The 65784-nt window shown below is 38.4% G+C and overlaps 2 pseudogenes; one reads left to right on the top strand and one right to left on the bottom strand.

The window, feature by feature from the left end:
* Positions 1 to 1540: 1540 nt before the first annotated feature.
* On the bottom strand, positions 1541 to 29602 carry LOC142837578 (vomeronasal type-2 receptor 116-like; annotated as a pseudogene).
* A 23828-nt stretch (positions 29603 to 53430) lies between these two features.
* LOC142842466 (vomeronasal type-2 receptor 116-like) overlaps positions 53431 to 65784 on the top strand; it is a 15590-nt pseudogene continuing 3236 nt past the window's right edge.

Below are 65784 nucleotides of genomic sequence, written 5' to 3' on the forward strand. Positions count from 1 at the left end.
ACCACTTCAACATAGTGCTTGAAGTTCTAGCAATGGCAATAAGACAACATGAGGGAATCAAGGGATTCAAATTGGAAAGGAAGAAGTTAAACTGTCATTATTTGCAGATGATATGATAGTGTACATAAGCGACCCCAAAAACTCCACCAAAGAACTTCTTCAGCTGATAAACACTTTTAGTAGCATGGCAGGAGATCTAAATGAATTTACTAATGAATAAGTGAGACAGACATTTTATCATATGGTTACATCCAATTGAGTTATTGCCTAAAAGTCATAAACTGTCTGTCACCAATCACCCCATTTATCGACAAGATTATAGATGATATCCACAGATTGATGGCAAGAACTTTTTAATAAAACCTAAGCAATTTCAAATTCACAACAGATTGAACATGCAGAAGTTGACCTGGTGCTTACATTGAGTTTTAACCCAGAATGCTAGTGTCTTTGGTACTGAAATACAATTTATCCTGTACCAAACATAAACTATAGATGAAAACACATGCAAAAACCTCTTGATCTACAAAAATATCCTGCCCGCAAGATAGATTAAAGAATGGTTGCACAAAATTTCTAAGAGTAAGTAATCAATATCAGGTTAGATTGAATACCAGATCCACAAAATTGATCCAACCAGAAACTACTTGGGTGAAGAAAAATCAGAGACTAGATGGTCTAGTTATCTACAGTAAAACCAAATCCTAATGTACAAAAACAAAAAAAGAACAAGCGTCTTGCAATGGCATTGTGTTACACTTATAGATCAGGGCCTTGTTTTGAGATCATCAGAGAAACTTTCTGCAGCAGAAAGAAAAAAATATAGAAATAACAACCAGACATAGTGGTGAGAAAAAGAAATCTAAATTTAAAAGAGTTGTTTCCTTCACAGTTCTTCCTGCAAGCCACAGAAAATTGTTCTTGGAAGTCAGAAGAGTGCAACTCTTTCATTAGAGCTATTGTAATAGGGACGGCAAGTTGTAAGGAATGGATAGTGAACTCATTTCCTCAGAAAAAAACACACATGAATTTAAATGCAGAGAAACATTTTATCTTCCTCAAAACCCATTATATCTATTTATCATACATTTCTCTCTCTCCTAAATTCTATTCCTCTAACTCCTAAGATGCAATAGTATTCACTTTTCTTGCTCCAAAAATGAGCATATTAGTTTTTCCATCTGATAGCAATATTTAACTCTACTAAAAGCTTTCTGTTTTCATTTGCATTCAAAGTTCCACATTCACTCCTTTATCAGTACAATTACTTAGCATTAATCTTAATGTTGCCAGTAATTGAGGTATAAAAGAATACATCTCTTGTACACTAATTGTAATAAATTGAATCTTATAAAATAATTGGCTGTGGGGATCATTATAGATGAAATTGTACAGAAAAGAAGTATACATGACACTGCTGTGCCTAATCCTTAAAAGAAATGATGAGAATCATTAGCCATTCATATAGTTTACATTGTATTGTATTAGGTGATTCGGTGCCAATACTATAGTTGTCAGATACAATTTATGAAATGTGCATTTAGGAAGTTGTTTTCCCCTTTATCTATTGAAGAGAATTTATCTCTGGTCTTAACAAAATTACGTAGCACTTTGGCATAAAAATGCATCCCAGTAGGCCTGCACTGGAAGCCAAGATGGACAAGACCTCCACAACCACCATTATCTTGCCCTTGGTGCTGTGGTAGATAGGAAGAAATGTTATCCAGACACTGCAAAACAACAGCATACTGAAGGTGAGCAACTTGGCTTCATTGAATGTGTCAGGGAGATTCCTGGCCAAGAAAGCAACAATGAAGCTCGCTAATGCAAGGGAGGCATGGTATCCCAGGATACAGTAGAATGCAGTAACTGAGCCCTTGTTGCACACAATGATGATTTGGCCATGCTCAGGTTGAACATCTTTGTCAATAAAAGGAGGAGAAATTTGCAACCAGATTGTACAGAGAACAATTTGGATAAGCGTACAGATGGCAATGATGTAGTTGGGAACAACAGAAACCAGAAAATACCTCATCCTTGTTCCAGTGGTTGTAACTTTGAAAGCAAACATCACAGTCACTGTTTTGGCCAGCACAGTTGAAACAGCCAGAGTAAATACAACTCCAAATGTAATATGTTTCAGAACACAGGTAGCTGAGTTTGGATGCCCAATGAAAAGTAAGAGACACAAGAAACAAAAGATGAGTGAAATTAAGCAAGATGTAGCTGAGACTCTGGTTGTTGGCCTTGACAATGGGAGTGTCATGATGCTTCACAAATATCCCAAGAACCACAGCTGTGAATGCAGAGAAGAACAAGGCCATTAAGGTAAGAACCATCCCTAAGTTGTCTTTGTAGTTCAGAAAGACCACAGCTTTTTAAATACACTGGTTCTGTTCTCTGTTTGCATACTGGTCCTCTGGACACCTCACACATTTATCCACATCTTCTGGAGAGAGAAAAACATGATTACTACAACTACTGCCATTTATTGACAGAATATTTCAGTTCATTGAGTTGACTAAACATTGTGATATCTGAATCCTTTGCTCATGATGTAGCTGAGAGACTCTGCTGCATAGCAATACTTTCATTTCAGAATATTCATTATAAATATGGGAAATGAAATAAAAGAATATGTTGTCTATTTAACTTTGTCTTGGTGACACCATTTTATATTATCAGAATACACAGATATTTTCAGTCCTTTCTGAATGCTATGATGAATTGACTGAAACTAGTGAGTTTACAGAGATTAAAATGATTAAACACTGTATTGCACAGAGTGTATTTAATATCTCAGATCCTGTGGTTGGAGAGATTGATGTCTTTCTCTTTTATGAACATTTTCCCTGAAATAGATGGAGATCATGTCTTCTATAGGACAAATTGTGTGATACATTTTCTAGTTTGAATTCACCAGCCAAAACACACTGACATATAAGAAACAGGTAACAGAATCTGTAGGGACCCTTGGAGTCTGCAAACAACATACGAAGATCAAGTTCTCAACCAAAAGGAGATTGAGATGTCCAAGAGGACAATGGGTAGGGAAAAAGAATCAAAGACAAGAGATAGAGAATGAATAAAGGGAAGTCAACAAGGGAGGAGGGAATGGGTTTTGATCAGGGAGTACATAGCACTGCCTCTGTTTAGAGGAGACATGTGTGGCCTGTAGGAAAATAGCAGTTTATAAAGGTAAAAGCAGAACCCCCTGATAGGACAAATAATTTAATTTTGTTTGAAAAGGTTAATTTAGACAGTCATAAAACACTTTTTTGCTCAGTAGACTTCAATAACATTTAATTGGATGTCCTATAGTTGGGGGCTAAGTCCATTATTATCTTCCTGGGACATGCTGGCATGGAGAAACACATAGTGCTGGAGAGGGAGCTGAGTATTCTATATCTTTGATTCATAGGCAATGGAAAGTAAATGATCTCACTGTGAATGGCATTCCATATGAAGTTACAAGAAGCTTAGAGTTCACCAAATAGATTGGATCAAGAAAATTTCCCTTGCCATATAATAATCAAAACACAAAACATACTGAATAAGAAAGAATAGTAAGAGCTGCAAAGGAAGAAGGTCAAGTAACATAAATAGGTAAACCTATCAGAATTACACCTGACTTATCAAAGGAAACCATGTAAGGCAGAATATCTTGGATAGATGTGCTGCAGACCTAATAGACCATGGAAGGAAGCCCAGACTACTATACCCAGTAAAACTTTCTTTCACCATGGGTTGAGAAAAAAAGATATTCCATGACAAAAAAACTGATTTAAACAATACGTATCTACAAATCCAGCCTTACAAAAAGTAGTAGAAGGACATCTAGGTTGTTTCCAGGTTCTGGCTATTACAAATAATGCTGTTATGAACATAATTGAACAAATGCTTTTGTCATATGATAGGGCATCTCTTGGGTATATTCTCAAGAGTGGGATTACTGAGTCTTGGGGTAGGTTGATCCAGAATTTCCTGAGAAATCGCCACAATGCTTTCCAAGGTGGTTGCACAAGTTTGCATTCCTGCCAGCAATGGATGAGTGTACCCCTTACTCCACAACCTCTCGAGCAAAGGCTATCACTGGTGTTTTTTTATTTTAGCCGATCTGACAGGTGTAAGATGATATATTAAAGATGTTTTTATTTGCATTTCCCTGATTGCTAAGAGGTTGGGCATGACCTTAAGTGTTTTTTGGCCAGTTGAATCTCTTCTGTTGAGAATTCTCTGTTTAGTTCAGTGCCCCATTATTTAATTGGGCTAATTAGCATTTTAAATTCTATTTTCTTGAGTTCTTTATATATTTTGGAGATCAGGGAACCTGAAATGACCCTATCCTATAGCCATACTGATGAATATCTTGCATATCACCATAGAAACTTCATCTGGCCATGGATGGAGAGAGAGACAGAGACCCACATTGGAGCACTGGAGTGAGCTCCCAAGGCCCAAATGAGGAGCAGAAGGAGGGAGAAGATAAGCAAGGAAGTCAGGTTCGTGAGGGGTGCACCCACACACTGTGACAGTGGGGCTGTCTATTGGGAGCTCACCAAGGCCACCTGGACTGGGACTGAATAAGCATGGAATAAAACTGGGCTCTCTGAACATGGTGGATAATGAAGGCTGATGAGAAACCAAGGAATGTGGCAGTAGGTTTCGATCCTACTGGATGAACTGGCTTTGTGGGAGCCTAGCTTGTTTGGATGCTCACCTTCCTGGACTTGGATGGAGGGAGAGGACCTTGAACTTCCCACAGGGTGGGGAATACAGACTGCTCTTCAGACTTGAGAGGGAGGGGGAATAGAGTCGGGGGAGGAGAGGAGTGGCGAGAGGGAGAGAAGAGTTGGTAGGAGGGAGAGAGGAGTGGGGGGAGAGGGAGAGAAGTGGATGAAGTGGGAGGTAAATGGGAAGCTGGTAGGAGGCAGAAATTTTTTCAACAAAAAAAAATTTAAAAAAGTAGTAGAAGGAAAACCTCAACCCAAAGAAGTCAAATCACCCACAATAGCAAAGACATGTGACAACCCTCCACCAACACAACTCAAAAAGGGGAAACACACAAACACTACCACCAGAAAAATAACCAGAGTTCACAACCACTGGTCATTAATATCACTTAATAGCAATGGATTCAATTCACCTATAAAAAGGCACGGGTTAAGACAATGGAAACAAAAGCCTGAACCAACATTCTGCTGTTTACAAGAAAGACACCTCAACCTCAAAGACAGATACCACCTCAGAGTAAAGGGTTGGTGTAGTAATATGAGCAGTGGCGGGGCTGCGTCCCCAACACCCCAGCCACCAGCCCGGCTAGCTTTACCCCCGAAATAATTACACAGACACTGTATTCATTTAAACACTGCTTGGCTCATTTCTACCTAACCTCTTCTAGGCTAACTCTCGCACCTGGACTAGCCCATTTCTTATCATCTGTATAGCACCGGTCTTACCGGGAAGATTCTAGCCTAAGTCCATCCTGGGTTGGAGCTTCATAGCATGCACCTTCCCTGGAACAGGGAGCATGGCGTCTATCTGAGGCCTCTGCTCCAGAGAGGAGAGCTGTCGAGTCTGAGCTCACTTCCTCTTCCTCCCAGCATTTTGTTCTGTAAACTCCTCCCACCTATCTTCTAACCAATGAAATGGGCCAAGGCAATTCCTTTATTAGCCAATGACCTTCCTCCATCATTTCCCCTTTTTCGGTTTAAACAAAAAAAAAAGGCTTTAACTTTAACATAGCAAAATTACATATAACAAAAGAGTTATCAAGTAAAAGTTACAATAATCTTTACCATAACTAAGGAAAACTATAACTAACTATTCTTAACTCCATCAAAGACTCCAGAAAGATACATTACTACCTAAGCAAACAAGAAAAAAGCAACTTTTAAAACTCTAGAAATGACAGAGACATCTCGCTGCCTGGACAGTCACCCAAAGTTCCTCTGTACCGTTGGGGCATCCATCTTCAGCCTTCAGGCCCATGGTATCCAGCAGACCATAAAGCATGAAAATTCAAAGTCAGTTCAGTCACTATCTGTTGTGTCCTGCAGAATGTCTCTCAGACTCTTTCATGAATCAGGAACCCCGAAAGATCATCTCACCTTAGGCAAGTTCAGTAGTCCTCTCTCTGCGGGTTCTCTGTGTCCAGTTTATGCAATAGTCCAGGCAAGAACAGTTTCTTGCCCAAATGGCTATCAAACTCCATAAAGATCCTCTTCGATGCCCATCTTCCTCTTGAAGTAGATTGGTGCTGCCAGGAGCAGAGTGTCTCATTGTGATGAAAAGTCCTCAGTTATTAAAACATTAAATGTCCTATTCTGTAATCTTTGAAAGACATGAAGAATGTCTATCTAAAATATCTCTATATATCTAGAAAATCTAACTAACATGACTACAACCTTTACTATTATCGATGATTATCCATTAAGAACCTATATTTCTTAATTATACAGTACATATTTAAATGAACTACACAATCACAATACCTTAATCAAAATCAGAAACACTTATACATATAACAAAATTGACCTTAAATCTCTATCAATAAAGCAAAATCTATACTAATGCAAATTATTCATGTCTATATCATATCCCCCTTTAAATGTAAAAGAACATTTATAAACCATAATTGGGAACATGGGCACAGTTTTTTCTCTCCAAACTGCTTCCTGCTGAATGGGGGTGTCGTTAATTAGGTCTTTCATGGTACAACCTGTGTGCTAGTTTCATCTCAGTTGGCAGTTGAGCAAAGCAATTTTCTGAAGATGTTCACAGCAAACCTTCAGGAGGACGTGGTCCATCATACCAAATCGGAATAGAAGAAATGAACAGGGTCTCATCCTCTGTGAAAACAAAATAAGAAACTCCTTACCAAAGCATCATATCCTTAGATCCAAATTCTGAAATCATACCCTCATGATATCCGTTCTGGTTCCACTTGGCAGCCCATATAATGAAATGTCTCTCTGTACTTAGCTCCTTCACAGTCAAAAATTTTAAGAAAACACAATGTACATAATCCAGACTCTCTGTGAATTTTCCATTTTTACGTGGCTTATTTTTACTCTATCACTTTACTTTATTCTGTCTCTTTAAAGACTTTACCTTTTTTTTAAACATTAACTTTATTTTCTATATTTTTCTTCTCTCTCCCAAGCCTACGTACATTCATCCAACAGTGTGACTCATTTAGTGGTCTGAATCTGTCCTACTGTGATTCTGCAATTTTTTACTATCCAGGAGCACTTTTGATTTGCGCCTTGAAATCACTAGGCACTTAAGAATCTAAGCTGTGACATTCCTAGGTTAACTTTTTGCTTTTTGAGCCTACTTCTGTAGACCAGGCTGTCTTTGAACTCTCGGAGATCCGCCTGTCTCTGCCTCCCAGGCATTGGGATTAAAGGTGTTTGCTACTACACCTTGAACTCACAGAGATCTGTTTGTCTCTGCCTTTTAGGCACTGGATTAAAGGCGTGTGCTACCACACCTTGAAGTCACAGAGGTTTACTTTAAGAATTTTAACTATTAGTCTGCATATATTTTAACACTGTAAATCATTTAGAAATTTTCATTGTCTTTGACTCTCTCTTTACTGTATATCTCTCTATTTTTGACCACATGAGTCTTTAATTTACCAAGCAATCTCAGTAGGACTAAAGCCGTGGCTTTGCCAGCTAGATCCAGTCCATTCCTTAGCTTTTTAGCCTCATGGCGGATATACAGGCTGCAGCCATGTTTATAGCCACACCTCTTTGGCGTTTCAAGGTCCCTGCCAGCCAGCAAGCTACAACAGAAAACACTCAAGTCCTCTCTCGGTAGCGGGCCCTCCTGTCTCAAACAGTCAGAGTTTGCCCTGGCAGGATGGTCCAGAAAGCCGGCATTTTTAAATGGCACAGCTTTTTCCTGCTATGGCTGAAAACTGAAAAGCATGCGTTCAGCTTTTCATCAACACCGTTTAAGTGTTTCGTGGCAGGACCTCTTAATGAGCTGCAGGCTTTGCAGCTAAAGCTGAGTCAGGAAGCCTCTCTTAGTTGAGGCACTTGCTTTCCTCTGGCAAGCAGAGTAGACCAGAGAAATTGTCACAAGAAACATGCTTTACTCTATTCTTTTCCAAGCTTTCTCAGGCTTTCTGTGGACTCAGTTAGCCCCATGTTGGGTGCCATTTGTAGTAATATGAGTGGTGGCGGGGCTGCGTCCCCAACACCCCAGCTGCCTGCCCAGCTAGCTTTACCCCGAAATAATTACACAGACACTGCATTCATTTAAACACCGCTTGGCTCATTTCTACCTAACCTCTTCTAGGCTAACTCTCGCACCTGGACTAGCCCATTTCTTATCATCTGTATAGCACCGGTCTTACCGGGAAGATTCTAGCCTAAGTCCATCCTGGGTCGGAGCTTCATAGCGTGCATCTTCCCTGGAGCAGGGAGCATGGCGTCTATCTGAGGCGTCTGCTCCAGAGAGGAGAGCTGTCGAGTCTGAGCTCACTTCCTCTTCCTCCCAGCGTTTTGTTCTGTCTACTGCTCCCACCTATCTTCTAACCAATGAAATGGGCCAAGGCAATTCCTTTATTAGCCAATGACCTTCCTCCATCAAGTTGGTAAAAGATTTTCCAATCAAACAGATCTAGGAAACAAGTGCGTGTGGTTATCCTAATATCTAACAAAATTCATTTCAAACTAAAATCAGACAGAAGAGATGGAGAAGGACACTTTATACTCATAATGGGAATAATTCATTAAGATAAACACTCAATCCTGAATATCTATGTCCCTAATATAACAGGAAGCACATATGTAAAAGAAACATTATTAGAACTTAATTCACACATCAAACACCACACACTAATAACAGGAGATTTCAAGACTCCTCTCTCACCAATGCACAGGATAACCAAATAGAAACTTAGCAGAGAAATAAGAAAACTAACAGATGTAATTAACCAAATGGACTTAACAGACATCTATAGAACACTCCACACTTGGGTAGAATTCAGTCACAATGTTGTATGACTGTCAAAACTGTTTCTTGAGGAAAGTCCAGCAAATACAGACTTTCAAGGAGTCAAAGATATATGTCATGGTATGAAGCACAATCAGTAAAAACTTTGGGTCAGAAATTGGGTCTCAACCTGAAGATTGCAAAGAAAAACACCGAGTCACTGGCTCCTACCTTGACCTCAGTCTGAAATGGCAATCTTGCCTCTTGGAATATAAGAAAGAGACTGTGTCTGAGATCTGTCTCCCCACACCATTTTATATTTCCCTCTAGGTTTCGAATTAAAGGAATGCAACACTGGGATAAAAACATGCAGCACCAGAATTCTATATTAACCAGGGTGGCTACTGGGATTAAAGGTGGTTTTTTTGTTTACCATAATCTCTTCTATAATGCTGAAAAGTAAAACAGTTTTACCCTCAGATCTTCAGCCAGTCTTTATTTATTAAAGTACAATTGAAAGTCGTCTACATAACCATTTTTTGTCAAAAAAATAATAAAAATAAGGCTATAATTAATATAAAAACTATACAAAATAAGTACAGTGACTGTATATAATATATACAGGGAAGAAATATATCCACAATATGGAGTCCATTTGCATTTGAAATATTGAGAAAAATATTTAGTCTGTAGCTTATCTTGGTGAGTCCAAAGGTTATAGCTAATTTATTCTATAAATGACTTACTTTTTCCACAAAGGAAGTAACCTCAATGTGGAGTTTCTTCAATATCCATTATCTTCTCTGGAGTAGATTGGTCTGCTCTATTTTCCTAAACAGTTGGTAATACTAAGTTTCCAGAACTAGAAATTAGCATTATATTGTTAAATGAGCTGTATAGGTACAATACCATGAACAAGATTCAAAATTCATAACAATATGTTTTAACAAAATGAATCTCAAATTTGTATCAATATACAAAATTGGTATCAATATGCAAAATTTATATACGATGTACAAAAATGAAACAAATGTGAAATATAAAAAACTAACAGACCATGTCTGAGAACTTTACATCCCCCTCTCTAGGGCTCAGATTAAAGGGATATAGCACTGGGACTAAAGGTATGCACCCTGATTTCTATATCAGAAAGGGTAGTGACTGAGATTAAACATTCATGCTATTGTGGCTACGGGGATTAAAGGTGTATGTTACCATAATGTGGTCTGTAAGGCTGACTGGTGGGACTGTTTTACTCTTAGATCTTCAGATAGTTTTTATTCATTAAAATAAAATTGAAATACCACTACAATGGTATAACGAGTTTTTTAAAATAAATTGTTAAAAATCATAGACCTATGAAACTTAACTTAGGAAAGTAATATATTTTATTTCTTCAATTGTCTTTTGGTCAATTGATCATTCAGTATGACTGAGAGAAGATGATCTATGTGATGTGAAGGATTTATCTCACTAGCTAACACTCACTGGTCTCATTAGAAACTTCATTTTGTGGGCAGGGGCTGCAATCAAAACAGCAGACTGCCATTCCCTCCTGCCAGAATTTTCTGAATCCAGGAAGACAATCAGCACTGCACACTGAGGGCGACATCTGTAAAAAATCAGATACACACTGGTGTCAGGAGTGTTACCTACATCTATAAGTATATTTCATTATCATGTTGATACACCAATTACCTAGTTTTATATGCACCAAAATAGTTAGCAGATTAAGCTTAATACATTTTATAATACCAGGCATACAAATGTATGGAAACAAACTGATGTAAATTTGAGTCGCTTCCCTTACCTAGAAATTTAGGAGGAAGAATTTTTTTTTTGATACGAACAAACACTATAGAGCTTACAAAGTGGTTTTTCTACTTAATTTTCATCACAGTGATACAAAGTACATTAATAAGTTCGAGGGAACCTTACCTAAAATATTTCTCTCCATTGAATTAGCATGCTGTCAAATTATTTAAGCATTTTATTAATGGGTAGTTGATATAGGACTACCCAGCCCACTGTGGGCAGTGCTGTCCCTAGTCAGGGCTGTGTAAGAATGCAGAGAAAATCAGTAAGCTATGTTCCTTCAGATTATGTGACTTAGAAGCAGTCTCCATATGCCTGTCTGCCTTGTCATTTCTTTGCTGTAATTCATGATCCCAATCAAACCTTCTTTTCTATAATATTTTGGTCAATATTTAATCACAGCAACGTCACAGAAAGCAAAGATGAACAGATATCTGAAATAGGGGGGATGTCTCATAAAATGTCAGATAACACACATGAACTCTAAAAACAGCACTGCAAAGCCTGACATATTATAAAAAAAATACAGCTAAATATGCAGAGTGAGAAAGGGCATAATGGATATCTATTGAGCTGAAAAGAACTTTGTTTCCTGGGGTGTATATTCTTCACAAATCCTCCCCATATTTGAGGAACCTGAGTAAAAGTTTGATTTGAATTATTTGTTCTCTTGATGACTAATTTCTTGAGATTTTTTTATATTTTGGAGACCAGATCTCTGTCTGATGTGGGGTTAGTGAAATTTTTTTTTCCATTCTGTAGGCTGTTTCATCTTATTGACAGTGTCCTTTTCTTTACAGAAGCTATACCGTTTCAGGAGGTCCAATTTATTAATTGTTTCTCTCAGTGTCTGTGCTGCTGGGGTTATATTTAGGTCGTGGTCTCCATTGCCAATGCGTTCATATGTACTTTCTACTTTCTCTTCTATAAAGTTCAGCGTGGCTGGCTTTGAGATGCGAGTCCATCTCACAACTGTAAGAATGGCAAAGATCGAGAGTTGCTGAGGAATCCCATCTGGACGGGTGATTGTGTGCTATCCAGGGGCGGACTGTCCCTGAAGAGAGCACAAACCCCCCTCCCCCAGCTCCTTCTGCAGGGCTGTCTTTCTTTCGTATGACACAGCCCCCCCCCAGATCCCCTCCCCAACCCTGCCCTGCTGTATGCTAGGGCCAGTGCTCAAGAACAGTTTTAAGCTCCTACATTAAGGCTACCCACCCAGAGCGGTGAGTGCCTGTCTACCGGGCAGGCCTCAGGGTCCCCTGTAAGGGAGCCCGGGCACCTTCAGCTCCAGCTCCAGGCTTCCTGTGCGCTTCTGGATACTGCGCCCCCCCTTGCTCCATTCATCCTTTTGCCCTGGATCATTGGCCTACCGGCGGTCATGTTTAGTTGCTGAGGAATCCCATCTGGATGGGAACAGTTCCTGCTTCTACACTGAAGGGATATACCCATGGAGTCAATCACAACAAAGACTGGAACAAGACACCAGGCCTCTCCTGGCTCCATTTGAAGGAAGAGATGGGAAGGCGCCAATGCAAGAATTCCTCCAACAACCTGAAAGGCAACATGACACCAGCAGAATTCAGGGATCCTGAAATGAGAAGAATTGTACACCCTACTCCTGAAGAAATAGAAGAAATCGACTCAAAAGTGAACTATATGAAAATAATAGAGGACCTTAAACAGGAGGTGAAAAACTGCCATAAACAATTAGAGATTACAAACAAAAAGGTAGAGGAAATGAATAAACCGCTCAAAGACATGCAAGAAAACCAAGAGAAACAAGAAAAAGCAATCAAACAGGTTAGGGAAGCGGTTCAAGACTTGTAGAATGAAATGGAAGCAATGAAGAAAGCACAAACAGAGGGAAGAATGGAGATGGAAAATCTGGGTACATGAACAGGAACTACAGAGACAAGTACTAACAACAGATTACAAGAGATAGAAGAGAGAATGTCAGACACTGAAGATACCATAGAGAAAATAAACACTCTGATCAAAGAAATCTGCAAAATCAACAAATTCTCATCATAAAACATTCAGGAAATATGGGACACAATAAAAAGACCAAACCTAAGAATAATTGGAGTAGAAGAAGGAGAAGTGCAGCTCAACGGTCCAGAAAATATACTTAATAAAATTATAGAAAAACTTTCCCAACCTGAAGAAAGATGTACCTATGAAGGTTCAAGAAGCATACAGAACACCAAATAGGCTGGATCAAAGAAAAATCCCCTTGCCATATAATAATCAAAACACAAAACAAACAGAATAAAGAAAGACTATTAAGAGCCGCAAAGGAAAAAGGCCAAGTTACTTATAAAGGTAATCTTATCAGACTTACACCTGACTTCTCTATGGAAACCATGAAAGCCAGAAGGTCCTGGATAGATGTACTGCAACAACTAAGAGATCATGGATGCAAGCCCAACTACTATACCCAGCCAAGCTTTCGTTCACTATAAATGGAGAAAACAAAATTTTCCAGGATAAAAACAAATTTAAACAATACGTACCCACAAATCCAGCCTTACAGAAAATAATAGAAGGAAAATCACTAACCAAGGAGTCCAACAATGCCAACAATAACTCAGTAATCTAGAGACCCTTCACCAGCGCAACTCAAAGAAGGGAAACACACAAACCCTACTACTAATACACTGACTGGAGTTAACAACCACTGGTCATTAATATCACTTAATGTCAATGGGCTCAACTCACCTATAAAAAGGCACAGGCTAAGAGATTGGATACGAAAACAGGATCCAACATTCTGCTGTCTACAAGAAACACACCTCAACCACAAAGACAGGCACCTACTCAGAGTAAAGGGCTGGGAAAAGGCTTATCAAGCAAACGGACCTAAGAAACAAGCTGGTGTGGCCATTCTAATTTCTAACAAAGTTGACTTCAAACTTAAATCAATCAGAAGAGATGGAGAGGGACATTTTATACTCATAACAGGAACAATTCATCAGGAAGAAGTCTCAATCCAGAATATCTATGCCCCTAATATAACAGCACCCACGTATGTAAAAGAAACATTGCTAAAATTCAAGGCAGCCATTAAACCACACACACTAAAAGTAGGAGACTTCAACACTCCTCTCTCACCAATGGACAGGTCAATCAGACAGAAACCTAACAGAGAAATTAGAGAATTATTTGAGGCAATGAAGCAAATGGACTTAACAGACATCGATAGATTATCCCACCCAAAGAGGAAAGAATATACCTTCTTCTCTGCAGCTCATGGAACCTTCTTGAAAACTGACCACATACTCGGTAACAAAGCTAACTTACACAGTTACAAAAAAATATTACTAACCACCTGTATCTTATCAGATCACCATGGATTAAAGTTAGAATTCAACAAAAATGCTGCCCCCCGAAAGCCTACAAAGACATGGAAACTGAACAGCCAACTACTGAACCATACCTGGATTAAGGAAGAAATAAAGAAAGAAATTAAAGTCTTCCTTGAATTCAATAAAAATAAAGAAACAACATACTCGAACTTATGGGACACTATGAAAGCAGTCCTAAGAGGAAAGTTCATGGCACTAAGTGCCCACTTAAACAAAACAGAGAAAGCACATATTGGAGACTTAACAGCACACCCGAAAGCTCTAGAAAAAAAAGAAGCAGACTCACCTAGGAGGAGTAGAAAACTGGAAATAATCAAACTGAGGGCTGAAATCAACAAAATAGAAACACAGAAAACAATCCAAAGAATCAATGAAAAAAAAAGCTGGTTCCTGGAGAAAATCAACAAGATTGATAAACCCCTATCCAAACTAATCAAACGGCAGAGAGAGAATATGCAAATTAATAAGATCAGAAATGAAAAGGGGGACATAACCACAGGCACAGAGGAAATTCAGAGAATCATTAGATCTTATTACAAAAGCCTGTATAACACAAAACTGGAAAATGTAAAAGAAATGGACACTTTTTTAGATAAATACCATATACCAAATTTAAAACAGGACCAGGTGAACAATCTAAACAGACCTATTGGTCGTGAAGAATTAGAAGCTATTATCAAAAACCTCCCTACCAAAAAAAGCCCAGGACCAGATGGTTTCAATGCGGAATTCTACCAGAACTTCCAAGAAGAGCTAATACCTATACTCCTTAATGTATTCCACAGTATAGAAACAGAAGTGTCATTACCTAATTCCTTTTATGAAGCTACAGTTACTCTGATACCAAAACCACACAAAGACTCAACCAGGAAAGAGAATTACAGGCCAATCTCACTCATGAACATCGACGCAAAAATCCTAAACAAAATACTGGCAAACCAAATACAAGAACCCTTCTGAAAAATTATCCATTATGATCAAGTAGGCTTCATTTCTGAGATGCAGGGCTGGTTCAACATATGAAAATCTATCAATGTAATCCAGCATATAAATAAACTGGAAGAAAAAAACCATATGATCATTTCATTAGATGCTGAAAAAGCATTCAACAAAATTCAACATCCATTTATGTTAAAAGTCTTGGAGAGATTAGGGATACAAGGGTCATACCTAAATATAATAAAAGCTATATACAGCAAAACGACAGCTAACATCAAATAAAACGCAGAGAAACTCAAAGCCATTCGGCTTAACTCAGGAACACGACAAGGCTGTCCACTCTCGCCATACCTCTTCAATATAGTGCTTGAAGTTCTAGCAATAGCAATAAGACAACATAATGGGATCACGGGGATTCGAATTGGAAAGGAAGAAGTTAAACTTTCGTTATATGCAGATGATATAATAGTGTACTTAAGCGACCCGCAAAACTCCACCAAAGAATTTTTACAGCTGATAAACACCTTTAGTAATGTGGCAGGATACAAGATCAACTCAAAAAAATCAGTCGCCCTCTTATACACAAAGGATAGGGAAGCAGAGAGGGAAATCAGAGAAGCTTCACCATTCACGATAGCCACAAACAGAATAAAATATCTTGGGGTAAATCTAACCAAGGAAGTGAAAGATCTATTTGACAAGAACTTTAAGGTATTGAAGAAAGAAATTGAAGAGGATAGCAGAAGATGGAAGGACCTCCCTTGCTCTTGGATTGGGAGGATCAACATAGTAAAAATGGCAATTCTACCAAAGGCAATTTATAGAATCAATGCAAACCCCATCAAGATCCCATCAAAATTCTTCACAGATCTGGACAAACAATAATCAACTTTATATGGAAAAACAAAAAACCCAGGATAGCCAAAACAATCCTATATAATAAAGGATCTTCTGGAGGCATTACCATCCCTGACTTCAAACTCTATTACAGAGCTACAGTAATGAAAACAGTGTGATACTGGCATAAAAACAGAGAAGTCGACCAATGGAATCATATAGAAGACCCGAATTTTAACCCACAAACCTATGAACAACTAATTTTTGATAAAGGAGCCAAAAGTATACAACGGAAGAAAGAAAGCCTCTTCAACAAATGGTGCAGGCACAACTGGATGTCAACCTGTAGAAGAATGAAAATAGACCCATATCTATCACCATGCACAAAACTCAAGTCTAAATGGATTAAAGACCTCAATATCAGCCTGAAGACACTGAAAATGATAGAAGAGAAAGTGGGATATACCCTACAACAGATGGGCACGGGATATCGCTTCCTATATATAACCCCAACAGCACAGACATTAAGGGCAACATTGAATAAATGGGACCTACTAAAACTGAGAAGCTTCTGTAAAGCAAAGGACACTGTCACTAGACACAAAGGCAACCTACTGACTGGGAGAAGATCTTCACCAACCCCGCAACAGACAAAGGTCTGATCTCCAAAATATATAGAGAACACACGAAACTAGACTTTAAAATGCTAATTAACCCAATTAAAAAATGGGGCACTGAACTGAACAGAGAATTCTCAACAGAAGAAGTTCAAATGGCCAAAAGACACTTAAGGTCGTGCTCAACCTCCTTGGCAATCAGGGAAATGCAAATCAAAACAACTTTGAGATATCATCTAAATTGATAAAGTCAAAACACCAAGGATAGCCTTTGCTGGAGAGGCTGTGGGGGAAGGGGTACCCTCATCCATTGCTGGTGGGAATGCAATCTTGTGCAACCACTGTGAAAGTCAGTGTTTCCTTTTCTCAGGAAATTCGGGATCAACCTAGCCCTGGACCCAGCAATACCACTCTTGGGAATATACCCAAGAGATGCCCGATGATATGACAAAATAATTTGTTCAACTATGTTCATAGCAGTATTATTTGTAATAGCCAGAACCTGGAATCGACCTAGATGCCCTTCAATGGAAGAATGGATGAAGAAAGTGTGGAATATATACACATTAGTGTACTACGCTGCACTAAAAAACAATGACTCCCTGAATTTTGCATGCAAATGGATACAAATAGAAAACACTATCCTGAGTGAGGTATCCCAGAACCAAAAAGATGAACATGGGATGTACTCACTCATAATTGGTTTCTAGCCATAAATGAGGGTCACAGAGTCTACAATAGGTGAATCTAAAGAAGCTAAGTAAGAAGGTGAACCCAAGGAAAAACAAATAGTTATCCTCTTGGCTAAGGGAAGTAGACAAAATTACCGGAGAGAAAATTGGGATCTTGGGTGTGGAGTGGGATGGGGGTAAGGGGAGATGGGGAGAGAAAATTTAGAAGGTAAGGAGGGGAGCCTTGGGGAAACAGGAGGTTTGGGATAAAGGAAGGTTGGATAGGGGAGCACGGACGCACAATTCTAAGTTAAGGGAGCCATTTTAGGGTTGGCAAGAGACCTGACTCTAGAGGGGCTCCCAGGTGCCCAAGCCGAGGTCCCCAGTTAGTTCCTTGGGCAGCTGAGGATAGGGAACCTGAAATGACCCTATCCTAGAGCAATACTGACGAAATCTTGCATATCATCATAGAACCTTCATCTGGTGATGGAGGAGATAGAGACAGAGACCCACACTGGAGCACTGGACTGAGCTCGCAAGGTCCCAATGAGGAGCAGAGGAGGGAGAACATGAGCAAGGAAGTCGGGACCACGAGGGGTTGCACCCACCCACTGAGACAGTGGAGCTGATCTATTGGGAGCTCTCCAAGGCCAGCTGGACTGTGACTGAAAAAGCATGGGATAAAACTGGACTCTCTGAACATGGCGAACAATGAGGGCTGATGAGACGCAAACGACAATGACACGGGGTTTTGATCCTACGTTATGTGCTGGGATTGTGGGAGCCTAGCCAGTTTGGATGTTCACCTTCCTAGATATGGATGGAGGGGGGAGGACCTAGGACTTACCACAGGGCAGAAAACCCTGACTGCTCTTTGGACTGGAGAGGGAGGGGGAAAGGACTAGGGGGAGGGGGAGAAGGGTGGGAGGAGGGGGAGAAGGGTGGGAGGAGGGGGAAGTGGGAGGCTGGGAGGAGGTGGAAACTTGATTTTTTTTTCTCCTTTTCTCAATATAAAAAGGAAAAAAAGAATGGCAAAGATCAAAAACACTGATGACTAATTATGCTGGAGAGGTGTAGGGTAAAGGGAGCACTTTTGAATTGCTGGTGGGAATGCAAGTTGGTACAACCCATTTGAAAGCAAGTATGATGATTTCTCAGAAAAGTAGGCAATAAAACCTTCCCTAAAACTCAGTAATACCGCTTTGGGGGTATTTATTCAAAGATGCTCAATTGTACCACAAGGACATATCATCAACTATGTCCATAGCAGTATTGTTTGTCATACCAGAACCTGGAAACAGCCTAAATGCCCCTTACCAAAGAATAAATAAAAAAATGGTACATTTACACAATTGAGTATTACACAGTAGAAAAAAATAACATATTAACATTTGCAGGAAAATGGATGGAGCTAGAAAACATCATTTTGAGTGAGTTAACCCAGACACAGAAAGACAGTGATCATATGTACTTCCTCAGAAGTGGTTTATAAACAAGAAGTTAAGAAAACCAGCTTACAAACCACTATCTCAGAGAACTTAGACAACAATGAGAATGGTAGAAGAGACATACCTAGATCTAATCTACACAGGAAGTAGAGACAATATATCTTGAGTAAATTGAAAGCATGGGTACGTTTGGGGGGTTGGAGGAACGGGAGAGAAAGAGCAGAGAGGGGAGAAAAAAATGTAGAGCCAAAAAAATCAATAAACATATAGCACAGTAGTAATATTTATTATACACTATATAATTAAAAAGAAATATATTCTGAAATGATAAATATTTATTGTACGCATATCTGAAATTCTTAAAGTATTAATAAAATGTCACATCAAAAATGGAAATGTAGAAACATACAAAGAGGACAGTAAATGCTTTGTACTGTGACTAATTATTTTTAGATGGTTATAAGACAGCACAAACCAATCCCATTGTCTGTTTTACTGTTGTGTAATGAAAAAGAATGCAGTTAAGTCAGACCCACTTGTCTACTTCCTGTTGCATGCTCTATCATGTCTTCATATATATGCAGCTGTTGACCATATGGAAAATATGAGCTAAACTCTCCTATTTTCACCTTAAGTGCAAGACCATATGGGAAATTCCAAATATGAAAAATGCCATACTCTTCCTGATGATTTTCTTTCTGGTTCATAATCACTCTGTCTCCAACTGGATTAGTGAAGCGTGTTTTCCTCAGAAAGGAGTGCAGCTGAAAGAGACACACCATTCTATAGTGTGTGCCCTTTCTTGAATTCATAAAATGCATTTTATTTCATCTTAAAGGCAGTATTTTTGAAGGTGACCAGAGGTGAAATAACAGTAAATCATGTGGACAATTATAGTTATCATAATGTTCCAACAATTAAAGTTCTTTCAGAAAAAAGTACCAAACAGAATCACAGACATATATGCAGATACAAAACACCAATATGAAAACACACACACCATGAGAGAGAGAGAGAGACAGAGACATACAGTCAGAGATTCACTTCTATATAGACATACATAATGCATCAACATACATTTTATATAGACATACACACAAATGCCAACATTCACACATGAAAACAATAATATACAAAGTGAGACATATGCACCAAAACAGACACACAAATACAGAAAGCTGAGAAACACATAGAAAGGGCCACAAATACAAGCACAAATTAAATTACAAATACACACAGGGATACACACACAGACAAAAACACCTATACAGGGAGCTATTGATATTAATGTATTTATGCTCATATACAAAGATAGATTGAGAGAAACAGGCAGACAAACAAAAACAAATATATACATATGTTCAAGCAATATACAAAGTGAACACAACACATATAAATACATGCACTGAAAATATACACAAAAAGTTATTCACAGAAACAAACTCTCATACAGAAAGACATTGATACAAGAGAAATTTATTTTCAGTTCCTCAAACAGATACATAAGCAAATGTACAGATATATATATATATATATATATATATATATATATATATATATACACCCATTAAAATAGATACAATAAGAAATACCTAGAAACACAAAAAGGTGAAATCATACACAAGAAGAACCATGCATTCATACTTATGTACACAAATGCATGTCCGTAACTGAAGAATAACACTGTTTACTGTGTAATTACTTTCACTCAGGATGAGAAATGAGGTCCCAAGTGCCTACAGTGTGAGCAGATTCAGTTTAGAACACTAGTGAAAATCATGTCATATATGGATTATTACATATTTGAAAATATATATGCAAGGATTCATCTTGTCATAAAGAAGAGGATTAAGGAGGAAGGACTTAGGCTTACAGTGTTAGTATAGCTGTGGTGATTGTCAGGTACTCTGTAACAAAATCAGTGTACTTTCTTTACAAATTGTACCTTCCACATCATGTCTTCTGCATTAAGATTTATACCAGCATCAGATTTACATTATTATAAAGAAAAAATTTCATAAATCTTTCTATTTTATGAAATATTCCCTAATTTAGTAAATTGGAACCTTTGACAGACATTTAAAGACATTGACGTTGATGACATCAAATTTCATCCAAAAGAAGAAACACGACCTTCATGCAGTGAGCATAATGTCCTTTTCCATTATCCATGGGTTGATTATATACATGCTGAAGAAGCATTTCATGGATGGCATGGACCACACCATACACCGCATTGTATATGTCATAACTCTCATCACTAAAAGCCATGTCAAAAGTCTGTGCCTTTAGCCATTGCAATGAAGCATTGGTAAGCAATTCTTCAGGGTCTTACATATAGAAGCTGAGACTTTGCAGTTCAAGTTCATCCACTCCAGCCTGGCCAGGAATTCGTCTGTGTATTTGAGAGGGTTCAATGTCTGGACAAATGTTTTAAAATGAGAAACCTCAGCATGGTGGTGTGCAAAAGTTATTTTCCCATTGAATGAATCAAGTGGGAAGTCATGCTTAGTTGCAGTGCCATCCCACTGTGAGGTGGTGACCCATATTCTCTGTAAACCTAGAGATCGCCACCTTCTAAAGGCCACAGCTAGAGAACTCTCTGGGTCTCCATAAATGATAACCACATTAGTGGATGATGTCAATATTTGGTTATAATAAACTTCAGCTTGCGTCAAGAATAAATGCATCTCGACTGGGATCACACTCACAAAGGCAAAGCAGACTGTAATTTTTTCCATCTCTCCTCTTAATTGTGTGAGAAATTGAGTACCCTGATCATTGTCTGAGATGGCCAGTCCAATCCAGTTCCAGTTGAAGTAATGCATCAAAGAGATCATGGCCATGGCTAAAGATGTATCCTTGGCAGCCATCTGATACAGAGAGGGAAATTGTTCACGATTGCTCAGGATGGGATGGAAAGGTCCATAGGTAATCTGAAGGACCTACAACACAGGGAGCAGCACGAGGTAGCACACGTACATAAGAACTTGTAAACACACTTTAGGTCACGTGTTCCTAAAAAAAACTCCTTATCTGTTACTTCTTCCCTCATCTCAATTTCAAAAGGGGAAATGGGGCCCCATTACTAATGAATAAAACGTTGAATGACACCATTTACCACAAATTTGATGGTAGTATCCTCCTCAGAATCTTCTTAGCATCTAGGATTATAAGAGCAGGTTAGAATTTCTTGCAAAGTCACAACACAAATTCTCACCTGTTGAGGCATTAAGAGGTTGAGCGTGGTCCCAGTGATCACAGTTGTTGCCAAGTTTGGTCCTGTAAGCACCTCTAGACACATAGTCTGTTCATGACACATATAATTAGGGGGCAAATCACGAACTTCTTCAGAAAAGTGAAAGTGACTATACATTTTTATCCCAGTTGCACAACCACGCTCTGAACATTCAAATAGGAATGATGAATTTGGTAGATCAGTGTTCCTATTGACTTCGTCCATGGAAAATCTAAGGCCAGTAAAAACTGGAAGTTTTTAGTTGTTGTTCTGTAAAAGGATATGGTGACTAATATGAACAGAGAGATACAGATTATCCTGAGTAGTCAATAGATGTACTATCCTGAGCTATACCATATTCTCAACCACTGCCAATACTAATACAAATGGCCTATGCTGTTAGATTAGAATAATATAAGTAGGTGGAAGCTTGTAAAAAGCTTTAAAAGTTCATCAGAGTGCATCTTCTGTAAATAAAGTGATACATCAGCACCTTTCAAAGATTGTTTTCAATTGTTGGTTTTTCAGTAATTACTCTAAAGTTAAAGACAAGGACAGAGGCTTTAACCAAACAATAAACCTATTCATATATTCATTTTTAAATCATCGATCAATGTGAAAAATTCAAGAGACGTGTGATCCTAAGAGTTTATCATATTTTCTCACGAAATTAACTGAATTTGATAAAACTCTTAAATAATGCCTGTTGAGTGTACAATAGTATGGGCAACATTCAGTTGTTTTGCTTTCAATTCTTTATAATGAGTGGGCATTATAGTTAACATATGCCCTTGATCTTTGTGTTATTATTTTATCTGATTTATCTAATGGAGGTGTAAAATCTCTTTTTAAGATTTATATTTAAATGAATTTAAATACCAAAGATGTATTTTGTAAAGCTGTATGTATGTGTTCACCAATGTATACAGAAAGTATTAATTATAATGTGGGTAAATAACAGAGAATGGATTCCAAGGTTTTGAGTGGGAGGAGGGGGAGAAGAGTGGGAGGAGGGGGAGGGAAATGGGAGGCTGGTGGGAGGAGGTGGAAATTTGTTTTTTTTTTCTTTTCTTTATCCTCCTTTTATCAATAAAAAAATTAAAAAAAAAAAAAAAAAACAATTTGCTACAGATTAGACTGGGCTCAAAAGTACAAAGATAGACCAGCTCCAGGTTCTTATTGCAGAGATTAAGGCCAGGTTCTACCTTCTTAGTACTCTTCACCTAATTTATATTTACACAGAATGTCATATATTCTCACTGGAGACTTCTGACCAATTGTTTTTTATACTACAAAACTGCTTTGACTACATTTCCAGTTACATTAACACAACAATAGCATCCTACATTAATTGGTATAAGCCAGTTTAACATCTTTATAAAATAGAAGATAATAAAGACTAAAATCTGAGGAAAATGTTTATGAGGCTTTCTATAATAAAAGTGTGTAATAAGCAAGCTGGGAGTGAATAATAACAATTTGTATTTATTTTTGGGAAGAGTCTCTTCCTAGTCATTTCATATAATCTGACTAATGAACAGTAATCATACTTCTTCATTCTAAATGATTTACTCAGAGTAAAATGAAACTATTTCCCGCTTAGATATTGTACTACTATGATTTCTTTATGTATTTACATATATATATATTTTCAAAATAAAAATAATTTTTGAATATTTTTATTACCACACAGAAAAAGTGTTATTGAAAATTTTAGTAACAAACAACAGGAATTTGAGACTAGATCCTTTGAAGCCCAAACACCAATTCCTTTCTCCAAAACATTAAGAAACATCAACCCTTGAGCAGTTATAGTGTCCCAGTGGAGTAAATCTCTGCGTTTGATAACAACTATTAACAATACGAAAAATTAAAATGTGTGTAGTCCCCACATTGGTAAAATAAAGAGTTATAATTAGCAAAATTACTAAAAGCTAATTTAAGAGATACATGTGAAATAAGTGTCAGAAAATAAACAATTAAATACAAAGAGACACTACATTTTTTTATTTAATTAAAAATTTCCATCTCCTCTCCTTGTCCTATTTTCGTTCTGCTCCCGCTTCCCCTTCCCCTCCCTCCTCAGTCCAAAGAGCAGTCAGGGTTCCCTGCCCTTTGGGAAGTCCAAGGTCCTCCTCCCTCCATTGTGGTCTAGGAAGTTGAGCATCCAAACAGACTAGGCTCCCACAAAGCCAGTGCATGCAGTAGGATCAAAACCCAGTGCCATTGTCCTTGGCTTCTCAGTCAGCCCTCCTTGTCAGTCACGTTCAGGGAGTCCGGTTTGATCACAAGCTTCATCATCCAGCTGGCATTGGGGATAACCCAGGCAAAAAATGGAAACTTTGAGGTGGGGATGGGGTGGGGCTAAGGAGAAATGGGGAAAAAAGTTAGAAGGGGAGGATGGGGAGAGCTTGGGGGTATGGGACAGTTGGGATGGAGGCAGGGTGGATATGGGAACAGGGGAAGTAGATATCTTAATTAAGGGAGTCACTTTAGGGTCAGCAAGAGACTTGACTCTAGAGGTGTTCCCAGGTGTCCATGGAGATGTCCCCAGCTAGATCCTTGGGTAACGGAGGAGAGGGAGCCTGAACTGGCCCTATCCTATAGCCATAATGATGAATATCTTGCATATCACCATAGAAACTTCATCTAGCGATGGATGAACCAAGAGACAGAGACCCACATTGGAGCACTTCTGAGCTCCCAAAATCCAAATGAGGAGCAGAAGGAGGGATAACATGAGCAAGGAAGTCAGGGCCACAAGGGGTGTGTCCACCCACTGAGACGGTGGGGCTGATCTAATGGGAGCTCAACAATACATTTGTTTTAAAAGAATGGCAAAGATGGGCTAATATGTAACTGCTCTATTCCCTCTCTAATGTGATGCTAACAATCACACACCAGGGCTGTCAATCAAGTAAGTGACAAGGAAAGTTTCAATTGCACTATTCAAAGAATGCAAGCATATAATTCACAGTTCATAATTCCTTTTTTAGCAAAACAAGAAGAAGTGAACTTTGGGATTAAAGGGCAGTGATTTTACATGTATGACAATGAAGGATGCAGAAATAGGAACACATATGATGTTTACAATGGACAGGTCTCTTGCTTCCAATCTTGATGCAGTTTGAGGATAATGGAACCACATCAGATCATTCAAGAGAGTAACTGTATACCTATGGGGAAATTCTTCACAGCTAGGTGTGTTATAAATGTTAGTTGCCCTAGCACATGCTTTAGAATCTACACAGTGATGAATGTCAATCAGTTGAATGTAATCTATGGCATTTACTTAGGCCCACTTAGGATGATAAAAACTGAAATAGAATGGGGTTTTATTTAATAAGTCATCTCCTGCTACAGTGTTTTATGCATATGTATTTCTGATCTTGATTAAGGCATTCTGTTTGTATAGCTCATCAAAAATGTAATGTATAATTAAGAAATACAGATTAATACATAGTCATATATAATAGTCAAAATTGCTCTTCCACCTGTGCAAGCCTAGTAAACATGAGCCTTCCAACTGCCCAGGCAGAGAGCGCCGAGCCACAGACATAGTCTCATCCACTTGCCTTCCAACTCTGAGTGGGCACACAAACACCCAGGCTCAAAAATACTGTTGAAATGCTCCAAAGCCAGAGTTTGTGCTGGAAGCATGGCCCAGGAAGCTGCACTTCAAAACTGCTTGGCTTTTATTACCTGCTTTGGACCAAACAGGACATTTTTTCCCAAAGAAGCCATGCCTCTGCCTTCCTCAAGCAAACAGAGACCCAAACCATGCTTAATGCTGTTCTTTTGTTCTTTTTAAGCTTTTTCAGGTTTTACATAGATTTAGTCCACAACATTGGTACATCAATTAATTATTGCAAGTAACTACTTGCATCCCACTTCTGATACCAGGTAATGTGGGAGTCCTATCTGTATACTGTGATTACCATTAATGAATAAAGAAACTCCCTTGACCTGTTGATAGGAAGGAGGGGGAAATGTAACAGAATGCTGGGAGGAAGAAGGCAGAGTCAGAGGAAGATCATGGAGCTGCTTCCACCAGAGACAGAGGCCTAAAACTTTTCTGGAAAGCCACTGTCACATGGTGATACACAGATTAATGGAGATGTGCTAAATTAATATGTAAGAGTTAGCAAATAAGAAGCTAAAGCTAATGGGCCAAACAGTGATTTAAATAATACTTTTTCTGTGTGATTATTTCAGGTCTAAGATAGCCATGTGGCCAGGAACCACCAAGCATACTCCTTACAATGATAGGAGAGTGTTTTTGTGAGTGTAGGCCAATGCCCATCTTTCAGTGGATATGCCTGTAGAGAACTTAGAAAATAGGGAACAAGTCTTTGCTGTGAATGGTATTATGCCTTATTTAGTATTTGTGATGAGGTAAACAGGACTACTATTCTACTATAGATATTATTGTACATTGAAAAATTAACATCTACTCCACCAAAGAAATTTTACAGCTGATAAACACCTTTAGTAATCATGTGTTTAGTAATAATGTGTCAGGATACAAGATCAACTCCAAAAAATCAGTCGCCCTCTTATACACAAAGGATAGGAAAGCAGAGAGGGAAATCAGAGAAGCTTCACCTTTCACGATAGCCACAAACAGCATAAAATATCTTGGGGTAACTCTAACCAAGGAAGTGAAAGATCTATCTGACAAGAACTTTAAGGCATTGAAGAAAGAAATTGAGGAGTTTACCAGAAAATGGAAGGACCTCCCTTGCTCTTGGATTGGGAGGATCAATATAGTAAAAATGGCAATTCTACCAAAGACAATTTATAGATTCAATGCAATCCCCATCAAGGTCCCAACAAAATTATTCACAGATCTTGAGAGGACAATAATCAACTTTATATGGAAAAACAAAAAACCCAGGATAGCCAAAACAATCCTACACAATAATGGATTGTCTGGAGGCATTACCATCCCAGACTTCAAACTCTATTACAGAGCTACAGTGATGTGTACCCGCACAAAATAAAGGCAATGCAGATATCAAAGAATATTTACCACTTCATTGTTAAACTTACTGAACCAAAGTTCCAGCATAGCTCAGGTAGGGAGGAAACAAAAAGGGCGAGCCGCCTCTCCTCGCACCCTTTATTGGCAGGGATTCGCCTGAGGCAAACCCCGCCCTCTAAAGGGAGCTGACTTAACCCCTTCAGTGATGAAAGCAATGTGGTACTGGCATAAAAACAGAGAAGTCGACCAATGGAATAGTATGGAAGACCCGAATTTTGACCCACAAACCTATGAACAACTAATTTTTGATAAAGGAGCCAAAAGTATACAATGGAAGAAAGAAAGCATTTTCAAAAAAATGGTGCTAGCATAACTGGATGTCAACCTGTAGAAGAATGAAAATAGACCCATATCTATCACCATGCACAAAACTCAAGTCCAAATGGATTAAAGACCTCACTATCAGTCAGAACACATTGAACCTGATAGAAGAGAAAGTGGGAAGTACCCTACAACAGATGGGCACAGGAGATCGCTTCCTATGTGTAACCCCAACAGCACAGACATTAAGGGCAACATTGAATAAATGGGACCTACTAAAACTGAGAAGCTTCTGTAAGGCAAAGGACACTTTCACCAAGACAAAAAGGCAACCTACTGACTGGGAGAAGATCTTCACCAACCCCGCAACAGACAAAGGTCTGATCTCCAAAATATATAGAGAATTCAGGAAACTAGACTTTAAAATGCTGATAAACCCAATTAAAAAATGGGGCACTGAACTGAACAGAGAATTCTCAGCAGAGGACGTTCAAATGGCCAAAAGACACTTAAGGTCATGCTCAACCTCCCTAGCCATCAGGGAAATGCAAATCAAAACAACTTTGAGATATCATCTTACTCCTGTCAGAATGGCTAAAATCAAAAACTCCAATGATAGCCTTTGCTGGAGAGGCTGTGAAGGAAGGGGTACCCTCATCCATTGCTGGTGGGAATGCAATCTTGTGGAACGACTGTGGAAATAAGTGTTTCTGTTTCTCAGGAAGTTCGGGATCAACCTACCCCTGGACCCAGCAATCCTGGGAATATACCCAAGAGATGCCCAATCATATGACAAGGGCATTTGTTCAACCATGTTAATAGCAGTATTATTTGAAAAATCCAGAACCTGGAAACAACCTAGATGCCCTTCAATGGAAGAATGGATGAAGAAAGTGTGGAATATATACACATTAGACTACTACGCTGCGGTAAAAAACAATGACTTCTCGAATTTTGCATGCAAATGGATGGAAATCGAAAACACTATTCTGAGTGAGGTAACCCAGACCCAAAAAGATGAATATGGGATGTACTCACTCATAATTGGTTTCTAGCCATAAATAAGGGTCACGGAGTCTACAATTGGTGATCCTAAAGAAGCTAAGTAAGAAGGTGAACCAAACAAAAAACATATTGTTATCCTCTTGGCTATGGGAAGTAGACAAAATTGCCGGGGAGAAAATTGGGATCTTGGGGGTGGGGTAGGATGGGGGTAAGGGGAGATGGGGAGAGAAAAGGGAGAAGGGGAGGATGGGGGGAACTGGGGGAAAAAGGGGGATTGGGATAAAGGAAGGTTGGATAGGGGAGCAAGGAAGCACAATTCTTAGTTAAGGGAGCCACCTTACGGTTGGCAAGAGATTTGAATCTAGAGTGGCTCCCAGGTGCCCAGGCCGAGGTCCCCAGTTAGTTCCTTGGGCAGCTGAGGATAGGGAACCTGAAATGACCCTAGCCTATAGCAATACTGACGAATAACTTGCATATCATCATAGAACCTTCATCTGGTGATGGATGGGGATAGAGACAGAGACCCACACTGGAGCACTGGACTGAGCTCCCAAAGTCTCAATGAGGAGCAGAAGGAGGGAGAACATGAGCAAATATGTTGGGACCATGAGGGGTGCACCCACCCACTGAGACAGTGGAGCTGATCTACTGGGAGCTCGCCAAGGCCAGCTGGACTGTGACTGAAAAAGCATGGGTTAAAACTGGACTCTCTGAACATGGCGAACAATGGGGGCTGATGAGAAGCCAAGGACAATGGCACGGGGTTTTGATCCTACGTAATGTGCTGGCTTTGTGGGAGCCTAGCCAGTTTGGATGTTCACCTTCCTAGATATGGACGGAGGGGGAGGTCCTAGGACTTAACACAGGGCAGGGAACCCTGACTGCTCTTTGGACTGGAGAGGGAGGGGGAAAGGAGTGGGAAGAGGAGGAGAAGGGTGGGAGGAGGAGGAGTGAAATGGGAGGCTGGGAGGAGGTGAAAACTTGGTTTTTTTTTTCCTTTTCTCAATTAAAAAAAAGAAAAATTAACATCTAAAAATGCATGACTCTGGTTCTCTGATGAGCTGTCTGGACTGTCTACAATGTCAATATAGAGAAAAGTGAAAGGCAGATTCTTTCACAGAAAGCGTACTTCTACTTTTAATTTTTACATACTTTTAAGCTATTTTCCTATTCAGAAAAGTTTTACTGTTGCCACAAGTGTCTTGAACATTGTGTAAACTTTCCTTGGGCAGTTCAACAGATGACTATTCTCCACAGAGAAAGCATCAATGACAGAGAAGTCAATGACTTAACACAATCTTGCATTGGTTTATCAAATCTTTACCTCAGAACATGCTTGCCAACATAAGTCCATGTAGGAGATTTGCATGTTGAATTCCCCAAGGCTCTCACTTTCTTGTGCCTGTTCACCATATTTCATGTCTTTGATCACCCTTCCTACATTACTTCATCCTGCAACAGGGACAGTCTCCCAGCACTACAAGAAACCACAATGGCTGCTAGTATTCCAGATTGGACACTCACATTTGAATGTCACCCACTTTCCATATACCCCAAATGCGATTACCCACCCCCAAACCTCCAGACCAGAGTGCTTCAGTCCTTTAACAATGGAAGAGAGTCTCTACTCAACCAGAGAACATACAGGAATGTTAGAGGTTGACATTGATGGCCTAATCCCATACAATCCCACAATTTGGTGCCTTACCATATTCTCAACCCAAACCTCTATGAATCAAACAGCCCCAGCTTCAACATAATGAGAGCCCCACTCCTGGACCATGGTCCAATATTGCTACCAGACATGCATCCTCCGACTTGAGTGGAGATAAGAAGGCGTAAGTCACAAACAATGCCACACAAATTTGGGATTATGATTAATAGGGTGATATTTATTTAAAGGGGAAAAAACTTACAGATCACTGTCCCAGGCAACAGCCCTCTACGCAACGCAACCAGGAGTCTAGTCGCCAGCGGAGCAGGAAGTGAAGAGAGAGAGGAGAGGGAAGTGGCCGCTTTTTTAAAGGGAGAGAGACCACGCCCCAATGGGCTAGTATCTCAGCAGCTATAGGTTGGAGAAGCGGGAGGACCTCCCGCAACACCTCCCCCTTTTGTTTAAATAAGAGAGTTCTAAACCTATCATGAAATCATATATAATAAGTACAAATATCCTATTCTAACTAGCTTAGGTCTTGTATAATAAATAACTTGGCCAAGTCATGAGAGAAAGTAACTATATTTATATAGTCTTCAACCCCATCAAAGATCCGAGAAGGGAAATAATGTTACCTGGGTAATTAGGAAGTTCAGTAAAGAGGTTCTTTAAAATCCCTTAGCACCATAAGAATGGCATATAATTCTGCCTTCTGGACAGAATTATAAGGGCTTTGTTCCACCTTACTCAATTCATCTGACTTGTAACCTGCTTTCCCTGATTTATTTGCATCAGTGTAGAAAGTACAGGCTCCAGTTATTGGAGCATCACGTACAATTCTAGGAAGAATCCAAAAAGTTCTTTTTATGAGGTTAAGTTTACCACTTTTGGGATAGTTGCTATTAATTTCTCCCAAAAAATTAGCACAAGCTCTTTGCCATGGTTCATTGTCTTCCCATAACTTTTTTATTTCTTCTGTAGTAAAAGGCACTATAATTTCTGCTGGGTCTATACCTGCTAGTTGACAAAGTCTCAGCTTACCTTTTATAATTAATTCAGAGACTTTTTCCACATAAGTTTTTAATTTTTTACTTGGTTTATTAGGTATAAATATCCACTCTAAAATAATATCTTCCCTCTGCATTAGAATCCCTGTAGGAGAAATTCTGGAAGGCAATATGACTAGGATGCAGCTAAGATTTGGGTTCACCCTATCCACATGTACCTCCTGTAATTTTTCCTCAATCATTGTCAGTTCCTTTTCTGCTTCAGCTGTCTGTTTTCTTGGACTATTCAAATCTTTATCACCATCTAAGGTTTTGTTTAAATGAACTATTAGATCAGGTGTTATCCCAACAGCTGGTCGTAGAATGGAAATGTCTCCTAACAATCTTTGGAAGTCATTAAGAGTCTTTAAGCGGTCTCTCCTAATTTGTGCCTTTTACGTTTTAATTTTTTCTAACCCTATTCTGTAACCTAGGTAATTAATAGAGTTTCCTCTTTGAATCTTTTCAGGGGCAATTTGTAATCCCCACCTAGGCAAGACTTTCTTTACTTCTTCAAACATCCTTTCTAAAGTATCTTTATTTGAATCAGATAACAAGATGTCATCCATGTAATGATAAATGATGGACTTGGGGAATTGTTTACGAATTATTTCCAATGGCTTACTTACAAAATATTGGCACAGTGTAGGACTATTGAGCATACCCTGTGGGAGGACAGTCCACTGATATCTCCTATTAGACTGAGAATTATTATAAGTAGGCATTGTGAAGGCAAATTTTTCTCTATCCTTTTCTTGTAACGGTATAGTGAAAAAACAATCTTTCAAATCAATAACTATAAGAGGCCATCCTTTTGGTAACAGAGAAGGCAAAGGAATTCCAGATTGTAGTGGGCCCATAGGTTGAATTACTTTGTTGACAGCTCTTAGATCTGTCACCATTCTCCATTTACCAGATTTCTTTTTTACAATAAACACAGGAGAATTCCAAGGGCTGGTTGATTCTTCAATGTGGTGAGCATCTAGTTGCTCTTGCACCAGCTGTTCCAATGCCTGTAGTTTATCTTCAGCTAGAGGCCACTGTTTGATCCATATTGGCTTCTCAGTTAGCCATTTTAAAGGTAGGGTTGTTGGTACCTCTAAAGGTTTGGTATTTGCTGTATGTTCTTGTACAGCCTAAATGGCTGGTGACCTTTTTCCATAATACCTCATCATATCCTTCCCAGAATTATGAATTCCTGGAAATATAGGAATGTTAATCTGGGTATTCCATTGCTGTAGCAGGTCACGGCCCCATAAATTTATAGCAATATTGGCTATATATGGTCTTAGTCTTCCTATTTGTCCTTCCGGCCCTATGCATTCAACCCATCTTGTGCTTTGTTTTACACGAGATAGGGTTCCAATTCCTAGGAACTGAACATCTACCTCTTGAAGAGGCCAATTCGGATGCCAAGATTCTGGGGTAATGATACTTACATCCGCACCTGTGTCTAATAAGCCTTCAATAAAAGTGCCATTTATACAGACTCTTAGCTTTGGTCTTTGATCATTAATAGAAGTCTGCCGAAATATACGTTTACTCTGTCCTACTGGGTTTTTTTGACTCATCCTCCACACGTAATTCATCATTTAGACCAGTATTACTTTTTACAGCAGAAATTGGAGCTTTTAATTTTCTTGGTGAGGCACGTTCTCCACTGTGACTGGGAATGACTGGGCCACTGTTGGCTTGGGGGCCTGCGAGAGGCCCCCCAAGGAGTTTCCCGATGATATCGGATTGCCCCGTCTATCTGTTGTTGACCTACATTCGTTGGACCAATGCCTGCCTTTACCGCATCTCCTACATATACCTGAAGGCCGAGGTCTCCTATTTTTGTCATTCCCAGAAGAGATATTATTCCTAGAAATTCTTTGCCTGCAATCCCTTTGTAAATGTCCTAATTTACCACAATTAAAACACCTGGCAGTTTGATGTCTCCTCATTGCTTTGGAAATCCCTTCTCCTACCCAAGATACATCATTATAGCTAAAAGTCTCAACATTCATCGTATGCTGAATCCATTCATCCATAGGTGCTGATCTAGACTTTAAAGGCCCAATTATCTTTTTGCATTCTATGTTTGCATTCTCAAAAGCTAGAGATTCAAGAAGTATTTGCCTAGCTTCTGGGTCTGTTACCCCTATGTCCAGAGCCTTAATTAATCTTTCCAAAAAGTCAATAAAGGGTTCTCTCTGTCCCTGGCTAATTCTGGTATATGATTTAACCCTTTTTGCTGGATCTTGTATCCTATTCCAAGCATTTAAAGCTGCTTGGTGACATAGACACAGCACTTCATCGTCATAAAGAGCTTGGACCTGTGGATCAGCATATTCTCCTGCACCAAGAATTTGATCTTGGGAAACCTCAATACCTTTTGCTCTTCCTTGCTGTTCCATATGTTTGGATTCTTCTCTGAAATAAATTCCAAACATCAAGGAAGGTCCATTATCTAAAACTGCAGACACTAACTGATGGAAATCATGGGGGGTAGCTCTAGCATTAGAAGCCCAAGTCTTTATCATTTCCTTTACATATGCATTGTGCAAGCCAAAATTAACAACAGCTTGCTTAATTTCTTTCAGATCATTCATTGCTATTGGTGTCCATCTATCTTCTCTGACTCCCTTTGAGCCTTTAGAAGTTGACGCTTTGTCAGAATTAAGTACAGGGTATGTCGCTAGAACCCTGGGTAAGCCAGTTCTAATAGCTGGTGGAGGCATTGTATCCTTTCCTTGGGCCTCCTTACTCTGTTCACCAGCTGCAATAATTTCTCCAATCTTTTCAAAACTTTTTATCATTGTCTCTCTTAAATCCTGAATCTCCTGACCTGTATATATTTCCAGTGATTTCACTGAGGTATCAATTTTTTGGTCCCATTCTGCACCTGTGATTCCAAAGCTTTAATTTTTTCCTTCAAAGATACCATGTCCTCCTTAAACTTTTCTTGTATATCATGTAGATTCCCATACTGGAGGTACATTCTGTCTGTTACCTTTTCAAAACTTTGTGATAAACTCTGAAGGTCAAATTCAACAGCCTGAACCCTTTCAGGTAACTTTCTAATACCCTTGGATATGAAATCAATTTTGTCTGTCATAGTATCCACTTGTTCAGATAACCTCTGATTTTCAATAATTTTAATCCTGACAATTAGTTGCTCATTATTAGTTCGTAAAGATTCTATCATTCTTAGGAGTACCATATTCTTCTGTTCATTATTAGTTTGTAAAGATTCTATCATTCTTAGGAGAGCCATATTTTTCTGTTCATTATTAGTATGTAAAGATTCAATCGTTCTTAGGAGTGCCATATTCTTCCTTAATGATAGAATATGGAAAAGAAAACTGAAGCCTAGTAACAAGCAAATTAAGGTATTCCCATAATCATATAAACCTTGTATGATGTAATTCATTGTATTAGTAAATATAAAATTGCTAATCCATTGTATTAGTGAAAACAAAGCAGTAAAATTTGCGTTAGAAACGAAAATTGCCATATTACCTATTATCCAGCAGGTGGCGGTGTTGCAGAGTCGCGATGAAAACATGGTCCTGTTTCAGTGCCTTAGTAGATGTTAAAAACTGGAAAACGCAAGTTTCTCAACAAAGTAAATGTAATTAAATCAATTCCAGAGACGGAACCAGAAACCCATAATCCAGGGGTAGAGAAGAGCAATCTGGAAGCTGCTTATGCCTCCACGTGACAGAGTCACCCTGAGGGGTTGCAGCTTTCAGCAACCGCATGCTCTGGTTCATGCCACTTAAGAGCTGTGCTTGCAAGGGAGATTTAAAAATGACTCAGAAAAGAGCAAACCACGCAGGCAGAGACTACGTGGGCCTGTGGAGTTTAAATCCACGTGGGGAGGCCAAGGCAACCGCTGAAAGGCACAGGCAGTGGCTGAGGAAGCAAGGGCTCCCACCAAGCTGAACTTGCGGCCGCCAAGCCGAACTCGCCGCTGCGAGCCGGGAGAGGTTCTAAAACCAAACGTTGCGTGCCAAAATGAAGGCGTAAGTCACAAACAATGCCATACCAATTTGGGATTATGATTAATAGGGTGATATTTATTTAAAGGGGAAAAAACTTACAGATCACTGTCCCAGGCAACAGCCCTCTACGCAACGCAACCAGGAGTCTAGTCGCCAGCGGAGCAGGAAGTGAAGAGAGAGAGGAGAGGGAAGTGGCCGCTTTTTTAAAGGGAGAGAGACCACGCCCCAATGGGCTAGTATCTCAGCAGCTATAGGTTGGAGAAGCAGGAGGACCTCCCACAACAGAGATACGTTTAAAATCTTTAGGCAAAGTGTGAGGTGACAAAAGAGGAAACATAAACAAAGGAATAAAGCATGTATCCAAAGATGAACTTGTAAAAAAGTACCTAGGTCTATATACACCACAAAGTCAGATTCCTAGACACCATTGTTAGTGTTCTATCAGCAACAGCCAAGGCAATATGTCACTACCAAAGCCAGTTATCTTACTACAGCAAGACCTGACTTCCAGCACAACTGAAGGATAAGACCTTAAAACCAACTTAGTGAATTTGATTTGAGGACCTGTTGCAAGGTGGGGCCCGCTTATTTGTCCTGGCCACCTGGCTAGCTTAGCCCCAAAATAAACTCACAGAAATTGTATTAATTAAATCACTGCTTATTCCATTATCTCTAGCCTCTTATTGGCTAACTCTCACATCTTTATTTAACCAATTTCAACTAATATGTATATCGCCATGTGGCAGTGGCTTATCAGGAAAAATTCTAGCCAATGTCTGTCTCCGGTGGAGAATCAATGACATCTCCCTGACTCTGCTTTCTTCCTCCCACAATTCAGCTCTGTCTCCCTTCCTACCTAAGTTCTGCCCTATCACCAAGTCCAAAGCATTGTCTTTATTAACCAGTGAAAACAACACAAATACAGAAGGACCTCCTATACCAAGGAGCTTAATGAGAAAATAAATAAATGCATGAAAGAAATTGAAGAAAGAGCAAACTCAAAAAGGTAGTAAGTGAAATAAATTCCTTAAAGAAAGCACAAGCAATTGAAAGAAATGAATGAAAATGTTTACCTAAAATAGGAAGCATATCATATAAATAAAACAAAACCTGAGGGAATTGTGCAAAAGGAAATTCTAGGTAAGCAAACAGGAACTACAGACACAATGATTCCCAATAGAATATAAGATATAAAAAATAGAAGCAATTATCAAAGGAGATGTTAAATCTAAAAGATGGCTTTGATATGGAGCACCCAGAAATACTGAAATACTTTGAAGGGATCAAATATAAGAATAATAGAAATAGAAGAATGAGGAGAATCTCATCATGAATTCCCAAAAAATATCTTTTACATATTATAGAAGAAATTTTTCATAAACTAAAAAAGGTGAACCCGAAAAGGGTACAAAAATTTACAAAATACTTAACAGATTGGAACAGATGCCTTCACAAAATAGTAATTTAAATGTTAAATAAACAGAAAAAAAGAATATTAAATGCTACAAGGTAGAAACATCAAGTAACATATAAATGTAGACTTATCTGAATTTCGCCGGAATTTCCGATGATGAGTATAAAAGACAGAATGGTGTGTCTGATTTACCTGTAGACACCAAGAGAGCACAGATTTCAACCCATACTACTGTACCATACAAATATTCAATCCTCAGTGACTGAGAAAACATATCCTTGATACATAAATTTAAACAGTGTCTATCCACAAATAGAGAACTACAGAAGGTACCACAAGGAGAATTCAAACCTGAGAGGTTAATTACATGCACGAAAACACAGGAAATAAAGAGCCACTTCCTAGGAAAGCAAACAACAGGAAACATTCACAAAAACCACCACCACCAAGACCACCACTGCTGCCATCAACAATAAAAATAATAAAACAGATATTTAAAAATCACTGGAAATTGATATTAAGTGGTATTGGCTCCAAAATAAAAAGATACAGACTAAAAGAATGAATGTCAAAGGAGTTCATCCTTTTGGAAATAATAAACATACCTTCAAAACAAAGATCATTATATATCAAAGTTAATGACTGAAAAAATGTTTTCATCAAAATGCACTAAGATACAAGATTGTAGTGGCATAAACAAATGCAGACAGATTGAAAAATATATATAGTTTTAATGTAGAAGTAGACTTACAGAACCACCGTTCCAGAGGAGACCAGGAAAGCAGAAGAGATGGCTGGGAGTACGCTCGCCAAATTTATAGGCAGACATTAGCCAGAGGTGAACATGCCCCCCAAGGGGCGGGACTTATCCCTACATCTCAGCTTTTTGTCTAAATAAGACAGAACCAAACCAAATAAAACTATATACAATAACAACAAATAATAAATATAACAAACAATATTGAGAACAAAAGCTTTGCTAAACATTCTATCTCAAGGAGTCCAAATAATGTAGAGAGTAACTACAATTATATAATCTTCAACTCAGTCAAATATCTGAGAAGGGAATAAACACTACTCAACAAACGAGATATATCCAAAATGTGCAACAATTGACAGAGACAACTGACTACCTGGGCAATCACCCAAAGTCTCGTTTGCAATATTGAGTCAACCAATTTTGGCTAAGGCCTAACATAAATGACATACCATTATTAAAGGCAAGGAACTTTTCAAAACTATCTTACCCTGTCTTGGCAGGATATGACAGTCCTGTTTTATCCATTGATGCACACTCTGTATCTCTGTCAGTGGTTGAGGTATGGGCATTTCTTTGCCCAAAGGCCAGTTCTGCCAAATAGAAAGGCTCCAGGTGGAGTGTCTTTGGTGCTCAACATTCTCTCGGGAATAGAGCAGTGTTGCCAGGAGCAATTCTGTCTCACTATCACGAAACTCTGAGTTAGATTAAAGGCCATTTTCTACAGCTCTTTGAAGAGGTCAAAGATTATCTATCTGTACTGAGTATAATCTCTATATATCTAGAGAACCTGATTAGTCTAATTATAAATGACAAACTTAGATGACTATTTATCTATATAATTCTCAATATCTATCTAACTTAAAGACTAAGACAACAAACAACTGTGTAACAAATGAGGATAATGACCTCCAAATATAAACACTGTACAAATATACATTGCAATATGGTAAATATATATCAATACACAAACCCCTTTCTGTTTGTTCAACATATCCTTTATAGTTTGATTTGATCTTTCTATGACTGCTTGACCTGTAGGATTGTATGGTATACCTGTAACATGCTTGATATTGTAATAATCAAAAAACCGTTTCATTTTACTAGAAACATAAGCAGGACCATTGTCCGTCTCTATTTGTGTAGGTATACCCATGATAGCCATGACTTCTAATAAAATTACTGAATCAGCTTTTCCTGAACTTAAAGCAGTTGCCCACTGAAAGCCTGAATAAGTGTCAATGGTGTGAAGAACAAATTTTAATTTGCCAAATTCTGCAAAGTGGAACACATCCATCTGCCAGATTTCATTCCTTTGGGTGCCCTTTGGATTAGCCCCTGCAGGCAGTGGCGTTTGGTTATAGAAAGAGCAAGTAGGGCATTTCTTTACAATCTCCTTAGCTTGTTGCCATGTAATTGAAAATTCTTTCTTCAAACCTTTGCTATTAACATGATGTTTTTTATGAAATTCAGAGGCTTGTAGCACACTGCCAATCAATAATTGATCAATTTCTGCATTACCTTGTGCTAGAGGACCTGGCAGACCCATAAGGGATCAGATGTGTGTTATGTACATAGGGCAAAGCCTGTTCCTGATCAAATCTTGAACCTGGAGAAACAATGAGGTTAGTTCTGTATCATCAGGTATAAATTCAGCAGTTTCAATATGTAAAATAACTCTTTCTGCATATTGTGAATCAGTGATTATATTAATAGGTTCTTTAAAATCCCTTAGCACCATAAGAATGGCATATAATTCTGCCTTCTGGACAGAATTATACGGACTTTGTTCCACCTTATCCAAGTCTTCTGATTTGTAACCTGCCTTCCCTGATTTATTGGCATCAGTATAGAATGTACGGGCTCCAGTTATTGGAGCATCACGGATGATTCGAGGCTGAATCCAAGAAGTTCTCTTTATGAAGTTAAGCCTCTTGCTTTTTGGATAGTTGTTATTAATGTCTCCCAAAAAATTAGCACAAGCTCTTTGCCATGGTTCATTATCTTCCCATAATTTCTTTAGTTCATCAGCAGTGAAGGGCACTATAATTTCTGCTGGGTCTATGCCTGCTAGTTGACGAAGTCTCAGCTTGCCTTTTATAATTAACTCAGAGACTTTTTCCACATAAGTTTTCAGTTTCTTACTTGGTTTATGTGGTAAAAAGATCCATTCCAAAATAATAACATCTCTCTGCATTGAAATTCCTGTAGTAGCAATTCTTGATGGTAGTAAGACGAGAATACAATTGAGCTCTGGATTCACCCTGTCCACATGTGCCTGTTGTAATTTTTCCTCAATCATTGTCAGTTGCTTTTCTGCTTCAGCTGTTAATTCTCTGGGACTGTTTAAATCTTTATCACCATCCAAGGTTTTGTTCAAATGAATTATTAGATCAGGTGTTATTCCAATAGCTGGTCGTAGACTGGAAATGTCTCCTAACAGTCTTTGGAAGTCATTGAGAGTCTGTAGGCGATCTCTCTTAATATGTGCCTTCTGTGTCTTAATTTTTTGCAAACCTATTTTATAACCTAAATAACTAACAGAATCTCCCTTCTGAATCTTTTCAGGAGGGATTTGCAATCCCCATTTAGGTAAAAGTATCTTTATTTCCTCAAACAGTCTGTTCAAGGTATCCATGTTTGAATCGGATAACAAAATGTTGTCCATGTAATGGTATACAATAGATTTGGGAAATTTCTTGCGTATTATTTGCAATGGTTGGTTCACAAAATATTGGCACAGGGAAGGGCTATTTAACATACCTTGGGGGAGGACGGTCCAGTGGTACCTCCTCGAAGGTTGAGAATTGTTATAAGTAGGCACCGTGAAGGCAAATTTTTCTCTATCTTCTTTTTGCAAAGGTATAGTGAAAAAACAATCCTTTAAATCAATAACTATGAGAGGCCATCCTTTTGGTAATAAAGAGGGCAAAGGAATTCCAGATTGCAGAGGGCCCATAGGTTGAATAACATTGTTGATGGCCCTGAGATCAGTCACATTCTCCATTTACCTGATTTTTTCTTAACCACAAATACAGGAGAATTCCAAGTGCTGGTAGATTCTTCTATATGTCCAGCATCTAATTGTGCTTCTACCAGCTGTTCTAAAGCCTGTAACTTTTCCTCAGCTAAAGGCCATTGCTTTGTCCATATTGGTTTCTCAGTCAACCATTTTAGAGGCAAGGCTGTTGGTATCTCTGAAGGGACATCAATTGCTTGTTCTTGTACAGCCCGAATGGCCGGTTTTCTTCGTTTGTAATATCTTTTAATATTATTCTCAGAAATATAGGCTCTAGAAGTAGCAGGAATGTTAATTTCAGTATTCCATTGTTGTAATAGGTCATGACCCCATAAATTCATTGCAATATTGGCTACATATGGCTTTAATTTTCCTATTTGTCCCTCTGGCCCTATACATTCAACCCATCTCGTGCTCTGCCTTACTCGAGATAGGGTTCCAATTCCCAGGACCTGAACATTTACATTATGAAGAGTCCAATGCGGATGCCAAGATTCTGATGTAATGATACTTACATCAGCACCTGTGTCCAGCAGGCCAGTAATAAAAATGCCATTTACACACACTCTCTGCTTAGGTCTTTGATCATTTATAGAAGTTTGCCAAAACACACGTAACTTATCTTTCTGATCATTATTGCTTGTAACAGCAGGCATGGGGCTTCCTAATTGTCCTGATGAGGCACGTTCTCTGCAGAAACTGGAAATGACTGAACCATATTTGCCATGGGGGCCTGTGGGCCCCCCCCTCATGTTTCCCGACTGTATCAGGTTGTCTTGTCTATCTCTTGTAGACCTGCATTCATTCGTCCAATGTCTGCCTTTTCCACATCTTCTACATAAACCTGAAGGCTGAGATTTCCTATTTCTGTTATTTCTAAAAGATGCATTATTATTATTATTATTATTATTATTATTATTATTATTATTTCTGAAAACCCGTTGTCTTCAATTCCTTTTCATATGACCCATTTTGCCACAATTAAAACATTTGGTATTCTGGTGTCTCCTTTCACCATTGGAAATTACTTCTTCTACCCATGCTTCAGTGCCATAATCAAATGTATCAACATTGAGTGTATGCAAGACCCAATTTTCCAAAGGCGCTGATCTGAGCTTTAAAGACCCCAAAATCATTTTGCATTCCACATTTGCATTTTCATAAGCCAAACGACTCAATCATTATACGTCTTGCTTCTGGGTCAGATATCCCTATTTGTACAGCCTTAGTTAATCTTTGTAAAAGGTCACTAAAGGGTTCTCTCTGACCCTGTTTAACTCTGACAAATGATTCCATTCTCTGTCCTGGGTCTTGTACCCTGTCCCAAGCCCTTAAGGCTGCTGTAGTACACATGGAGAGTGTGTGTTCATCCAAATTAGCTTGTTCCTGAGTGTCGTAAAAGAGCCCTTCACCTAGAATTTTATCTAGGGAAATGTCAATTCCCTTCACTTTTTCCTGCTGTTCTAAGAGTCTAGCCTCTTGCCTGAATAAGCTTTCCATTTCAATTACGGTCCACTCTCAAGTACCGCAGAGCTCAGCTGGAGCCAGTTCGAGGGGGTTGCTCTGCTTGTCGTGGCCCAAGATCTTAGCATCTCTTTAACAAAAGAGGCTTGCATCCCAAAAGTCATGACAGCCTGTTTGATTTCCTTGAGGTCATTCATACGGACAGGCTCCCATGTATCCTCCTTGATGACCCTAGGATTTCTGGAATCAATCACCTTCTCTGTTGTTATTAGTGGAAAGGCAGGTAGAGCTGTGGGTAGAGCTTTGTGGAAATTGTCCCAGAGATATTTACCCACAGATGTAGTTAAAATTTGCCTTTCTACCCTTTGCTCTTCTTCATCAGAATTTAGAAATTCCTCAATCTTTTCAATTCTATTTACCATTGCCTTCTGCAATGTCTGAATCTCCTGTCCACAATTATGTTCCAAAGCCTTCATTGAGGATTCTAAAGTATGAAGTTTGTCCGTTAGAGATAACATCTCATCTTTGGACATAATTTTTATGTCATAAACCATGCCTTCTTGTATTGACAATCTTTCCGTCAATCTGTCATAAGCTTTAGACAAAATCCGATTCTCACATTCAGCAGTTTTGATTCTCTCAGTTAATGTTTCATTTCCTACAGAAAGGGACTGAAGCTTACGATCCAAATCAGCTGTTCCCTCTTCCATAGTAATGAATTTCTCCTTAATATCAGACACTAATGTTTCAGTTCCTACAGAAAGGGACTGAAGCTTACAATCCATATCAGCTGTTCCCTCTTCCATAGTAATGAATTTCTCCTTAACATCAGCCTGGAGAACTTTAAACTGATTCTTGAGAAGATTATTATCGGCCTGGAGAACTTCAAACTGATTCTTGAGAAGATTGTTGTCATTCTCAATTGTTTTTAAGCGTTCAATCTCTGCCTTAAGAATCCTGGATTCGTCTTGTAAAGACTTTATCATATTTCTATTATCAAACCATTTGGTGACAATGAAAACTACGAATCCCAGAAGGATCCATAGATCTGGGGTGATAGACACCTCTTGTAAAATCTCCCACATGGTACAATTTAAAAAACTGTTAAATTCTTGAACAGTAATGTATTCAGACATTTTATTTATAAAAGAAAAAAATTTTACCTGCAATGATCGGTTCCTGCCAGTGGTGGTCTCTGTGTTTTTGGAGCCTGTCCTAGAACTAGCTCCTGTAGACCAGGCTGGCCTCGAACTCACAGAGATCTGCCTGTCTCTGCCTCCCAAGTGCTGGGATTAAAGGCGTGCACTACCACGGCCTGGAAGGCCTCAAACTCACAGAGATCCACCTGCCTCTGCTTCCCAAGTGCTGGGATTAAAGGTGTGCACTACCACTGCATGGCTGGCCTCAAACTCACAGAGATCCACCTGCCTCTGCTTCCCAAGTGCTGGGATTAAAGGCGTGTGCTACCACTGCCTGGCCAGCCTCAAACTCACAGAGATCTGCCTGCCCTTGCCTCCCAAGTGCTGGTATCAAAAGCGTGCGCCACCATTGCCCGGCGAAGTCACTTTGTATCAGACCAAATCTGCTGCTGTGGCAGCTTTTGTTGCAAAACTGCAGGTACTTGAGCTTATGCTAATTCAGGCAACGGGGATCCGCTGCAAAACTTAGCCAAGGCAGGCAGAATGGGCCTGTGTGGCCGAGTATGTCTCAGACTCGGCACTGGGGCCGGAGTCACGAACTGAAAAACAGCACCCAGGAGGGTGCTGTGTTAGATAGCGGGCTACCCGCTTGAGTTGGGGCCAAAATAGCCCGACGTTGGACGCCAAAATGTAGCAGCGTAAACGAATGCAGACAGATTGTAAAAATATATATAGTTTTAATGTAGAAATAGACTTTCAGAACCACCGTTCCGGAGGAGACCAGGAAAGCAGAAGAGATGGCTGGGAGCTTGCTTGCCAAATTAATAGGCAGAGATTAGCCCGAGGCGAACATGCCCCCCAAGGGGCGGGACTTATCCCTACACAAGATAGTGCAGTTTTCTTAACATCTAACAAAATATAATTTAAACCTCAAATTAATACAAAAAATGATAAAAGTTATGCATTTTTACTATAGGAGACATCCCAAAGATTATATTTCACTTCATTTTATAAAATATTTTTATTTTTATTTTATTTTTTATTTTAACTTACAAAGTTCCACCTTGTCCCCTCATCCCATTTCCTTGCCACTTCCCCATCCTCCCTCCCCCTCCCTCTCCATTCCAAAGAGCAGTCAGGGTTCCCTGCCTTGTGGGAAGACCAAGGTCCTCCCCCCTCCATCCAGATCCAGGAAGGTGAGCATCCAAACAGACTAGGCTCCCACAAAGTCAGTACATGCATTAGGATCAAAACCCAGTGCCATTGTCCTTGGCTTCTCAGTCAGCCCTCATCGTCCAATACATTCAGAAGATGTCCCTCAATGGAAGAATGGATAAAGAAAGTGTGGAATATGTACATATTAGAGTATTATTCAGCAGTAAAAACACAATGACATCTTGAATTTTACATGCAAATGAGTGGAAATAGAAAACACTATCCTGAGTGAGGTAACCCAGACCCAAAAAAGATGAATATGGTATGTACTCACTCATAAGTGGATTCTAGCCATAAATAAAGGACATTGAGCCCATAATCCGTGATCCTAGAGAAGCTAAACAAGAAGGAGAACCCAAAGAAAAACATATGGTTATTCTCCTGGATATTGGAAGGAGACAAGATTGCCAGGCAAAAACTGAAAACTTGAGGGTCAGGGTGGGCAGGTAAGGGGATATGGTGAGAAAAAAGTGAGAAGGGGGGATGAGGAGAGCTTGGGGGAGTGGGACAGTTGGGATGGAGGAGGGTGGATATGGGAACAGGGGAAGTAGATATCTTAATAAAGGGAGCCAATTTAGGGTCAGCGAGAGACTTGACTCTAGAGGTGTTCCCAGGTGTCCATGGAGATGTCCCCAGCTAGATCCTTGGGTAGCTGAGGAGAGGGAGCCTGAACTGGCCCTATCCTATAGCCATACTGATGAATATCTTGCATATCACCATAGAACCTTCTTCTGGCGATTGATGAAGCTAGAGACAGAGACCCACATTGGAGCACTGGTCTGAGCTCCCAAGGTCCAAATGGGGAGCAGAAGGAGGGAGAACATGACCAAAAAAGTCAGGACCGCGAGGGGTGCGCCCACCCATTGAGATGGTGGTGCTGATCTAATGGGAGCTCACCAAGGCCAGCTGGATGATGGAGCATGTGATCAAACCGGACTCTATATTTCACTTCTTAACATCTATAGTTTAATTCATGGGAACTCACATTTGTAAAACAAATATAACTAAAGCCTAATCCACACACTGTCTTCCAGACATTTCACCATCACACTTTCTCCAAAGGACTGGTCATCTGAACAAAAGCAAAGCAAGAAATACCCTTGTAAGAAACATTGTAAAGAAAAGAAGCTATTAAATATCTACAGAATGCTGGAAACAAACATAAAAGAATAATTCATCTTTTCAGGATTTCATGGAACTTTCCTCAAAATCAACCACATACATGATCACAAAGCAAATCTGAAATAATACAAGAAAAATTAAATAACCCTCTGCAACCTATCAAAGAAACCTGAAAATCAACTTAGAGAGAAAAACAAAAAGATTTCACACTGATGGAAAATATACAACTCTCAAATGAATAGTGAGGGAATCAAGACAACAATAATGAAATTAAATACTTAACTAAATAGGAATACTACATACACTCAAATTATGGGGCAAAGTGAAAGCAATGGTAAAACAATTTCATTTATCTGGCGCCAGGAGAGCCATCACTGGGATGAGTGAGTTTCTGACCCATGGCAGAAGCCTGGGACATGGAGCGCAGATGTTCCTCATTCCCCTATACTTCCTTGCACGGGCTATACTCCCTGGATACTGCCTCTATCTTCCTATCCCACCCAGCTTGCATCCAGAACCCCCCCTCTTCTGCCTCCCCCCCCTCTTTTGGCACATAAAATCACCCAGCTCAGCCTGTTTGGGCACTGGGATCAAGTCTTGAAGGCAACCAAGATGGCAGTAGTTCCTTTGTCTCAATAGCCTGCCTGCAGCAAGCAAGGTAGGCCCTTTGATCATGAGCTACCTGACCATCATGGAGATCTGATTTCGGCAACAGAAGGTACATCAGTGGGCAAGGAGACCTGATCCTGTAAAGGAAGATCCATAGGGGAGCATTAGGAGGAAGAGATGGACAGGCACCAATGCAAGAATTCACCCAACAATCTGAAAAACAACATGAAACCACCAGAAGCCAGCGACCTTACAACAGGAGGACATGAACACCTTAATCAAGAAGAAGTAGAAAAAAACTCACTTTATGAAAGTGATAGAGGCCCTTAAACAGGAGGTGAAAAACTCCGTTAAAGAAATGGATGAAAAGAATAACATAAAGTTTGAAGAATTGAGTGAATCTGTGAATGATATCCTAGGAAACCAAGGAAAAACAATCAAACAGATAATGGAAACAGTGCAAGACATAAAAACTGAAATGGAGGCAAGGAAGAAAACAAAAACAGAGGGATGACTGGACATGGAAAATCTAGGAAAACAAATAGAGACTACAGAAACAAGCATAACCAACCGAATACAAGAGGTAGAAGAAAGAATCTCATATTCTGAAGATACCATAAAGAAAACAGCAAGTCCAACAAATTCCCATCAAAAAACTTTCAGGAAATATGGGACACAATAAAAAGACCAAACCTAAGAATAATAGGGGTAGAAGAGGGAGAAGAAGTGCAGCTCAACTGTTCAGAAAATATATTTAATAAAATTATAGAAGAAAACTTTCCCAACCTAAAGAAAGATATACCTATGAAGGCTCAAGAAGAATACAGAACAAAGAATAGACTGGATCAAAAAAAAATTCCCTCGCCATATAATAATCAAAACACAAAACATACAGAATAAAGAAAGAATATTAAGAGCTATAAAGGAAAAACGACAAGTTACTTATAAGGGTACACCTATCAGACTTACACCTGACTTCTCTATGAAAAACATGAAAGCCAGAAGGTACTGGATAGATGTACTTCAGAAACTAAGAGACTATGGATGCAAGCCCAGACTACTAGCCCAGCCAAGCTTTCGTTCAGTATAAATGGAGAAAACAAAATTTCCAGGATAAAAACAAATGTAAACAATACATAACCACAAATCTAGCCTTACAGAAAGTAATAGAAGGAAAATCACAACCTAAGGAGTCCAACAATGCCCATAATAACTCAGACATCTAATGACCCTTCACCAGCAACTCAAAGAAGGGAAACACACAAACTCTACAAACCAAAAAAAACAATGACCAGAGTTAACAACCAATGGTCATTAATATCACTTAATATCAATGTACTCAATTCACCTTTAAAATGGCACAGGCTAAGAGATTGGATATGAAAACAGGATCCAACATTCTGCTGTTTACAAGAAACACACCTCAACCACAAAGAGAGACATCTACTCAGAGTAAAGGTCTGGGAAAAGGCTTATCGAGCAAATGGACCTAAGAAACAGCAGGTGTGGCCATACTAATTTCTAACAAATTTGACTTCAAACTAAAATCAATCAGAAGAGATGGAGAGGGACATTTTACACTCATAACAGGAACAATTCATTAGAATGAAGTCTCAATCCTGAATATCTATGCCCCTAATATAAAAGCAACCACGTACGTAAGAGAATTTACTAAAACTCAAGGCGGCCATCAAACTGCACACACTAATAGTAGGAGACTTCAACACTCCTCCTTCACCAATGGACAGGTCAATCATACAGAAACCTAACAGAATATAAGAGAATTAATGGAGGTAATGAATGAAATGGACTTAACAGACATCTATAGAACATTCACCAAATAGGAAAGAATATACCTTCTTCTTTGCAGCTCATGGGACCTTCTCGAAAATTGACCACATACTCGGTAACAAAGCTAACTTCCACAGTTTCAAAAAAATATTAGTAACCTCCTGTGTCTTATCAGATCACCATGGATTAAAGTTAGAATTCAACAACAATGCTACCCCCAGAAAGCCTACAAACTCATGTAAACTGAACAGAAAACTACTGAACCACACCTGGATCAAGAAAGAAAGAAAGAAAGAAAGAAATTAAAGTCTTCCTTGAATTCAATGAAAATAAAGAAACAACCTACTCAAACTTATGGGACACTATGAAATCAGTCCTAAGAGGAAAGTTCTTAGCACTAAGTGCCCACTTAAAGAAAACAGAGAAAGCACACATTGGAGACTTAACAGCACACCTGAAAGCTCTAGAAAAAAAAAGAAGCAGACTCACCTAGGCGGAGTAGAAGACTGGAAATAATCAAACTGAGGGAGGAAATCAACAAAATAGAAACACAGAAAACAATCCAAAGAATCAATGAAACAAAAAGCTGTTTCCTGGAGAAAATCAACAAGATTGATAAACCCCTATCCAAACTAATCAATCGCCAGAGAGAGAATATGCAAATTAATAAGATCAGAAATGAAAAGGGGGACATAACCACAGACACAGAGGAAATTCAGAGAATCATTAGATCTTATTACAAAAGCCTGTATAACACAAAACTGGAAAATGTAAAAGAAATGGACACTTTTTAAGATAAATACCACATACCAAAGTTAAAAAGGACCAGGCGAACCATCTAAATAGACCTGTTAGTTGCGAGGAATGAGAAGCCGTTATCAAAAACCTCCCTACCAAAAAAGCCCAGGACCAGATGGTTTCAATGCAGAATTCTACCAGAACTTCCAAGAAGACCTAATACCTATACTCCTTAATGTATTTCACAATATAGAAACAGAAGAGTCATTGCCAAATTCCTTTTATGAAGCTACAGTCACTCTGATACAAAAACCACACAAAGACTCAACCAAGAAAGAGAATTACAGGCCAATCTCACTCATGAATATCGATGCAAAAATCCTCAACAAAATACTGGCAAACTGTATCCAAGAACACATTAGAAAAATTGTCCATTATGATCAAGTAGGCTTCATCCCAGAGATGCAAGTCTGGTTCAACATATGAAAATCTATCAATGTAATCCATCATATAAATAAAATGAAAGAAAAAAACAGGCGCCCTCTTATACAGAAAGGGTATGGAAGCAGAGAGGGAAATCAGAGAAGCTTCACCTTTCACAATAGCCACAAACAGCATAAAATATCTTGGGGTAACTCTAACCAAGGAAGTGAAGAATCTATTTTACAAGAATTTTAAGGCATTGAAGAAAGAAATCGAAGAGGATACCAGAAAATGGAAGTATCACCCTTGCTCTTGGATTGGGAGGATCAACATAGTAAAAATGGCAATTCTACCAAAGGCAATTTATAAATTCAATGCAATCCTCATCAAAATCACATCAAAATTCTTCACAGGTCTTGAGAGGACAATAATCAACTTTATATGGAAAAACAAAAAACCCAGGATAGCCAAAACAATCCTATACAATAAAGGATTGTCTGGAGGCATTACCATCCCTGACTTCAAACTCTATTACAGAGCTACACTAATGAAAACAGTGTGGTATTGGCATAAAAACAGAGAAGTTGACCAATGGAATAGTATAGAAGACACGGATTTTAACCCGCAAACCTATGAACACCTCATTTTTGATAAAGGCACTAAAAGTATGCAATGGAAGAAAGAAAGCCTCTTCAACAAACGGTGCTGGCACAACTGGATGTCAACCTGTAGAAGAATGAAAATAGACCCATATCTATCACCATGCACAAAACTCAATTCCATATGGAACACAGACCTCAATATAAATCTGTACACACTGAACCTGATAGAAGAGAAAGTGGGAAGTATCCTACAACATATGGGCACAGGCGATCGCTTCCTAGGTATAAACCCAGAAGCACAGACATTAAGGGCAACATTTAATAAATGGGACCGACTGAAACTGAGAAGCTTCTGTAAAGCAAAGGACACTGTCACTAAGACAAAAAGGCAACCCACTGACTGGGAGAAGATCTAGACCAACCCTGCAACAGACAAAGGTCTGATCTCCACAATATACAATGAACTCAAGAAACTAGACTTTAAAGTGCTAATTAGGGTAACTGTAGCTTCATAAAAGGAGCAGAAGGAGAGAGAACACGAGCATGGAACTCAGGACCGCGAGGGGTGCACCCACACACTGAGACAATGGGGATGTTTTATTGGGAACTCACCAAGGCCAGCTGGCCTGGGTCTGGAAAAGCCTGGGATAAAACCGGACTCTCTGAACATAGCAGACAATGAGGACTACTGAGAACTCAAGAACAATGGCAATGGGTTTCTGATCCTACTGCACGCACTGGCTTTGTGGGAGCCTAGGCAGGTTGGATGCTCAACTTACTAGACCTGGATGGAGGTGGGGGTTCCTTGGACTTCCCACAGGACAGGGAACCCTGATTGCTTTTCGGGCTGGGGGGAGACTTAATTGGGGGAGGGGGAGGGAAATGGAAGGCGGTGGCGGGGAAGAGACAGAAATCTTTAATAACTAAATAAATTTTAAAAAAATGCAAAAAAAGTGCTAATTAACCCAATTAAAAAATGGGGCACTAATCTGAAAAGAGAATTCTCAACAGAAGAAGTTCAATTGGCCAAAAGACACTTAAGGTCATGCTCAACCTCCTTAGCGATCAGGGAATTGCAAATCAAAACAACTTTGAGATATCATCTTACACCTGTCAGAATGGCTAAAATCAAAAACACCAATGATAGCCTTTGCTGGAGAGGTTGAAGACGAAGGGGTACCCTCATCCATTGCTGGTTGGAATGCAAACTTGTGCAACCACTTTGGAAATCAGTGTTCCGGTTTCTCAGGAAATTCGAGATCAACCTACCCTTGGACCCTGCAATGCCACTCTAGGGAATATACCCAAGAGAAGCCCGATCGTATAACAAAGACATTTGTTCAACTATGTTCATAGCAGCATTATTTGTAATAGCCAGAACCTGGAAAAAAACTAGATGTCCTTCAATGGAAGAAAGTGTGGAATATATACACATTAGAGTACTACTCAGCGGTAAAAAACAATGACTTCTCGAATTTTGCATGCAAATGGTTGGAAATAGAAAACACTATCCTGAGTGAGGTAACCCAGACCCAAAAAGATGAACATGGGATGTACTCACTCATAATTGCTTTCTAGCCATAAATAAAGTTCATTGAGTCTATAATTTGATATCCTAAAGAAACTAGATAAGAGGTGAACCCACAGAAATCCATATAGCTATCCTCCTGGTTATGGGAAGTAGACATGATTGTCAGGCAAAAAATTGGGATCTTGGAGTGGGTTGGGAGGGGGGTAAGGGGAGATGGGGAGAGAAAAGGGAGAAGAGGAGGATGGGGGAACTTGGGGAAACGGGATGATTGGGATAAAGGAAGGTTGTTTAGGGAAGCACATATCTTAAATAAGGGAGCCATCTTAGGGTTGGCAAGAGACTTGGACCTAGAGTGGCTCCCAGGTGCACAGGGCGATGTCCCCAGTTAGTTCCTTGTGCACCTGAGGATAGGAAACCTGAAATGACCCTAGCCTATAGCCATACTGATGAATATCTTGCATATCACCATAGAACCTTCATCTGGCGATGGATGGAGATAGAGAGAGAGACCCACACTGGAGCACAGAACTGAGCTTTCAATGTCCAAGTGATGAACAGAACGGAGGAGAACATGAGCAAAGAAGTCAGGACCACAAAGGGGTGCACCCACCCACGGAGACAGTGGGGCTGATCTATTGGGAGCTCACCAAGGCCAGCTGGACTGTGACTGAAAAAGCATGGGATAAAACCGGACTCTCTGAATATGGCAGCCAATGAGGGCTGCTGGGAAGCCAAGGACAATGGCACTGGGTTTTGATCCTACTTCATGTTCTGGCTTTGTGGGAGCCTAGCCAGTTTGGATGTTCACCTTTCTAGACCATGATAGATGGGGGAGGACTTTGGACTTTCCACAGGGCAGGGAACTCTGATTGCTCTTCAGGCTGGAGCGGGGGGAGAGAAGTGGGGAAAGGGGGAGAGGAGTGGGAAGAGGAGGAGGGAAATGGACGGGTGGGAGGAGGCAGAAATTTTTTTTAATAAAAAAATAATAAAAAATAAAAAACTGTATTATCATAATCAAGAAAATGAATAGAGCATTTGAAGTTCTTTGGTTATATCCATATTTAAATATTCTGCTGCTAGAACAAAGCAAGCATTGCTTACATCCTAGCTCAAAACATTCTATAGGCAAACTACTCCCTGGTTGGAATTCAATGCTACCTCTTTAATGGAAATGGAACCTTAGTTGGATCCTGAGACTTTTGTTTGAGGTAGAAGCATATCTACTCTCTATTCCTGAAATACCAGACTGCCTATTAACAACACATGTTGAGAATAACCTTTAAAAAGCAGAACTCACTGATCTAAATCTACATGGGACTTTTGTTTGAGGTAGAAACACAATAACCTTGAAGGAATAGAGGTATCTTTCAACTTTCTGACTTTAGGTAAATGTGGAAATAAGCTCATATTTTGGGACCTCCATGCCCTATTTTTGTTCTGCTTTAACTGCAGTCCATGTCCATCCACTGAAAGAGACTCATCAGCTCACACTCATCAATGCACCCTCACAGTGGCAATGCACCGCCTAGAGGGCAAGCGAAACAGTAGAGTTGGAAAATGGTATAAGAAGAATTTATGAGTAACTAACCTGGAAAGTTTCCAGATGTTGGTCCTGAGCAAATTCTATCTTGGTCAATATGTAAATTTTTTAAATGCTTGCTTAAATTCAGACAAAAGAAAACAAAATATGCATTGAGCACATGGTCTCTTCACAGTATCTCTTTCCTTTGCAGATTTTCACAAGACATATTCACAACCACTACAGAATCTAAAAGGAGAAAAAAAAAACTGTAGCAAATTACAGATAAAGCAGAAAAAAAATTATCAAATGACTAATTAATCTACGAAAACAGATGCTCATGGAGGGAGATATGAGGGAGATTATGTTATAGAAAAAATATTTGCCTCATCTTCTATTTATTATTTATTGTTTTGAGGAAATATAAAAGATATTAGGGAGTGTTTGAAATGTAGAACACAGAATATGTAGTGATCTTGTTGAATATCCAAAAACATTTTATAATGCTAAAAATGTAACTGATTCTATGGGTATTTGGATGATTGTAGAACAGCAGGATTCAGAAAAATTTAGAATTGGAGCTCAGTATTTGTTCTCAAGACAATGGAAGCACAGTATTTGGTTAGATATCCTGTTACTGTCAGTCCTGTAGTATAAGCCCACTGTGCGAGCTGTGTGAAACTGAATTTCTCTAACCATGGAACTGTTGTTCCCTGACAGGGATTTTGTGAAAAAATTCCCAGTGTGCAACTACGAATTTTGACTTTTTGTGTCCTTCCTGTCTCAATGTGGATCATCTAACAAAAGCCACTGACATCATTTCTAAAGGCATTAACATAAAAATATTGTTCTGGCAGTCATGGCCCCAAATTTCTCTCAAAATGACATTACCCATGGAGCCGTAATTTCCACAAAATTAAATGATGCCATGAAACTACCTGAATTCTCCTCGTATATTTCCGAGCTAAATTTTGATCGCATGCATATCAGGTGCACTGCCATAGGGGATGAAATTGTCCAAGATTCCCCAGAGGTGAGGAATCAACTGGGAAATAAAGGAATCATGAATACACAAATAGCCTCTGCTTTGGCTGCAGAAATAAAAGCAGATGGGAAAATATGGAAACCAATATAACGTCCTCATCTGAATATCCTAACAGAATATCTAACTTCACAAGACACACTTCCCAAGCTTCAAAAAAGACAAAGATGTTTGCTTTGATTTTTCTCTTGTTTTTCCTGAACATTCCACTTCTAGTATCCAGGTTCACCCAACCCAGGTGTTTTTGGAGAATATATGAGAATAAAGACACAGATGAAGATTTGTTGACAGGTTGTATCTTCTTCCTTATAACAGAGCAGCGGCCTGTGGAGAAAGATCATTTCAATCACATTCTGAATATACAGTGAGTTTCTTTGAATTGTCTATGTAAATGTCACGATAAGTATTCCATAGGGGTCAGAAATATTTGTACATCCACAGGCCTTTATTTCCACAGAAGAGTGTTCACTGTCTCTTAAAAAAAGAATTTTTTGTTGTATAAATGATATGTTTGCATTCTTTGAAATATGAGATGTCACTAATAGTGGTGTCTGCTTCCTTTCTTTGCACTTACCTAAGTGGCAGCTGCAGCATGTGATACTTTTCAACACTTGAGAAAGGTATCTACTAGCTCTTTGTGATTATTTAAGAAGCACGCGTCTCTTCTCTATAGATCTAAACTGGTTACTCACTGTCAACACTATTTAATTTATGTCTTATTTTTCTCTCAATAATTTTACTAATTATAGCTTTGTCTTTTACCAATTTGTGCACTATGCACTTTTGATTCTGTGCCTTGTTGGTTGTTCTTTTCAAATATAGCACTTTGATCACTATGCCACCCCCCAGAGCTCAAATCATCGACAATTCCTCATGTTTAGTGTGCAAGAGTTAATGTTTCACTTCCATAAGTTCTTATCTCAAGTTCCTGTTGAGTATTAACAAAACTTTTGATGGCATTTTCCGTAAGGTAATAACAAATATTTTAAGATTGTTTTTTATTTCAACATGTGGAGGTAAATATTTATATTTATTCATAAAGATACCACAATGGTAAGAAATCAAAATAGAAAATAGATTGTTTTTAAGTCTGAATGTATCATTCAGTAAGAAAGCAAATTGTTGTGTATTGTTTATATGATCGATATTATGTAAGAAGACATAAGAGTTATTATTTATTATTAGTAGTAGTAGTTGATATTATTTAAGGGTAAACATGAACACAAAATGTTATTGTTGACTATTTATATTATAAAAATTCATAAATATTTTCCATACATTGCGCACTTTATATTATTGTGCTTTATAAGCTTGTGATACTGGCACAAACGAATCTCACTGCAATTTCCAGATATACATAGTTCTCAATTGCATGCTAGGGTTGTGAGTTTATAGCTGGAAATGTAGACAAAAGATGCTCTGTATAAGAAAACTTAAGTTGTGCAGATATACCAGGTACAATTCCATTGAACATACCTATGTAAGCATTAAATACTTGGACAATATTGTGGTTTAGACCCTTAATCTCTACATTTATAAAATGGAGTAGGTGTATCATTATGCATTCAAGGTCAGTGGCAAATAAAAACCAATTTTACTGAAAATTGTGAAATCCATTCCCTTTTATTTTCTATATGAGTGTTTCTCATGTCCATACACACAAATCAATTAATTTACCAAATGTAGTCTGATAGGTAAATTATTACAAATTAAATATTTAAAGAACATTTTGTACCTTTAATTGATAAACCTGAAAGATAAAAATACAACTTAGTGATGGTAGACATGAGGGAATATATAAACTATATTGTCCACTAAATATGAAGGAATTATTAGGACAGGAATCAAACATTACCCCCAAGAGACTACTGTGCACTTACCAGTAATCCCTTGAATACCTCCTCCAGTTAAGTTGGTTTCATAAAACTTACTTGAATCTTGGCTAATGTATTATGTCTACTTTTAATATTGCTCAATTATTTCAAACTGAAAACATGACAAGGTTTTCTGTACCACCAAAGCCTGTACCTTTTATTTATCCATTGTGCAAGCACTAAAAAAACAGAAATATATGGCCTTTTCTGTGAAATTTTAAAATGGCTCAACTTATTTATGAGAGATTTACCTTCATGAACTTTTAAATATTTTTAACTTTTCAGCAACTTATGTCGTTGCAAACTCACAACACAGGACATTTGCTTCATTATTGAGGGAGGTTGGAAATATTGTCCAGTGTGGGATAATCCATTCCTTTTACTACAAATAATCCTATGTAGATCTCTGTCCATAATAAACACTCTTGCCTTTTATAGAACATAACCTGAAAAAAAAGTATTTTTGTGCCTTTGTGTTTGTGTGCCCACTCAGAGTTGGAAGGAAAGTAGATGAGACTATGTCTGCCCCTCGGCACTCTCTGCATAGGCAGGATCATGTTTACTAGGCTTGCACTGGTGGGAAAGCAATTTTGACTATTATATATGATTACCTATTAATCTGTATTTCTTAATTATACATTACATTTTTGAATAAGCTATACAAACGGAATGCCTTAATCAAGATCAGAAATACATATACATACAACACTGTAGCAGGAGATGACTTATTAAATAAAACCCCATTCTATTTCAGTTATTATCTTCCCTAGTGGGCCTAAGTAAATGCCATAGATTACAATCAACTGATGGACATTCATCAATGTGTAAGATTGTAAAGCATGTGCTAGGGTGACTAATACTTGTGACACACCTAGCTGTGAAGAGTTTTCACAAAGACATACAGTTACTCTCTTACATGATCTGATGTGATTCCATTATCCTCAAACTGCATCAATATTGGAAGCAAGAGAGCTATCCATTGTAAACATCATATGTGTTCCGATTTCTCCATACTTCATTTACGTACATGTAAAATCACTGCCCTTTAATCTCAAATTTCAGTTCTTCTTCTAGTTTTTCTAAAAAAGTAATTATGAACTGTGAATTATATGCTTGCATTCTTTGAAAAGTGCGATTGACACTTCCCTTGTCACTTCCTTGATTGACAGCCCTGGTGTGTGATGGTTAGCAACACATTAGAGAGGGAATAGGGCAATTACATACTAGCACATCTTTGCCATTATTTTAAAAACAAAGGTATTGTCTCTCTGTGTCTAAATTGTATATTTTTTGACACTTATTTCCCATGTATCTCTTAAATTTCCTTTCAGAAATTTTGCTAATTGTAATGATTTATTTTATCAACACGGGAACTATACACATTTTAATTTTTCATATTGTTAATAGTTGTTATCAAGCACAGAAATTTAGTCCACTGAAACACTATAACTGCTCAAGGGATTTATGTTTCTTAATGTTTGGGAGAAAGGAATTGGTGTTTGGGCTTCACAAGATCTAGTCTCAAATTCTTCTTGTGTGTTACTAAAATTTTCAATGACACTTTTTCTGTGTGGTAATTAAAATATTCAAAAATTATTTTTATTTTAATTACATATGTGTAAATGCATAAAGAAATCATAGTGGTACAATATCTGAGTAGGAAATACTTTCATTGACTCTGAGTGAATCATTTAGAATGAAGAAGTATGATTAATGTTTATTGGTCAGATTTATGAATTGATTAGGAAGAGACAGAAGTTACTGCTCTTTCCCCAAAAAATAAACACATATAGGTATTATTCACTCCCAGCTTGCTTATTACCCACTTTTATTACAGAAAGCCTAATAAGCATTTTCCTCATATTTTATACTTTATCATCTTCTATTTTACAAAGATGTTAAACTGACATATACAAATTAATGTAGAATATTATTGTTATGTTAGTGTAAATGGAAATGTAGTCAAAGCAGTTTTCTAGTATAAAAAACAATTGGTCAGAAGTCTCCAGTTGGAATATATGACATTCTGTGTAAACAAAAATTAGGTGAAAGTACTAAGAAGGTAGAACATGGCCTTAATCTCTGCAATAAGAACCTGGAGCTGGTGTATCTTTGTACTTTTGAGGCCAGTCTAATCTGAGGCAAATTGTTATTCAAAACCTTGGAATCCATTCTCTATTAATTACCCACATTAACATTAATACTGTCTATATACATTGGTGAACACATACATACAGCTTTACAAAATACATCTTTGGTATTTAAATTCATTTAAATATAAATCTTAAAAAGAGATTTTACACCTCCATTAGATAAATCAGATAAAATAATAACACAAAGATCAAGGGCATATGTTAACTATAATGCCCACTCATTATAAAGAATTGAAAGCAAAACAACTGAATGTTGCCCATACTATTGTACACTCAACAGGCATTATTTGAGAGTTTTATCAAATTCAGTTAATTTCATAAGAAAATATGATAAACTCATAGGCTCACACGTCTCTTGAATTTTTCACATTGATTGATGATTTAAAAATGAATACATGAATATGTTTATTGTTTGGTTAAAGCCTCTGCCATTGTCTTTATCTTTAGAGAAATTGAAAACACACTCTTTGAAAGGTGCTGATGTATCACTTTATTTATGGAAGATACATTCTGATGAACTTTTAAAGCTTTTTACAAGCTTCCAGCTACTTATGTTATTCTAATCTAACAGCATAAGTCATTTGTATCAGTATTGGCAGTGGTTGAGAATATGGTACAGCTCCTAATAATCCATCTGTTGACTACTCAGGATCATCTGTAGATCTCTGTCCATATTAATCACCATACCCTTTTACAGAACAACAACTAAAAACTTCCAGTTTTTACTGGCCTTAGCTTTTTCAATGGATGAAGTCAACAGGAACCCTGATCTTCTACCAAATTCATCATTTGTATTTGAATGTTTAGAGCATGGTTGTGACAGTGGGACAAATATGTATAGTCACTTTGACTTTTCTGAAGAAGTTCGTGATATGCCCCCTAATTATATGTGTCATGAACAGACAATGTGTCTAGCGGTGCTTACAGGACCAAATTTGGATACATCTGTGATCATTGGGAACATCATCAACCTCTTCAAACCTCAACTGGTGAGATATTTGATTGTAACTTTGCAAGAAATACTAATTCTACTCTTATAATCCTAGTTGCTAATAAGATTCTGAGGAGGATACAATCATCAAATTTGCATTAAACGGTGTAGTTCATTGTTTCATTCATTAGTAATGGGGCCTCATTTCCCTTTTTGAAATTGAGATGAGAGAAGAAGTAACAGATAAGGAGTTTTTAAGGAACTCTTGACCTAAAGTGTATTTACAAGCTCTTATGTACGTGTGCTACCTCATGATGCTCCCTGTGTTGTAGGTCCTTCAGCTTACCTATGGACCTTTTCATCCCATCCTAAGCAATCATGAACAATTTCCGTCTGTGTATCAGTTGGCTGCCAAGGACACATCTTTAGCCCTGGCCCTGGTCTCTCTTATGCTTCACTTCAACTGGAACTGGATTGGACTGGCCATCTCAGACAATGATCAGGGTACTCAATTTCTCACACAATTAAGAGGAGAGATGGAAAAAGTTACAGTCTGTTTTGCCTTTGTGAGTGTGATCCCAGTCAAGATGCATTTATTCTTGACAAGACTTGAAGTGTATTAAACCAAATAGTGACATCATCCAAAAATGTGGTTATCATTTATGGTGACCCAGAGAGTTCTCTAGCTGTGGGCTTTAGAAGATGGCAGTCTCTAGGTTTACAGAGAATATGGGTCACCACCTCACAGTGGGATGGCACTGCAACTAAGCATGACTTCCCACTTGATTCATTCAATGGGAAAATAACTTTTGCACACCACCATGCTGAGGTTTCTCATTTTAAAACATTTGTCCAGACATTGAACCCTCTCAAATACACAGACGAATTCCTGGCCAGGTTGGAGTGGATGAACTTGAACTGCAAAGTCTCAGCTTCTATGTGTAAGACCCTGAAGAATTGCTTATCCAATGCCTCATTGCAATGGCTAAAGGAACAGACTTTTGGCATGGCCTTTAGTGATGAGAGTTATGACATATACAATGCGGTGTATGCTGTGGCCCATGCTTTCCATGAAATGCTTCTTCAGCATGTACATAATCAACCCATGGATAATGGAAAAGGACATTATGTTCACTGCTTGAAGGTAGTGTTTCCTCTTTAATATCAAATTTGATGTCATCAATGTCAATATCTTTAAATGCCTGTCAAATGTCCCAATTTACTAAATTAGGGAATATTTCATAATATAGAAAGATTTCTGGAAATTTTTTCTTCATAATGATGTACATCTGATGCTGCTATAAATCTTAATGCAAAAGACATGGTGTAGAAGTTACAATTTGTAAAGGAAGTACACTGATTTTGTTACAGAATACCTGACAATCACCACAGCTATTCTCAAACTGTAAGACCAAGTCCTTCCTCCTTAATCCTCTTCTTTATGAGAAGATGAATCCTTGCATATTTATTTTCAAATATGTGATAATCAGCTTATGAGATGATTTTCACTAGTGTTCTAAACTGAATCTGCTCACACTGTAGGAACTTGGGACCTCATTTCTCATCCTGAGTGAACGTAATTACACAGTAAACAGTGTCATTCTTCGGTTAAGACATAAATTTGTGTACATAAGTATGAATGCCTGGTTCTCCTTGTATATGGTTTTACGGTTTTGTGTTTCTAGGTACCTGTGTTAGTGGATATATAAATATATATATATATATATATATATATATATATATATATATATATATTTTATCTATCTGTTTGAGGAACTGAAAGTAAATTTCTCTTGCATCAATGTCTTTCTGTATGGGAGTTTGCTTCTTTGAATAACTTTTAGTGTATTTTTTCAGTGCATGTGTTTATATGTGTTGGGTTCACTTTGTATATTGCTTGAACATATGTATATCTTTGTTTTTGTTTGTCTGTCTGTCTGTTTCTCTTAATCTATCTTTGTATATGAGCATAAATCCATCAATATCAATAGCTCTCTGTGTAGGTGTTTTTGTCTGTGAGTGTCTCCCTGTGTGTATTTGTAATTTAATTTGTGCATGTATTTGTGGCCCTCTTTATATGTTTCACAGCCTTCTGTATTTGTGTGTCTGTTTTGGTGCATATGTCTCACTGTGCGTATCATTGTTTTCATGTGTGAGTGTTGGTATTTGTGCGTATGTCTGTATGAAATGTATGTTGATGCATTATGTATGTCTATATGGAAGTGATTCTCTGACTGTATGTCTCTGTCTCTTTCTCATGGTGTGTGTGTGTTTTCATATTGGTGTTTTGTATCTGCATATATGTCTGTGTTTCTGTTTGGTACTTTTTTCTGATAGAACTTCAATTCTAGGAACATTATGATAACTTTATTTGTCCACATGTTTTACTATTATATCTCCCCTGGACATCTTCACTAATACTGCTTTTAAGATGAAATAAAATGCATTTTATGAATTCAAGGAAGGGCATACACATTTTAGCATGGTTTGTTTCTTTCAGCTGCACTCCTTTCTGAGGAAAACACGCTTCACTAATCCAGTTGGAGACAGAGTGATTATGAACCAGAAAGGAAATCATCAAGAAGAGTATGGCATTTTTCGTATTTGGAATTTCCCATATGGTCTTGGACTTAAGGTGAAAATAGGCGAGTTTAGCTCATATTTTCCATATGGTCAACAGCTGCATATATATGAAGACATGATAGAGCATGCAACAGGAAGTAGACAGGTGGGTCTGACTTAACTGAGTTCCTTCGCATTACACAACAGTAACACAGAAAATGGGATTAATTTGGCTGTCTTATAACCAAGAAAAATAATTAGTCACATTACAAAGCATTTACTGTCCTCCTATTGTATGTTTCTACATCCATTTTTGATGTGACATTTTATCAATACTTTAAGAATTGCAGATATGCATACAATGAATTTTTATCATTCCAGAATATCTTTATTTTTTAATATAAAATGGATAATGAATGTTACTACTGTTCTATATTTTTGATTTTTATTGAGCTCTACCTTTTTTTTCTGGTCCCCTCCCTGCTCTTCCTCTCCCATTCAATCCTCTCCCAAAAAGTACCCACGCTTTCAAATTACTCAAGATATATTGTCTCTACTTCCTGTGTAGATTAGATCTAGATATGTCTCTCCTACCATCCTCATTGTTGTTTAAGTTCCCTGGGATTGTCGTTTGTAAGCTGGTTTTCTTAGCTTCTTCTTTAAAAACCACTTCTGAGGCAGTACATATGATAACTGTCTTTCTGTGTCTGAGTTACCTCACTCAAAATGATGTTTTTAAGCTCCATCAACTTTCCTGAAAATTTTAAGATGTTGTTATCTTTTTGTGCTGTGTAGTACTCCAGTGTGTAATGTACCACTTTTTTTTAAACCATTCTTTGGTAAGGGGCATTTAGGCTGTTTCCAGGTTCTGGTATGACAAACAATGCTGCTATGGACAGAGTTGGTGATATGTCCTTGTGGCACAATTGAGCATCATTGGATAAATACCCCAAAGTGGTATTACTGGGTTTTAGGGAAGGTTTTGTTTTCTACTTTTCTGAGAAATTATCATACTGGTGTCCAAATGGGTTGTACCATCTTGCATACCCACCAGCAATTCAAAAGTGCTCCTTTTACTCCACACCTTTCCAGCATAAGTAGTCATCAGTGTTTTGAATATTTTCCATTCTTTTTTTATTAAAATTTTTAATTAAAAATTTCTGCCTCCTCACCACCTGCCTTTTCCCTCCTCCTCCCCCTATTCCCCACGTCCCACTCCTCGCTCCCCTCCCTCTCAAGTCCAAAGAGAAGTCTCTTGCTCATGATCCCTTTGGGCAGTCAAAGTTCCTCTCACCTCCATCCAGGTCTAGGAAAGTGAGCATCCAAATCGGCTAGGTTCCCACAAAGCCAATGCATGCAGTAGGGTCAAAACTCAGTGCCATTGTCCTTGGCTTCTCAGCAGCCCTCATTGTCTGCCATATTCAGTGAGTCTGGTTTTATCCCATGCGTTTGTAGTCCCAGTCCAGCTGGTCTTGGTGATCTCCTAATAGATCAGCCCCACCATCTCAGTGTGTTGGTGCCCCCTTTGCAGGATTGACTCCCTTGCTCATGATCTCCCTCCTTCTGTTCCTCATTTGGACCTTGGGAGCTCAGTCCATTGCTCAAATATGAGTCTCTGTCTCTATCTCCATCCATCGCCAGATGAAGGTTCTATGGTGATATGCAATACGTTAGTATGGCTATAGGATTGGGCCATTTCAGGCTCTCTCTCCTCAGCTGCCCAACAGTTACCATCTTACACCTGTCGGAATGGCTAAAATCAAAAACACCAATGATAGCCTTTTCTGGAGAGGATGTGGAGTAAGGGGTACCCTCATCCATTGCTGGTGGGAATGCAAACTTCTGCAACCACTATGGAAAGCAGTGTGGCAGTTTCTCAGGAAATTTGGGATCAACCTACCCCAGGACCCAGCAATACCACTCTTGGGAATCGATATGCCCTATCATACTACAAAAGTATTTGTTCAACTATGTTCATAGCAGCATTATTTGTAATAACCAGAACCTGGAAACAACCTAGATGCCCTTCCATGGAAGAATGGTTGAAGAAAGTGTGGAATATATACACATTAGTGTACTACTCTGCGAAAAAAAATGACTTCTTGAATTTTGCATGCAAATAGATGGAAATAGAAAACATTACCCTGAGTAAGATAACACAGACCCAAAAGGATGAACATTGGATGTACTCACTCATAATTGGTTTTTATCCATATATATATATGACAGTGAGCCTATAATTCACGATCCCAGAGAGGGTAAATAAGAAGGTGAACCCAAAGAAAAACATATAGTTATCCCACTAAATATTGGAAGTAGTCAAGATTGTTGGGAAAAAATTTGGGAACTGGGGGTGGGGTGGGATGGGGGAAAGGGGAAATGGGGAGAGAAAAGTGAGAAGGGGAGTATAGGGAGACCTTGGGGGAATGGGATGGTTGTGATAAGGGAAGGTTGGATATGGGAGCAGAGAAGTATATATCTTAATTAAGGGAGCCATTTTAGGTTTGGCAAGAGCCTTGACTCTAGAGGGGTTCCCAGGGGATCTTTGCCATTCTTACAGTTGTAAGATGGACTCTCATTATAAATCAAGCCACACCAAACTTTATAAAAGAGAAAGTGGAAAGTACATTTGAACGCATTGGCACTGGAGACCATGTCCTAAATATAACCCAAGCAGCACAGACACTGAGAGAAAAAATTAATAAATTGGACCTCCTGAAACTTTATAACTTCTGTAAAGCAAAGGACTCTGTCAATAAGATAAAACAGCCTACAGAATGGAAACAAAACTTCACTAATCCCACATCAGAGAGAGATCTGGTCTCCAAAATATAAAAAAAAAAAAACTCAAGAAATTAGTCATCAAGAGAACAAATAATTCAAACCAAACTTTTACTCAGGATCCTCAAATATGGGGAGGATTTGTAAACCATTTATATCTCAGGAAACACCGTTCTTTCCAGCTCAATTTTTATCAGTTATGCCCCTCCTCACTCTGCCTATTTAGCTGTATTTTTCTTTATAATATGTCAGGCTTTGCAGTGCAGTTTTTAGAGTTCATGTATGTTATCTGACATTTTATGAGACATCCCCCCTATTTCAGATATCTGTTCACCTTTGCTTTCTGTGACGTTGCTGTGATTAAATATTGACCAAAATTTTGTAAAGGGGAAGGTTTGATTGAGATCATGAATTACAGCAAAGAAATGACAAGGTAGGCAGGCATATGGAGACTGCATCTAAATCACATAATCTGAAGGAACATAGCTTACTGATTTTCTCTGAATTCTCACACAGCCCTGACTAGGGACATCACTGCCCACAGTCGGCAGGGTAGTCCTATACCAACTACCCATTAATAAAAGGCTTAAATAATTTGACAGCATGCTAATTCAATGGAGAGAAATATTTTAGGTAAGGTTCCCTCTAACTTATTAATGTACTCTGTGTCACTGTGATAAAAAATTAAGTAGGAAAACCACTTTGTAAGCTCTATAGTGTTTGTTCATATCAAAAAAACAATTCTTCCTCCTAAATATCTAGGTATGGGAAGCTACTAAAATTTACATCAGTTTGTTTCCATACATTTGTATGCCTGGAATTATAAAATGTATTAAGCTTAATCTCTTGGTGTATATAAAACTAGCTAATTGGTATAGCAACTATTTATAGAAGTAAGTAAAACTCCCGACACCAGTATGTATCTGATTTTTCCCAGATGCCGCCCTCTGTGTGCAGTGCTGATTGTGGTCCTGGATTCAGAAAGTTCCGGCAAGAGGGAATGGCAGCCTGCTGTTTTGATTGTGGCTCCTGCCCACAAAATGAAGTTTCTAATGAGACCAGTGAGTGTTTGCTAATGAGATAAATCCTTCACTTCACATAGATCATCTTCTCTCAGTCATACTGAGTTGATCAAATGGACCAAAAGACAATTAAAGAAATAAAATATATTACTTTCCTAAGTTACGTTTCATAGGTCTATGATTATTAACAATTCATTTTAAAAAGCTCGTTATAGCATCAATTGCATTTTAATAAATAAAAACTATCTGAAGATCTAAGAGTAAAACAGTCCCACCCGTCAGCCTTACACACCACATTATGGTAACATACACCTTTAATCGCCGTAGCCACAATGGCATGTGCACATTCAATCCCAGTCACTATCCTAGCTGATATAGAAATCAGGGGGTACACCTTAAATCCCAATGCTATATGCCTTTAGTCTAAGCCCTAGAGAGGGAGATGGAAAGCTCTCAGACATGGTCTGTTAGTTTTTCGTATTTCACATTTGTTTTATTTTGTATATTGTATACAAATTTTGTATATTTATACAAATTTTGTATATTGATACAAATTTGTGATTAATTTTGTTAAAATATACTGTACATGAATTTTGAATCTTGTTCATGGTATTGTACCTATACAGCTCATTTAACAATATAATGCTAAATTCTGGAAAATTAGTATCATCAGCTGTTTAGGAAAATAGAGCAGAGCAATCTACTCCAGAGAAGATAATGGATATTGAAAAAACTCCATATGGAGTTTACTTTCTTTGTGGCAAAAGTAAGTCATTGATGGAAAGTAAATTAGCTATAAGCCTTTGGACTAACCAAAATAAGCTACAGACTAAATATTTTTCTCAATATGTCAATGCAAATGGACTCCATATTTTGGATATATTTCTTCCATGTATATATTATATACAGTCATTGTTCTTATTGTATATAGTTTTTATATTAATTATAGCCTTCTTTTTATTATTTTTTGACAAAAAAGGGAAATGTAGAGGCATTTCAATGGTACTTTAATAAATAAAGACTGTTTGATTATCTGAGGGTAAAACAGTTTTACTTCCCAGCATAATTGAAGAGATTATGGTAAACAAAAAAACCACCTTTAATCCCAGTAGACACCCTGGTTAATATAGAAATCTGGTGTTGCTTGTTTTTATCCCAGTGTTGCATGCCTTTAATTCGAAACCTAGAGGGAAATATA

Source organism: Microtus pennsylvanicus, chromosome 1 (genome assembly GCF_037038515.1).
Source record: "Microtus pennsylvanicus isolate mMicPen1 chromosome 1, mMicPen1.hap1, whole genome shotgun sequence".
NCBI lineage: Eukaryota > Metazoa > Chordata > Mammalia > Rodentia > Cricetidae > Microtus > Microtus pennsylvanicus.